Genomic DNA, 72,089 nt, shown 5'->3' with positions numbered 1-72,089 from the left:
AGATGGGAAAAATGTGTTTACACTCAGTCGGGTAACTGAACCCCATTTTTACCCACAGACTGAAGCACGCATTCACATTTCCCCAAGAGTGACACAATCCTCGGGAGAAAACAAGCAGAAAGTAAGATTTCACGGACTTGGCTGATATTGTCCCACTTTAGACTTCAACACCAGTGTCTGGTTACAGCAAATAAAGGAAGCATTCAGCCCCTCCGTCCCAGGGTTCCTTACCCATTGTTTCCCCATTACTCTGTAGTTTATACTGCCTCACTTCGTTCTTGCTGTCAAACTGGATCATTGCTCACGCCCGCTATTTCCTGTCCTTCCGATCGGTTTTCCTCAAGTTCTTGGAATGAATATCAGGAATGGCCTATTGCAAGCACTTTTCTAGTTTACAAGGACAGTGTTAATACCACTGAGCAAGCACATTGCCAGCTCAGGGAGAAGGTCTCATATATTAGAAACTGAAATGCAAAGATGATTGGATAGCCTCTGTATTGTAAACCAACCAACAAAACTAGAATAGAGCCGAAGGGATCATGTACAGAAGAATGAGAGTATAGAATGATGAATCTCATGGTGTCCAGGGTGGTGTTAACAGAAATCTTCCCTGGTAGTATAGTGATGAGGAGTCAATGCTTTCACTGTCATGACTTGTTAAAAGTTAACATTTACACTAATCAATATGAAATACTGCCTGATATTTCGAAGCAGAATGATGTTGTGCAGCAGACAGAATCGTTTCCCTGCATGACCTAATAAGAGAGCTCAGAAGGGTTAACCCTAAGGCTTTCTATAGGTATGTCAGGAATAAAAGAATGACGACAGTGAAGTTAGGGCCAATCAAGAATAATAGTGGGAAGCTGTGTGTGGAGTCAGAGGAGACATGGGGAAACACTAAATAAATATTTTTCGACAGTGTTCACTATAGAAAATGAAAATTTTGGCGAGGAAGATACAGAGATACTTGCATCTAGACTAGAAGAGATTGAAGTTCACGAGGAAGAGGTATTAGAAATACTGCAGAGTGTGAAAATAGACAAGTCCTCTGGGCCAGATGGGATCTATCCTAGGATCCTCTGGGAAGCAAGGGAAGAGATTGCCAAGACTGTGGCATTGACCTAGAAATCATCGTCTACATGAATAATGACTGAGGACTGGAGGATAGCAAATATGGTTTCCTTGTTAAAGCACGGTAGTAGAGACAACCCTGGTAATTACAGACCAGTGAGTCTCAATTCATTTGTTGGTAAGGTGTTGGAAAAGGTTATAAGATATTGGATTTATAATCATCTAGAAAATAATAATCTGATCAGGGACAGTCAGCACGGTTTTGTAAAGGGTAGGTCGTGCCTAACGAACCTGATTGAGTTTTTTGATAAAGTGACCAAACAGGTAGATGAGAGTAAACAGGTTGATGTGGTGTATATGGATTTCAGCAAGGCGTTCGATAAGGTTCCCCACAGTAGGCTATTATACAAAATGCAGAGGAATGGGACTGTGGGAGACGTAGCAGTTTGAATCAGTAATTGACTCGCTGAAAGAAAACAGAGGGTTGTAGTTGATGGAACATGTTCATCTTGGTGTCCAGTTACCAGCGGCGTTCCGCAAGGGTCCGTGTTGGGTCCAATGCTATTCGTCATTTTTATAAATGACCTGGATGAGTGTTTAGCAGGGTGAATTAGTAAATTTGCGGACGACATTACGATCGGTGGAGTTGTGGATAGTGACGAAGGATGTAGTAGGTTGCAGAGAGACATAGATAGGATGCAGAGCTTGTCTGAGAGGTGGCAAATGGAGTTTAATGTGGACAAGTGTGAGGTGATACACTTTGGAAGGAGTAATCAGAATGCAAAGCACTGGGCCAATAATAAGATTCTTGGGAGTGCAGATGAACAGAGAGATCTCGGTGTCTGTGTTCACAAATCCCTGAAAGTTGCCACCTGGATTGACAGGGTTGTGAAGAAGGCATACAGTGATTTGGCCTTTATTAATAGAGGGATTGAGTTCCGGAATCAGGAGGCTATGCTGCAGCTGTACACAGCTCTGGTACGGCCACATTTGGAGTAATGTGAACAGTTCTGCTCACCGCATTATTAGAAGGATGTTGAAGCTTTGGAAAGGGTGCAGAGGAGATTTTCTAGGATGTTGCCTGGTATGGAAGGAATGTCTTATTCGGAAAGACTGAGGGCCTTGAGTCTGTTCTCGTTAGAGAGAAGATTGAGAGGTGACTTAATGGAGACATACAAGATAATCAGAGAGTTAGATAGGGTGGACAGGGACAGTCTTGTTCCAAGTATGGGGAAAGCAAACACGGGGGGACACAACTTTAAAGTGAGGGGAGATAGGTATAAAACAGATGTCAGAGGTAGTTTCTTTACTCAGAGAGTAGTTAGGGTATGGAATGCTTTGCCTGCAATGGTAATAGATTCGCCAAGATTAAGTGCATTTAAGTAGTCATTGGAGAGGCATATGGATGTACATGGAATAGTTTGATGGGATTGACTTCAGATTAGTATGACAGGGCGGCGCAGCATCGAGGGCCGAATGGCCTCTACTGCGCTGTACTGTTCTATGTTCTATATGCCACAGTTCCACATCAGCAATGTCATCTGCAATTGACTGACGTTCAGTCAGTTTAAAACAAGAACGGAGGGGGCGTCAGGAAAACGGAAGGGGAATAGTGGTTTGTGAGAATTAACTACATGCCTCATGGAGCCAGGTTCAGTGTAGATACTGAATATCGGTTTTCCTGTTTACCATGGTATAGTGATCACTACGGATCAATTACCCAATATTATCTGCCCTTTGTGTGTTGTTCTTTGTACATTTCACCTCGGTTCAGTGCTCCGGGGGGACCACGCTTTTTAAAATTTGGCACGTTTTACTCAGGTCGGTTTTGCAGCTTCATATTAAGGCCAACAATTTTAGGAACAGATAGACACCTTTCTGACCATCAAGTCTGCTCCGCTATTGAATGTTTTCATATCTGATCTGATAACCTTGAACGGCACTTTCTTGCCTTTCCCTATAACGCTTGATGTCTTTGCTGTTTGAAGAACTGCAGACCTCAGCCTCATTACACCTAATGATACTTCCTCAACAGCCTTCTGCTAAAAGAAAGTCCACTGATACAGAACTGTCTGAGAGAATAAATGCTTCTTCATCGCTATTTTAATTGTGAGATCCGCATTCTAAAGCAAAGTTAAAAATCACACAACACCAAGTCATAGTCCAACAGGTTTAATGGAAGCAATGGCTTTTGGAGAGCTGCTCCTTCATCAGGTGGCTGTGGAGTACACCGTGGTAAGATACAGAATTCATAGCAAAACGTTACAGTGCGATGTCACTGAAATTATGCATTGAAAAATAACTTGATTGTTTGTTCAGTCTTCCATCTGTTAGAATGACTATGTTAGGTTCACTTCTTTCTGATGTAAATCGAAAAACTTTCTTTTAACAGCTACATTCTCAGGTGAACGTTACCATTTAGTGGCATCACAGACAAATTGTTGACAGTGTTAGTCCCTGTGTGCTGCGTCCGTGCCATAATGTTTACACTGACGCTAATCTAAAAAAAAACAACACGCTGCAGGCAAGGATGCTTTGAGGCATGGTACATTGGTGAAGCCGAGCAGAGGCTACAGCAACGGAATGGGCACTGCACATCAATCAACAGATAGGTGTGTCCCTTCCAAGTTGGATAGCACTTCAGTGGTCTGGAACATTCGACCTTGGACCTTCGGGTGTCAATCCTCCAGGGCGGGCTTCGGAACAGGCAGCAGCTAAAATTGCCCAAACAGAGGCTGATAGCTCAAGTCGGTACCCATGGGAATGGCCTCAGCCGGGTCCTTGGGTTCATATCTCAGTACAGGTGATCCCATTGCCCTATCATCAAACAGAGACCCTCCTACACACACACACACACACACACACACATATACGTTTGTGGGGTGAATTTGTACTTGCAGAGTTACATTGTACTTTGCTCAAAAACTGCATGAATCCATGTAAGTAACTGGAATCTCTTTTTTATAAATTAGAATCAGTTTAAACATTATGGAACAGACAGCAGCACACGGGGGCAGACACCAGATGTTGAATTTCACCTGAGAATGAAACTTTAAAATAACAAGTTTTGCACTTTACATTCTAACAGATCGGAGACTTAGCAAACAATCAAGGTATTTTTCAATGTATAATTTCAGTCGCATCACACTGTAAACTTATGCTATAAATTCTGTGCACTCCACAATCACCTGATGAATGAGCAGTGGTTCGAAAGCTAGTACTTCCAATTTAGCCTGTTGAACGATAACCGGGGGTTGTGTGATTTCCAAATTTGCATACCCCAGTCCAAAACCGGCATCTAAAAGTCATTCGATATGAGGCGCTCTGGTCACAGAACCAAACTTTCTGCATCCAACTTATTAAATCCTTGAAAAAAACCTCTGTGTTTCAATAAGGATCATATTTGTAGTACTGAGTCTGAGCAGTAAAGGCAACTGATTTCAGCGTTTCTTCCCATTTGATTTCATCTCCGATATGAAATTCTCACTGACTCCGGCAGAACTGCTACCTTTGCTGTTTTTTAATGTCAGGAACTCATGTTCAATTTAAGATTTTCATAAGAAACAACAAATATTTTTTCCCTGATTGGAAATCAACATTTGGAAATAGCAGTGAGACAGCTGAATTTCAGCACTTTCGCACCAAGGAAGCCATATGCAATGCTTGAAACTTTTCTTGATGACTTTGTTTTTGCCTATTTTGTTCAGTTGAAATATGACAGTTTTTGAGTTTTTTAGAGCATGGCGAGAGGCCCTTCAGCCTATTGTATCAGTATCAGTCATCAAACATCTGGCTTGTAAACACAGTTTCCAGCACGTGCCTGGTGTGTTCTAATATTTCAAGTCTTTAGATAAATTGTTATTCAATTTCTTAAGAGCTTAAGTGGAACAAAAACATCTCTGTGAACTAACATTTCGGAAAAACAAACTCTTTCTCAGAGCCGTTTGTCAGTTTTCCTCATGATGCTGTGGAAAATGTTTCTGCGCTCACATCTGAATTGGTTTACTCTGTTTCTTCTTCAGTGTCCTTCTTCTTTCTATTAAATGGTTTAGATTCCAATACAGACACAAGGTTCAGGTTGCAGAAGTCACGTGTTTGTACTTTCATAGACAATCTGTCTCGCCGGGAGCTGCAGTCCTTCCCCACGCTGATTCAGACAGCACTGTCCTTCCTGCGACATGTCCCATGGAGAATGGAAGGACCAGCATTAATAACCCGCGCATGGGAACGGAGCGACAGTTTTAAAACATTTGCATTGCCCCAGCGAAGAACTGAGCTCCTATCTCCCACATAACATATGGCGACACTAACCACGATACTACCGAGGACAATAATTACAAAGGAGAAACTACAACCCGTTGTGGCTGCATTTGACAAAAGCGACTCCTTAACGACCCGAATCGTTTAGCCCTTAGCCTTACAGGAATTGGCAGAACATATTCACATCTGAATATTCCTTCAGGTTGTAAGGGTTGCTGCCTCTCTGACCCTGACAGACAGTGTGTTCCAAATTCGAACACCCGCCGGCCTATACCGCTTTTCTACACACCTACTTCAACCTTTCTCTCTCTCTCATTAAATTTCTGCCCACCTGTGGTCGTTCTTTCCACCGATGGGAAACGCTTCTTTCAGTCTACCTGATCCATACCCCTCACAAACTCCTCTGCACGGTGACAAACAACCCCAGTTTGTTCTGTCTCCCTTCATGTCTGAAACTCTTCAGCCTAGAAACTATCCGAGTGAATCTCTCCTGCAACTTTCCTAGTGCGATCTCACCCCTGGACAATTCTAGCAATGAGCCGAAAGAACATATTTCCATTCTTTAACAGCATCGGGGGTGGCTCTGTACCATTTATTGCCTTCCGGTCTGGAGTCACGTGGATGGCAGACCAGATAAGGACGGTAGTTTCCTTCTGTCAAGAATGTCAGTGAAACAGATGGATTTTTCAGACAACGGATTCTAACTGCTAGGCATTCATTGCATTCACATACTATCATTGTCGTGGTGTGGTGGGAATCGAACCCGTCTCACCATAATATTACCTGGCTTTGCTATGTTAAAAATCCAGCGATAATACCATTAGGATATCGCAGAAAGCCCGCATGGGGGAGCTTTTGCAATATAGTCTCTTTCCCCCAGTTATTCCCTATGCCCTTTTATTGAGCCTCACGCTTCAATAATCTCTGGTACATGTCAGTAAAAGGTGCTAAAAGAGAATTGATCTCACAGCCACCATATCCAAACGGATCGAATGATTTGAAGGTGCCAATGAAGAGATTGGGGCATGGTCACCCAGGAACAGTGAGTGCAACGGCACAGACTGGATGGTATCAACGTGAAAGTGTATGTTAGATTGTGCAATGCCTGAGTCAAATGGGACAAGGGACGGAAAAGAGAGTTAGGGAGAGTGCGAGGGAGAGACATCTTCGAGAACTTTTGGGTTTAAATCCTGATGCATGAAACGCAGAAATATCAGAGAACAAAAATTCGATGGAAAACAGAACATCACCTCGGAGAATATTGCCTTGTAAAAAACGAGTAATTTCTTCCTATGTTTCACCAAAAGTAAAACTTTGAGAGAGCTAACCGCCATGATGTGGATTCGAGCCGAGGTCTCTGTAATCACAACGCAGAATTCGAACTACTCAACGGTTACAGCATTCCACAGAGCACGCTTGCAAACTGCAACCAGTATGGTAGCAGAAGAAATGTCATGAAGAAGGTACAATATCAGGACTTAGCGACAGGCATGTGGGAATGCAAAATGAACCGAATCTTTAACTTTAGCGTCCCCAGAGACTGTGGAGATTGCATGAATGACAGTACTGGAGAATGGGATTAATGAAACTCTCCAAAATCTTGGGAGAGTGCAGAATATTGTTGAAACATATGCTTCAAAAGCATTATAGTTGAACATCGGCTACTTCATCTCTTTGCCCACACAAGGCAGTACCAACTGCTGCATGCAATCACTCATAAACCCAGGTCCAGACCCGGAATCAGAGAAATTGTGTGAAGCATGCACGAAAATCCAAATGGAAATTATGATGGGCTGACGAGAGAGAGGCGCATGTATTTCCGAGGTTGGGACAGCTCTTGGTCAAAAGCGGGGCGGAAGGGAATTCTTGCTCCCATTTATAATATTTTGACCATAAACAATACATGTTGCTGAGACAATGATTGATGCACTTAAAGCGTGTGGACACTTCAGTTTTGGGGTGGCAAGGTTCGAAATTTCATTTTCCTGTTTGGATCCATGTTTTTGAAATTGGCAGTAGCATCTTCTTTTGCTCGCATCAGCTCAAAGTCAGCTTCTTGTTCCCAATAAATACTGCAACCTGGAGAAGGTGGTGTTGTGGTTATATAATAAGCTAGTCATCCTTGGGGACTGACACACGGAACTGGTAATGTTAATGTTCGGCGTACAAAACCTGGAATGGAAGCCTGACCTCAGGAACAGAGAACGTGCCTTTAATTTCCTGCAATCCCATTTATGCATGTCCCTTATGCAGGGGATGCTAAATTCTTTACCCAATCCTGCCTACTTGTGACTCCAGGACCTGAACAACATAGCTGACCCTTATTCCGAGCATGACGACCGTGTGGGAAAACAGGCCATTCGGCCCTTGCAGGCGACATCATCCCTCCGAACCATATCCCATCAGAGCCACACTCCATACCTATTCCGTTCCCCTTCATTTCCCATGGCTGATCCCAGGAACCTGCACACCTTCAGACTGTGGGAGGAAACTCACACAAGCAAAGAGAGAATGTGCAAACTGCACAGTCACACGAGACTGGGATCGAACCCATGTCTCTCGTGCAGCGAGACAGCAGCGAGTCAGGATGAACAAGAAATGCTGTCTGGACCAGCGACATCCACACCCAGTGGGTATATCAGGGAGAATAAAAACACGTTCACAACATGGACAACGAAACTTGCGTCTGCGTGGACATGATTTGATCCAATCGTTCATCCTGGGTAGATACAAGGACACCGAAATCACAGAGAAACCAGCGCAATGTGGGATTCAATACCTGCTGAAGTGAAAACTCATATACCCAGTCAAACTGGGGACAGACTATTCAACACTATCGTGGTTGATTCTCAACTTCCCTCTGGGCAATAAATAATGTACTAGGCACGAATGAATAGCTTTTGTTAATCCCACTGAAACTTTCAAATTCATTTATCGATCCAAATATTCTGTAAATATTGTAAATGTACTTTCATTCATCACTGCCTCAGGAAGTTAATTGCACACATAAACCATCCTCTGTTAAAAAAATGATTTGGAGATGCTGATGTTAGACTGTGGTGTACAAAGTTAAAAATCGCACAACACCAGGTTATAGTCCAACAGGTTTAATTGGAAGCACATTAGCTTTCAGAGCGACGGAGCTGACAAGTCATCTTCACTGGCAATGCTCCAAGTCAGGCTGGCACGTTCCATGGAGGGGAACTTGCAGATGGCGGTCATTCGATGCATAAGTCCATAAGACAATAGAGCAGAAATTAAACCATTCAGCGAAGTGAGTCTGCTCTGCTATTGAATCATGGCAGATATCTTTCTAAACCCAATTTTCATGCGTTCGCCCCATAAACCTTGATGTCCTTGAAAACCACGCTGCTACATATCTCACTCTTAAATATAATCAAAGACCCTAGCCTCCACAGCCTTATCTGGCAATGAATTCCATACTTTCACCACTCCGTGGCTGAATAAGTGTCTCTTATTACTGCTGTCAAATGTCTTCCCTTTTCTCCAAGGCTGTGCCTTTGAGTTCTTGTCTCTGCTAAAAATAGAAACACCTTCTCAGCATCCACTGTGTCCAGGCTATTCACGATTCTATAAGTACCAATTAGATTTCCTCTCATCCTTCTAAAATTCGTCGAGTATAGATCCAGAGTCGTCAAACGTTCCTCATGTGTCAAGCTTTTCATTCCAGGTACCATAATCCTGAATCACTTCTGAACACACCTCAGGACCAGTGCATCCATCCTGAAATTTGAGAACCAAATGTTCACACAGTAATCCAGATGTGGTCTGACCAGACGCTTATAGAGTTTTGGAAATGTAAGCCCACTTTTATATTCAAGTATTCCAAAACTAAATGTCATCATTGCAATTATCTTCCTAACTATAGATTCAATCTGCAAGTTCATCTTGAGAGAATCCTGGGCTAAAACTCTCAAGTATCTTTGCACACCAGACATGTGAACTTTCGCCCCATTTAGATAATAGTCCGTTTGTTTATTCTTCCTACAAAAGTGCATCACCTCACACTTTTCCACATTATACTCCATCTGCCATTTTTTTTCTGAAACTCTCTACATGTCCATATCATTCTGCAGCATCCCCGCCTCCTCAATGTGACCTGTCCTTCTACCTTTGCATTGTCTGCAAATTCACACACCTTGCCCTCAGGTACTTTATCTCGATCGCTAATGCAGAAAATGAAAAGTTGTGGTCTCAACACAGCCTTGATGAACTCCACTTCTCACCAGCTGCCATCTTGAGAAGGATCCTTTTGTTCCCAATCACTGCTTTCTGTCCTGCGAGCGCACCATTCCTCTGACACCATGGGCCCTTATCTTATTCAGTAGCCTCCTGTGCGGCAAATATTAAAGGCCTTCATGAAGCCCAGACACATAACATCCAATGGCTCTCCTTGGTCTACCTTCCTCGATACTTCCTCAACGAGGAATTCTTGCAGATTTGTCAGGCATGGCCTCCCCTTGTTGAATCCATGCTGACTTTGCCTTAAATTTACATACACTTCCAAGTCTTCCGAAATTTCTTCCAATGCAATAGATTCCAGGACCTTATCCACAACCAAGATTCGGCTGATTGGTCTGTAATTTGCTAGCTTTTGTGTTGTTCCTTTTTTTAAATCGGGTGTCACATTTGTGATTTTCCAGTCCTGTAGCACCCTTCCTGATTCTAGCGATTCCTGAAAGTCCTCCACTAACGTATCCACTATTTCTTCACTTGTCTACCTTAGACCTCTGGAGGGTACTCCATTTCATACAGATGATTTATTCACTTTCTGGCCATTCATTGTTTCTTGCACCTTCTCAGTGATGGCCAATAGACTTACATCTGTTCCCACATTCTCTTGTCTGTTTGGGTATAACTCATGTCTTCCACTGTGAAGACTGGCACAAAATATTTTTTTCAGTTCCTCAACCATTTTCTTGTTCCCCTCTACTATCTGTCAAGTGTCATTTTCCAGTGGCCCATTGTCCACTTCTTCCTCTCTTTTGCGTTTATATGAATAAAGAAACGACTGCAGTCTTCCTTTATATTCTTAGTGATCTTAGATTTAATCTTCTCCCTCCTCATTGATTTTGTTGTTTCCCTTTGTAGGTTTTTTTTAAGATTCCCAATCCTCTGATTGCTCACTGCCCTTCGCCACTTTATATATTTTCTCTTTTTCTTTTATGCTATCGATGAGTTCCTCAGTCAGCCATGGTTGCCTCATTCTCCCTGCACCATGCCTCAATTTCCACATGATGTGCCTCTGATGTGTCTGCCAAATTACTCTAAGACACTCCTTCATTGTATTTCCACCTTCCTGCTTTCTTTCTAGGCTCCTCTCCTCACCAGTTTCATCCAGTTCCTCCCTCATGCCTCTGTAATCGTCTTTATTCAACTTTAAACCGTAACCTCTGATTGTATATTCTCCCTCTCAAATTGCAGGGTAAATTTGATCATATTATCATCACTGCCTCCTAAGGGTTCCTTCATCTTCAGGTCCCTTGTCACGTCTGCCTCATTGCACAACTCGAAATCCAGTATTGCCTGTTCCCTACTTGGCTCCACCATAAGCTGCTCCAAAAATCCATCTCGTCGACATTTCACAATTGAATTGAATTGAATTTATTGTCACGTGTTCTAAGGCACAGTGAAAAGCTTTGTCTTGCGATCAATACAAGCAGATCGCAGTGTTAAGAAGCATCGATGTGTAAGTAACATGTCAACATATATTAGGTTGGCCTTTGTGATTGTCTGGGCCAAGTTCACCACTCGCTGTGTCTCCGATCTTGAATGGTACAGATGCCATACCTGGTAGTGATACATCCCGACAGAATGCTCTCAATGGCACACCTATGAAAGTTGGCAAATGTATTCGCAGTGATGCTTCAAGTGATTGTCGATTTTTTAAAAATTTCCACCACTTCTAGCGAGATGTCATCATCAGACATATGTCCGTCTCCCGTCCCTGTCCACCATCCTCAGGGACCATTCCCTACAAGAAACCCTTTGCACTTTGCCTTCACTCCCAATGCCTCCCCCAACTCGCCCCATGGAGATTTCCCCAGGAATCCCTGCTTTTGTGTCACATAATGCATAAAACCTAAAAACCCGAGCAGGAGTAGGCTGTCCGGCCCTTCAAGCCTGTTCTGCCGTTCAATGATATAATTGTTGATCTTTCTAAAGACTCAATGCGCTTCTCTCACTGGATCCCTTACTTAATTTATTGTTCAAAAGAAGTATCGCTTTTAGCTTTAAAAACTTTTATAGAACTAGGGTCATCTCTTTCGCGGGGCAATGTATTCCAAGTATTAACATCCGTCTGGGTGATGAATGTCCTTCTGAACTCAGTCCTAAATCTGCTCCCCCTAATTCTGAGGCTATGCGCTCTTGTCCGAGGTTCACCCGCAAGTGGAAGCATCCTTTCCAATTCTACCTAACCTAATCTGTTCAAAGTTTTATGTTTCAGCAAGTTTCCCCCATCATTCTTCTAAATTCCAAAGAGAATAATCCTAATCCATGCAGTCTTTCTCTATAAGCCAACCCCCTAAAGTCCGCACTCAACTTAGTGAAACTCCTCTACATCGCACCGCCCCCCACTCCCCGTCGTGCCAGCATATCCGTTCTCAAGTAAGGGTACCAGAAGTGCACGCATTACACCAAGGATAGCCTCACCAGTACCTTTTACAATTGCAAAATAACATCTCTGCTTGAACTTTCATGAACCTATATTGCATCTGTCCAATTTCTATCGAGATGCCCTGCTGTTTCTTCCTTGATAATAGACTCAAGCATCTTCCCCACTGCAGAAATTAAGCTAACTGATCAATAATTCCCAACCTTTTATCCACCTCCCTTTCTAAACAGTACTGTCAGACTAGCTGTTTTCCAATCTGCTGCGACTGCCACACAGTCTAGTGAACTTGAAAATTGCCACTAGAGCACTTGCTGTTTCTCCCGCAATCTCCTTTAATACTCTGAGATGCATTCCCTCACGGCCAGGAGACTTGTCCATTCTCAGCTCCATTAGCTTGCCTAACGCTACCTCTTCCGTAATAATGTTTTTTTTCCAGGTGCTCACCTATATTTGTCTCTTTGTCACTTACTGGCATGTTATTGGTATCCTCCACTGTGATGACTGACACAAAATACCTGTTCAATGCCTCGGTCATTTATTCACATCGTATAACTAAGTGCCCTTTCTCATTTTCAAAAGAACCAACCTTTACTTTAGCGACTCTTTTTTCGTTTAATATCTATACAGAAACATTTGCTCTCCGTCTTTGTATTCTATACAAGTCTCTTTTGCTCATGTTTATCTTTAAAGATTTCCCAATCTTCCAGTTTCATGCTGTTGTTGGCCACTGGGCCTTCACTTTCACTTTGATAGCCTCCCTTATTTCCTAAGATACGCAGTGCAGATTACCTTCTTTCAGTCCTTCCTTTTCACTGGAATATACTTTTGCTGAGCACTTCTGCAAAAAAATCTTTTTTTGGATGTCCTCCAATGCTCGATATCTGTCTCACCATATAACCTTTGTTTCCACTCTCCTTTAGCCAGGTGCTCTCTCGTTCTATTGTTGTGCCCCCTGTACATGCACAGGACCCTGGTATTGGATTTTATCTTCACACTCCCCATTTGAATTCTAAGTTCTGCCATACTGTGATCACTCGTTCCAAGAGGATCCCTAACTATCAGATCATTAATTATTCCTGTTCCATTACACAGTATCAGATCGCAGATTGCTTTCTCTCTCGTCGGTTCCATTGCATAATGTTCAAGAAAACTATCACGAAGACACTCAACAAACCCCTCCTAAAAGGTACTGTAGCAGAGCTGGTTCGATAAAGCTACATGTAGATTAAAACCCCTAATGATAATATTCGATCCATTTTTACATGCATTGTTTAATTCTTTGTATATTGCCTTCACCCATTTGATGTCATTAATTGCTGGCCTATGGACTGCACCTATCAGTGACGTTTTTCTTCTTCGAATTTCTACTTTCCACACAAATTAATTCAAACTCATTCTCCGTAGAACACATAGTGTCTCTCCAAACTGCCCTGATGTTGGCCTTGAATAAGAGAGACACCACCATCTTTACACTGCTGTCTGACCTTCCAAATAGTCTCGTCCTCCTGGATATTTGACTGCCAGTCATGGCCATCCATTAACTGTGTCTCTCTAATGGCTATTTTCTTTCGTGTTGATTTGTGCATTAACTCTTCAACCATGTTACAAATGTGACGAACATTCAGGTGAAGTGCTTTTTTGTTAAGTTTCTTGTCCTCATAATTTCTGTAATAATATCTCCTTTTGCTTCTTGTCTCTCCTCACCTATCCATTTGACGTCTTCTCTCCTCTGTTTCCAATGGCCCAACACACCTTCCAGGTGAAGCAACACATGAACTGGACTTCACGCAATCCACTCTACTACAATCACTGCTCGCAATGTGGTTTCCACTATATTGGGCAACGATGTTTGGACTGGGAGACCACATTGCAAATTATCCAAGTTCTGTCTTCAAGAAGGGTGCCAGCGAAACTCAGCGCATGCTAGAAGCATATCACCTCAGTTTCTATTTGGGGAGTCTGCAGTCCTCCAGGCCCCATACAAATTTCAATTTTTTAGAGCCTGAACTCTCCCATGTCCTATCCCCCTATCCCACACGCCAGGCCTTGTTGTTAAATAACCTTTCATGACACACGACATATGATTCGAGGAAGAATGACTGTGCATGGCCTGGTAGAAGCCTGAAACTGTGTTTGTGCAATTATCCCCTACATAGATGACAGAACTCTGTTCCTGTTGAAATGTTCTCTTGTGGGTACTTCCCATTACAAGATTAGCCATCGGCATCTTAAGTCAAAGAAATCAGCAATTATTTCTGCCGCAGTTCCATCCTGGATGTGATGAACAGCAGAGAGAAAAAACATCCCTCATGTCAGATATGAGCCAGATTGGAGGCCACGCAGAAGGTGTAATCAAGTAACTGTTTTTTTTTCAGATAGAGAACTTTCAAACACTTTCTCACTGTAACAATATGCCATTGGGTATCAAAGCTAAAGGGTTCATAGGCGCAAAGGCTTAAAACAGCGTTTTCCACTTAAAATACGTGAATGTGTTGACTGCAGAATGATAGTACACTTGTGTATAGGTGTAAATAGGATAACTGGATGAATCACTTCATACATTCAGATGGCGAACAGTTATTTTGTGGGAAGCCATCTGTATAGAATGCAGGAAGATGCACTGAGAGGTTCTTGAGCAGTTTCATATAGGCGCTGAGAAAATACTGGAGGTTTTGAGAGTCTTAAACGTGGACAAATCCCCAGCTCAGACTGGAGTTCTATCTCACGTTGCTCTGTGAGACAAAGAAAGAATTTAACGGCTGACCAATATTTCACATTTAACTTTGAACACAGGGGAGTTGGTCGAGGACTAATGTGGTTCCACTTTTTAGCAAGGGAGATAGAAACAAACCAGGGAAATACAGCCAAGTGAGTCTCACAGGAGTGGTCTGGAAACGTTTGGAGGAAACTCTAAAGGAGAGAATTAATTGAGACTTGTCCAGGCAAGGTTTAATCAAGGAGTCAGCATGGTTTTGTCAGAGGAGGTGATGCCTAACATATCTGATTGAATGTTTTGAGGAAGTGATCAGATGTTTAAATGAGGGAAGTGAAAATAATGTAGTGTATGTGGGTTTCAGCGAGATCCCACACGGGAGACTGATAAGACGGTAAAAAACATAAGCAAATCACGATAACGTGGTGTCAGAGAAATTCAGCCCAATGGAGAAGAGACCAGACCAGCTGGCAAACAGTTTGATTAAACAAATTGACATCGCGGAAAAGAAATTTACAACGCTGACACAGATCTGATTCTCCACACAGATGGCCAGAATTTTCTCCCCCAAGCAGAGTGTACAAGACAAAGGTGATAATTGCAAAGCACTAACAGTATAGTGGTGAAAAGTGGAAGGCGATTAAAACAAGAATAAACTGAATGGAACATAAACAAGCGTCTGGCAGTAACAATTCATTTGTAATTGACACTGGATATTCCAGCCATCTCCTGGAATAGGTGAGAATGTCTTCTCGAGTATTTCCTGTCTGAACAAATATGTGTAAATGTTCCTTCTTCTGGCTTTCAGTTCTGTCCATTGTGTTCATCCTGGGAGTAAATTATTCCGGGGTAATAAGTCTGCCTCTTTGTTTATGCGCCATCGGTTTATATGGGAAACGAGCCTGCGCTTAGGGTATAAAGACTGAAGTGAAGATCGAGGCTCGGAGCTTACTGTGAAGTCTGTTTGAGAAATGTATTATCTGGTCTGGGAGTAGCTTAGAATATCTGGATTCTATATTCGCCTGTTTGGCCAAGACTGAGACATTGTGGGTGTGTTCTGTCTGTATTGGCAGGCATGATTTCGGTGTTTCGGCAATATGCTTCTGCGTTTTTTATGTGGTTATAGCTGTGTAGGCAGTGTAGCAGATTTTCTCCCACAGTTCGCCCTTTATTTTGTTAAGAGCATGTTGAAAAGGTGCAATGTAGCTCGGACCGGGGAGGCTATTAGGTGGTGGGGGTTCGGTGTCAGAGAGGTAGTAGTCAGTGTCTGAATCTGACCGACTGTAGTTTGTGTCAGGGGAGGGGATGTCACTCCACCGAACTTGTACAATCTGGATTGTGAGGAGGGCAGGGGTAAAAGTGCAGTACAAAACCGGCAGCAGCGCATACGGAGGCCCATGATCAGGATAATGATACCCATTACCGCAATAAAGGATAACCGTTCCTCTATCATTTCAGTGCCCCGTGAGCCATGCCAGGAGGTTGCCCAGATCCACAAGTCCCAGTGGGACTACGGTTAATTTGGGACAGCAGCAGCCTGTGGAAAGTGGTTTGTCAGGTCCGTTATATTTTCGTTGTGGTCAGGGATGTAGGTACAGCAGTCTGTGCCAATGAAGGCGCTAGTGCCCTTTATTTTCCCAGCCAGTAGTCAAGTGCCATTCTGTTTTGTAGGGTGACAGTGCGAATTGCGACAGCCTCTGCATTCAGCTGGGCAAACCCATCAGCCGTGACATGTTATCTCTTCTAGTGTGGTGGCCAGTTGTTGTGCCTCTCTGTCGAGGTGCAGGGTTTCGTAAGTGGTCACAAAAAGAGGCGGTATCTCGTCTAGGGCAGTGAGGGGGCGTTTTCTGCGGGGTGTAAGCGTCTGGAAGGGACATGACTGGGAGTGCTAAAGGAGTTGCATCACATAACCATGTAGCAGCCAATGACAAAGCCAACCGGGATATGACTTGTGGCCGCAGACAAAGTAAGTGCCATTGAATGTTCTTAAGTGGTGGGTTTGGGTTCAAATATTATTGAAAATTGTGGGCAGAATGTTGTGGCCAAGTAAATCCTGGATGCTGCACTCTGCCACAGACCACTGTGCTGCATGTAACAAGAGCAATGAGTTAGATCAGTAATGCAGATTGGCTTCTTGTGAGACGGATGGTTTCTCTGCGTGACCTCCATGCGGTCGTCTCAGTGATAGTCAAGGTTGGATGTTCATGTCAGAGGTTCTGGGCTGCGGAAAACCATCCTGTGAATTTGTCGAGGTGATATCCTGCGGATTTCCAGTTGTGTGAGCTATTAGCCACATGAATGGCCGGTCTAGTTAGCAGACTGAATGTTGTGACCCCAGGGACCTGTCCAGTTTCAGCCACAATTCTGCCATCTCTGTGGTGTTAAAAGGGACTGTGCGGTGGGGAATGCCCCCGTGGGAATGTTCAGGCACACGGGCACAGACCCAGCAGCTGGTCTGGTTTACCCTCTGGCTATCCAGCATCTGCAGTCTTTTATTTGCGCATACCTGTGGGCCATTGGAAGGGAATGTTCACCCACGACTCACGGTGAATTAAGTGCCCTGTTCTGTGTGCCTTGTTACCGATCAGTGGTGATGTGCAGGTCAGACCAACAGTGATGACACCGATGGCTGCAGTTAGCAGCTGGATCTGTCTGTGGTGTCTGGAGCTGTATCCTGTACTGCTTGGTTGTCCTTCTGTGGAGGGGGAGCCCTCTTTCACTGGGATACATTCTGGTTTCCTTTGGAACGTGACAGCTGTCGTGGTCGTGTCACAGACCAAAGTGGCCCTTACCATCTCGGGGAGAGAGAATCTTTCGGCAGGTGCTGTCTCATTAAATAGAGCCAGGTTAAGCGGCTGAAGAGGATCCTGCCGTGGTGTGGACATGGCAGCTTTTTGTTGTTTACTCTTTTTTTACCCCCACATTATCGCCTAACTGCGGTAGTGCTTATTTCTTTCCTCAGCACCCATGTTGTGTGTGTGCAGGTTTGAGACACAGTCAAAGACACAAGATGATCGAACCTTTATTCAGTTTCCACCAGCAGGAAGATAAGAGACATCGAAGTACACCGCAGCTTTCAGCCAATCATGATTTAGAGTGATCCTTCTACTAAGGGCTTGAGCGTAATCCAAGAGAGTTTCCTGTGTTAAGAGCAGCGCTGTGTCATTGGCTAGTTTTTTGGGTTCGGCGGCTGTGGACATGGGTCAATCCATTCGCACTTCAAAGGGTGCAATTTCCGTCGTTCAGTTTCCCTGTCCTCTTACTATGGAAAGCAACAGTGGCCAGCCTTCTGGCCAAGCCAGCCCTATGTCCCGAGTAATTTAGGGAGGGTGGTTTTGAGGGTGCTGTTCATTGTCTCCACCATTCCTGACTACTGGGGGAGGGGGGGGGTGCAGAATGCGTTATCTCCTGGGTACCCCGAGGGCATCACAGTCAGCAGTAATGAGCTTTGCAGTGAAATGGGCTCCATCCCCCGTATGTTTCTATGCGTCTTGGGATATGAAACTCTAATAATAATGTCCTGCAGGATACACTTTACCACTGCACTGTCTTCATTTTTTTTTGATGGGGAATGACTCTACCCATTTTTGAAACATGTCGACAGTAACTAAGGCATTTTTGTATTCCTCCTTCTGAGACATGTTGCCAGCGCAATTAGAAGGTGGGTGAATGGACCCTCTGGAACTTTTATGTAGTCATGCCTGACCATTGGATTCCCTGCATTTTCGGTAGTCAGATGAGGCACTGTGACAGCAGGGCTTGGGCAGCTGCAGCGAATCCCGCTGCATACCAGGAATAGCTGACAGCTTCTTGCCTGTGTGTCTGATGCCGTGTGCTGCGATGGCCAATAAGTGCAGGTGGGCTTTCAGGTAGATGATGCAGCCATCGGGGTGGGTAAGAACCTGTAAGGACGGTGATTGTACGCGAAGGTGTGGCGGCTTGCTGAGTTGCTCGGACTGCATCGAGAGGGTCAGGGGACTCTGGATATTTCACCACGCTGGGGGTCTGCAGGGCATACGTAGCCAGGGGTAGTGCAGATTCCCAGGTGGGTGCATCAGCTGGGGCATTTGCTTGGGTGACAGGATCGGTATCAGAGTTGTGGGTTTCACAATTGACTCATAATTGCGACAGCAGCGGATAGCAGGTCTGCGTCTAGGATGTTGGCAATGAGTGCTGCATGTTGGAGTGATCTCCCTGCTGAACTGATAACCTCCCTCTATTTCCATATTGTGCCAAAGTCCTGACCGATTACAAAGGCACATCTGGAGTCTGTGTCGATATTGGCTGTGCTACCTTGTGCCAGGATGCAAGCTCTGATGAGAGCAAAGAGCTCTGCTGCCTGTGTGGACACACCGTTTGGTAAAGCAGCTGATTCGAAAGTGGTGAAGGGCGTACAGATGGCATGTCCTGCTGATGCGTATTGGTCTGTTTGACGGAAGCAAGTGCCGCTGGTGAAAAGAATGTGGTCAGGGACTTCTAAGGTGACAGTGAGGACTGCAGAAACTGGAGATTAGAGTCAAGATGAGAGTGGTGTTGAAAAGCACAGCAGGTTAGACAGCATCCAAGAAGCAGGAAAATCAACGTTTCTGGGAGGAGCCCTTTATCAGGAATGATGAAACGGATCCAAGCAGTTGTGTTAGGTGAGCGGAATTAGAGTGGCGGGGTTCAAAACTAGGGTGTGGTGTAGGGAAAAGTTTGCCATGTCCAGTTCTCTCAGTTGCACTGAAATGATGGATTGCTGTTGAATTAAGCAGGAGTTACAGCCACAGTGGGACCAAAACAGAACACGGGTGATCTAGCACAATGGGGATGGCCTTATCCACTGTTACTATGGCTGCTACCACCGCACACAACCATGCCGGCATTCCGTTCATAACAGGTGGTAACTAAACATTATAAAAAGCAACAGAGTGACAGAGATTCCCATGAAGCTGTGAAACTTTCTGGCTTGGATACATAAAGGTAGAGGGCTGTGCATAATATGGGAATCCCAGAGCAGGAGTGGAAATTAGTTATTACTTCAGTTCAGTGATGCCCGTTGCATTTCAGATGTTCACTTCACTCTGGCTGGCTGTTTACGGAAAGCTGCCTCTCACAGAGGTGTATCAATAGCACAATGGTCAGGAATCCAGGGCCCGCAGTAGTTTACCAGCCCCAGAAAGACTTGCAGCTGTCTGTTTGTCACATGTCGGGGAAGCTGGGTGATGACAGCCAATGGTTCCATGGACAGTGCTCTGAGGTCATAGGAAAGGTCGCATCCCAGTTATTAGACATTGTGCTGACAGAGCTGTACTTTCTTGATAGACACCCTATGCTGAACCTGTGCCAAACTGCAGAGCAAGGCTACCGTAAACTGACTGTATGCAGTAGCGGAGGAGGAAGCAAATAACAGATCATCCGCATCCTGGAAGAAAGTGCTGTGGCATGGTTAGTGAGGGGTGGACAGGGTGAGGTATATTGCAGCGCATAAATTTGGTGCTCTCCGATTACCATTAGGGAAAGCCAGTCAATGTATTTTGGCAGCCATCATATGTAAAACATAAAGTTTCAGCGACCAACGTAATGGGGAATGATGCTGAGCAAAGGTCAATTACAGCAATATAAGGAGAAGGAGGCAGGGCTGCTGATAAGGATAGCATTTGTGTCCGGGACTACTGGAAAGCAGGGAACAACAAGGGCATTGACAGTCATAAGATCTTGCAAAAAGCGCCATTTTCATTGTCTTCCACGTTACGGGAAGGTTAAGCAGGGAGTGTTGCATGGGCTAGCTGTGGGCAAGAGGATTCCCTGTTGCAGAGGTGATTCAATACCTGGTTTGATTCTCAATACTGTTGTATTGATGGCAGGATTGCTCCCTGTCTGAGTGTAACTGTATGTGATTGGGCGGACAATAGCTGGCCTACATGATTGTGGGAGATCAGCTAATAAGAGTGGGCTGTCGTTGGAGGTGGCAGCGTCTGGGCCTTAATTTGTAATAGTAGCTTGGAGTAATGGGGGAACACAGCACACACCAAACTCGCCCTGTCCAATCAGTGCAAGCTCTACTAAGGGGTCCGTGTCTTGCCGAAAGGGTGTGAAATGTATGTTGGTTGAGTGACACGCCCTATCACGGTTGTGAGATCTTTGGGGAGCCACGTGTTCTCAATTATAAAGGAATTGTGTGGGACTGCCGTTGGGTCTTTCCAGGCCAGTGCAGCCTGCTCTGCGCTGAGTTGCACGTCTGCTGCAACACCCTGTGGTCTGTCAAAATATCTGCCAGTGATGGTTAGTGGGGAGGTGAGCTCTAGATGTGAAGCCATGAGTGGAGCTTATGTTAATTCTGGTTCCTGGTGAGGCGGATCATGGACAGTGAAATTGAGAGACAAAACGGTCACCCACAAGCGAATGGGTGGAGGGTGAAGGAGTAGTTGATTTCGGGAGCGGAGATGGTCAAGAAGGGTGAGGGTAGGATCTGGCGGGCACAACCAGGGGCATGAACCATATACCAATCTCACAACAAGCAGCAGCATAATTCCAGACTGCTCTTGCAAAAATCCTGGAACCTTAGTGCACCGAAACATCCCAGAACGTGCTGAAAAGAGAGAAAGAAAGAACACAATAAGAATGGGCCTTAATAAGTGAATTTCACCAATCACATTCTCGATTAGATTACTTTTCCTTTCCGCTGTCTCCAGGACAGAAATGAAGGAAATGGGAGAAATTTAAGAACATATGACATCGCAATTCATTGGAATCTATTTCCCATTCGCCAGAACACCAAAATAACGGCGGGTAGAGTAACGGTAGGACTATGTTTCACAACAGCGATGAAATAACAGTCTCTCTTTGGTTTCATGGAAACCTCAGCTTACCTGGAAAAAACAAGCAGCAGCAATAGAGCTGCGTGCGATTTTACATGTGGGAGGCGAACAAGATTCTGACCCCCTATAGAGATTCTGAAGTCGACCACCACGCCGTTAATTCTCCAAGAAGCAAACCCACCAGGTCTTTTTTTTTTGCTTTGTACACGACACTTAAACATGCTGAAGCTTTTTTGGAACCAGCCGAAATGGCAGTGGTGGGCCGGAAGTGATGCCTCCTTCAAGACTAAAACTTGAATACAGCAACGTTGACCAGTCGGCCACAGTAACACCCATGCACGCGCGCGCGGCCAATTTTCATGCATTGAGAGAGAGAATGCGTGTGAGAGAGAGAGAATGTGCGTGTGAGAAAGAGAATGCGTGTGAGAGAAAGAGAGAATGTGTGTGGGAGAGAGAATAAGTGTGTGAAAGAGAGAATGCATGTGTGCGAGAGAATGTGTGTGTGCATGACTGAGAATGTGTGTGTGAGAGGGAGAGAATGTGTGAGAGAGAGAATGCGTGTATGTGAGAGAGAGAATGAGTGTGTGTGAGTGAGAGAAAATGCGTGTGTGTGAGAGAATGCATGAGAAAGAATACGTGTGTGAGAGAGAGAATGAGTGAGAGAGAAGGTGTGTGTGAAAGAGAGAATTCATGTGAGAGAGAGAGAGAATGCGTGTGTGCATGAGAGAGAATGCGTGAGAGAGAATGTGTGTGAGTGAGAGAGAATGCGTGTGCGAGAGAGAGATTAATGTGTGTGTGCGTGAGAGAGAATGTGTATGTGCGAGAAAGAATTTGTGTGAAAGAGAAAGAATGCGTGTGTGTGAGACAGAGAACACGTGCACTCGTGAGAGAGAGAATGCGTGAGCATGAGAGAGAGAGAATGCATGTGTGTGAGAGAGAGAATGCATGTGTGCAAGAGAGAGAATGCGTGTGTGCATGAGAGCGACTGCATGTGTGCGAGAGAGAGAGAACGAGTGTGTGTGTGAGAGAGAATGCATGTTTGAGAGAGAGAGAGAATGCGTGAGTGAGAGAGTGAAAGAATGCGTTTGCGTGAGAGAGAGAATGTGTTTGCGAGAGAGAGAGAGTGCATGTGTGAGAGAGAGACAATACATGTGTGTGAGAGAGGGAATGCCTGTGATCGAGAGAGCGAATGCACGTGTGAGTGAGAGAGAATACGTACGTGCGTGAGAGAGAATGCGTGTGCGTGAGAGAGAATGCATGAGTGAGAGTGAGCAAATGAGTGTTCATGAGAGAGAGAATGAGTGTGTTCATGAGAGAGAGAATGCATGTGTGCGAGATAGAGAATGCGAGTGAGAGAGAGAGAATGCGTGTGGGCAAATAAGAGAGAATGCGTGTGTGTGTGAGAAAGACAATGCATGTGCGAGAGAGAGAGAATGTCTGTGTTCGTGAGAGAGAGAATGCGTGTGTGAGAGTGAGAGAATGCGAGTGTGCGTGAGAGAAAGAATGTGTATGTGAGAGAGAGAATTCATGTGCATGAGAGAGAATGCATGTGTGAGCGAGAAAGAATGTGTGTGTGTGCGAGAGAGAGTTTGTGCTTGAGAGAGAATGCGTGTGCTTGAGAGAGAGAGAGAGAATGCATGTGTGCGAGAGAGAGAGAATGCATGTGTGTGAGAGAGAGAATGCAAATGTGCGAGAGAGAGTGCGTGTGCCAGAGAGAGAGAATGCGTGTGCAAGAGAGAGAGAGAGAATGTGTGTGTGCGAGAGTGAAAGAATGCATGTGTGAGAGAGAGAGAATGCGTGAGAGAGAATATGTGTGTGAGAGAGAGAATGCATGTGTGAGATAGAGAAGGCGTATGAGAGAGAGTAAATGCGTGTGTGAGAGAGTGAGAGAATGCGTGTGTGAGAGATACAGAATGCTTGAGTGTGAAAGAGAACATGCGTGAGAGAGAAAGAATGTGTGCGTGCGAGAGAGAAAATGTGTGTGCAGGAGACAATGCATGTGTGCGAGAGAGAAAGTGTGTGTGTGAGAGAGATTGTGTGTGAGAGAGAGAATGTGTGTGTGCGAGAGAGAGAATGCGTGTGTGCATGAGAGAGAATGCATGTGTGCGTGATAGCAAGAATGTGTGTGTGCGAGACCAATAGAAGGCGTGTGTGAGAGAGATGGACAATGCATGTGTGCGTGCAAGAATTTGTGTGTGTGAGAGATTGAGAACGTGTGTGTGCGAGAGAGAATGCATGTGCTGAGATAGAGAGAGAATGCGTGTGCGTGAGAAAGAGAGAGAATGCGTGTGTGTGTGAGAGAGAATGCGTGTGTTTGAGAGAGAGAGTGCATGTGTGCAAGAGAGAATGCGTGTGAGGGAGAGAGAATGAATGTGCGAGAGAGAGAATGCATGTGTGTGCAATAGAGAATTTGCGTGAGAGAGAAAGTATTCATGTGTGTGAGAGAGAAAATGCGTGCGCTTGTGAGATGAGAATAGGTGAGCATGAGAGAGAGAATGCGTGTGTGCGAGAGGGAGAATGTGTGTGTGTGAGAGAGCGAATGCGTGTGTGTGAGAGAGAGAATGAGTGTGTGTGAGAGAGAATGCATGTGTGCGTGAGAGAGAGAATGCATGTGTGAGAGAGAGAGAGAATGAGTGTGTGTGAGAGAGAGAATGCATGTGTGTGAGAGAGAGGGAATGCCTGTCTTCGTGAGAGAGAGAGAATGCGTGTGTGTGTGAGAGAAAAGGCATGTGTGCAAGAGAGAATGCGTGTGAGAGAGAGAGAGACTGCATGTGCAAAAGAGAGTGAATGCGTGTGCGAGAGAGAGAATACGTGTGTGCGAGAGAGAGAATGCTTGTTTGTGCGAGAGAGAGAGAATACATGTGTGTGAGAGAGAGAATGCGTGTGTGCGTGAGAGAGAGAATGTGTGTGTGTGAGAGAGAATGCTTGTGTGCGTGAGAGAATGGGTGAGAGGGAATACATGTGTGAGAGAGAGATTGCGTGAGAGAGAATGTGTGTGAGAGAGCATTCGTGTGTGTGAGAGAGAATATGTGTGTGCAAGCGAGAGAGTAATGCATGTGTGCGTGAGAGAGAATGCGTGTGTGTGCAAGAGAGAATTTGTGTGAGAGAGAAAGTATGCATGTGTGTGAGAGGGAAAATGCGTGTGCTTGTGAGATGAGAATGCGTGAGCATGAGAGAGAGAATGCGTCTGTGTGAGAGGGAGAATGTGTGTGCATGACAGAGCGAATGCGTGTGTGCGAGACAGAGAATGCGCGTGCGTGAGAGAGAGAATGCATGCGTGCATGAGAGAGACAATATGTGTGCGTGAGAGAGAATGCATGAGTGAGAGTGAGCAAATGCGTGGGTGTGAGATAGAGAATGCGTGTGTTCTTAAGAAAGAGAATGCGTGTGCGTGAGAGAGAGAATGCATGTGTGCGAGAGAGAGAATGTGTGAGCGAGAGAGAGAGAATGAGTGTGTGCGTGAGAGAGCGAATGTGTGTGTGTGAGAGAGAGAATATGTGAGTGAGAGAGTGAAAGAATGTGAGTGTGGGAGAGAGAATGCGTGTATGCGTTAGAAAGAGAATGCGTGTGCGAGAGTGAGAGAATGCCTGTGTTCGTGAGAGAGAGAATGTGTGTGCAACAGAGAGAGAATGCTTGTGTGCGTGGGAGAGACCATGTGTGCGTGTGTGCGAGAGAATGTGTCTGTGTGTGAGAGAATGCGTGAGAGAGAATACGTGTATGGGAGAGAGAATGTGTGAGAGAGAATACGTGTGTGAGAGAGAGAATGCATGTGTGTGTGAGAGAATGCATGTGTGCGTGAGAGACAATGCGTGTGTGCAAGACAGAGAGTACGTGTGTGAGAGGGAGAATGCGTGACAGAGAGTGCATGAGAGAGAATCTGTGTGCGTGAGAGAGAATGCGTGTGTGTGAGAGAGAAAGAATGCATGTGTGAGAGAGTGAGAGAATGCGTGTGTGCGAGAGAGAGCACGTGTGTGAGAGAGAGAATGCGTGTCAGAGAGAATGTGTGTGTGAGAGAGAAAATGAGTCTGCGCATGAGATAGAATGCATGTGTGCGGGAGAGAGCACATGTGTGAGAGGGAGAGAATGCGTGTGAACGAGAATGCATGTGTGAGAGAGAAAGAGAATGTGTGTGTATGTGAGAGAGAGGGAGAATGCGTGTGCGTGAGAGTAGAATGAGTGTGTGCGAGAGAGAGAATGCATGTGTGAGAGAGAGAATGCATGTGTGAGAGAGAGAATGCATGTGTGAGAGACAGATTGCGCGTGTGAAAGAGAGAGTGTGCGTGAGAGAGAGAATGCATGTGTGTGAGAGAGAATGATTGTGAGCGAGAGAGAGATAGATGCATGTATGAGACAGAGAATGCGTGTGTCAGAGAGACAATGTGTGTGTGCGTGGGAGAGAATGCATGTGTGCGAGAGAATGTGTGTGTGCATGACTGAGAATGTGTGTGTGAGAGGGAGAGAATGCGTGAGAGAGAGAATGCGTGTATGTGAGAGAGAGAATGAGTGTGTGTGAGTGAGAGAAAATGCGTGTGTGTGAGAGAATGCATGAGAAAGAATACGTGTGTGAGAGAGAGAATGCGTGAGAGAGAAGGTGTGTGTGAAAGAGAGAATTCATGTGAGAGAGAGAGAGAATGCGTGTGTGCATGAGAGAGAATGCGTGAGAGAGAATGTGTGTGAGTGAGAGAGAATGCGTGTGCGAGAGAGAGATTAATGTGTGTGTGCGTGAGAGAGAATGTGTATGTGCGAGAAAGAATTTGTGTGAAAGAGAAAGAATGCGTGTGTGTGAGACAGAGAACACGTGCACTCGTGAGAGAGAGAATGCGTGAGCATGAGAGAGAGAGAATGCATGTGTGTGAGAGAGAGAATGCATGTGTGCAAGAGAGAGAATGCGTGTGTGCATGAGAGCGACTGCATGTGTGCGAGAGAGAGAGAACGAGTGTGTGTGTGAGAGAGAATGCATGTTTGAGAGAGAGAGAGAATGCGTGAGTGAGAGAGTGAAAGAATGCGTTTGCGTGAGAGAGAGAATGTGTTTGCGAGAGAGGGAGAGTGCATGTGTGAGAGAGAGACAATACATGTGTGTGAGAGAGGGAATGCCTGTGATCGAGAGAGCGAATGCACGTGTGAGTGAGAGAGAATACGTACGTGCGTGAGAGAGAATGCGTGTGCGTGAGAGAGAATGCATGAGTGAGAGTGAGCAAATGAGTGTTCATGAGAGAGAGAATGAGAGTGTTCATGAGAGAGAGAATGCATGTGTGCGAGATAGAGAATGCGAGTGAGAGAGAGAGAATGCGTGTGGGCAAATAAGAGAGAATGCGTGTGTGTGTGAGAAAGACAATGCATGTGCGAGAGAGAGAGAATGTCTGTGTTCGTGAGAGAGAGAATGCGTGTGTGAGAGTGAGAGAATGCGAGTGTGCGTGAGAGAAAGAATGTGTATGTGAGAGAGAGAATTCATGTGCATGAGAGAGAATGCATGTGTGAGCGAGAAAGAATGTGTGTGTGTGCGAGAGAGAGTTTGTGCTTGAGAGAGAATGCGTGTGCTTGAGAGAGAGAGAGAGAGAATGCATGTGTGCGAGAGAGAGAGAATGCATGTGTGTGAGAGAGAGAATGCAAATGTGCGAGAGAGAGTGCGTGTGCCAGAGAGAGAGAATGCGTGTGCAAGAGAGAGAGAGAGAATGTGTGTGTGCGAGAGTGAAAGAATGCATGTGTGTGAGAGAGAGAATGCGTGAGAGAGAATATGTGTGTGAGAGAGAGAATGCATGTGTGAGAGAGAGAAGGCGTATGAGAGAGAGTAAATGCGTGTGTGAGAGAGTGAGAGAATGCGTGTGTGAGAGATACAGAATGCTTGAGTGTGAGAGAGAACATGCGTGAGAGAGAAAGAATGTGTGCGTGCGAGAGAGAAAATGTGTGTGCAGGAGACAATGCATGTGTGCGAGAGAGAAAGTGTGTGTGTGAGAGAGATTGTGTGTGAGAGAGAGAATGTGTGTGTGCGAGAGAGAGAATGCGTGTGTGCATGAGAGAGAATGCATGTGTGCGTGATAGCAAGAATGTGTGTGTGCGAGACCAATAGAAGGCGTGTGTGAGAGAGATGGACAATGCATGTGTGCGTGCAAGAATTTGTGTGTGTGAGAGATTGAGAACGTGTGTGTGCGAGAGAGAATGCATGTGCTGAGATAGAGAGAGAATGCGTGTGCGTGAGAAAGAGAGAGAATGCGTGTGTGTGTGAGAGAGAATGCGTGTGTTTGAGAGAGAGAGTGCATGTGTGCAAGAGAGAATGCGTGTGAGGGAGAGAGAATGAATGTGCGAGAGAGAGAATGCATGTGTGTGCAATAGAGAATTTGCGTGAGAGAGAAAGTATTCATGTGTGTGAGAGAGAAAATGCGTGCGCTTGTGAGATGAGAATAGGTGAGCATGAGAGAGAGAATGCGTGTGTGCGAGAGGGAGAATGTGTGTGTGTGAGAGAGCGAATGCGTGTGTGTGAGAGAGAGAATGAGTGTGTGTGAGAGAGAATGCATGTGTGCGTGAGAGAGAGAATGCATGTGTGAGAGAGAGAGAGAATGAGTGTGTGTGAGAGAGAGAATGCATGTGTGTGAGAGAGAGGGAATGCCTGCCCTCGTGAGAGAGAGAGAATGTGTGTGTGTGTGAGAGAAAAGGCATGTGTGCAAGAGAGAATGCGTGTGAGAGAGAGAGAGACTGCATGTGCAAAAGAGAGTGAATGCGTGTGCGAGAGAGAGAATACGTGTGTGCGAGAGAGAGAATGCTTGTTTGTGCGAGAGAGAGAGAATACATGTGTGTGAGAGAGAGAATGCGTGTGTGCGTGAGAGAGAGAATGTGTGTGTGTGAGAGAGAATGCTTGTGTGCGTGAGAGAATGGGTGAGAGGGAATACATGTGTGAGAGAGAGATTGCGTGAGAGAGAATGTGTGTGAGAGAGCATTCGTGTGTGTGAGAGAGAATATGTGTGTGCAAGCGAGAGAGTAATGCATGTGTGCGTGAGAGAGAATGCGTGTGTGTGCAAGAGAGAATTTGTGTGAGAGAGAAAGTATGCATGTGTGTGAGAGGGAAAATGCGTGTGCTTGTGAGATGAGAATGCGTGAGCATGAGAGAGAGAATGCGTCTGTGTGAGAGGGAGAATGTGTGTGCATGACAGAGCGAATGCGTGTGTGCGAGACAGAGAATGCGCGTGCGTGAGAGAGAGAATGCATGCGTGCATGAGAGAGACAATATGTGTGCGTGAGAGAGAATGCATGAGTGAGAGTGAGCAAATGCGTGGGTGTGAGATAGAGAATGCGTGTGTTCTTAAGAAAGAGAATGCGTGTGCGTGAGAGAGAGAATGCATGTGTTCTTAAGAAAGAGAATGTGTGAGCGAGAGAGAGAGAATGAGTGTGTGCGTGAGAGAGCGAATGTGTGTGTGTGAGAGAGAGAATATGTGAGTGAGAGAGTGAAAGAATGTGAGTGTGGGAGAGAGAATGCGTGTATGCGTTAGAAAGAGAATGCGTGTGCGAGAGTGAGAGAATGCCTGTGTTCGTGAGAGAGAGAATGTGTGTGCAACAGAGAGAGAATGCTTGTGTGTGTGGGAGAGACCATGTGTGCGTGTGTGCGAGAGAATGTGTCTGTGTGTGAGAGAATGCGTGAGAGAGAATACGTGTATGGGAGAGAGAATGTGTGAGAGAGAATACGTGTGTGAGAGAGAGAATGCATGTGTGTGTGAGAGAATGCATGTGTGCGTGAGAGACAATGCGTGTGTGCAAGACAGAGAGTACGTGTGTGAGAGGGAGAATGCGTGACAGAGAGTGCATGAGAGAGAATCTGTGTGCGTGAGAGAGAATGCGTGTGTGTGAGAGAGAAAGAATGCATGTGTGAGAGAGTGAGAGAATGCGTGTGTGCGAGAGAGAGCACGTGTGTGAGAGAGAGAATGCGTGTCAGAGAGAATGTGTGTGTGAGAGAGAAAATGAGTCTGCGCATGAGATAGAATGCATGTGTGCGGGAGAGAGCACATGTGTGAGAGGGAGAGAATGCGTGTGAACGAGAATGCATGTGTGAGAGAGAAAGAGAATGTGTGTGTATATGAGAGAGAGGGAGAATGCGTGTGCGTGAGAGTAGAATGAGTGTGTGCGAGAGAGAGAATGCATGTGTGAGAGAGAGAATGCATGTGTGAGAGAGAGAATGCATGTGTGAGAGACAGATTGCGCGTGTGAAAGAGAGAGTGTGCGTGAGAGAGAGAATGCATGTATGTGAGAGAGAATGATTGTGAGCGAGAGAGAGATAGATGCATGTATGAGACAGAGAATGCGTGTGTCAGAGAGACAATGTGTGTGTGCGTGGGAGAGAATGCATGTGTGCGTGAGAGAGGGAATGAGTGTGTGCATGAGAGAGTGAATGAATGTGTGCATGAGAGAGCGAATGCGCATGTGCATAAGAGAGAATGCATGTGCGAGAGGGAGAGACAATAGACAATAGACAATAGATGCAGGAGTAGGCCATTCAGCCCTTCGAGCCTGCACCGCCATTCAATTTGATCATGGCTGATCATTCCCAATCGGTATCCTGTTCCAGCCTTATCTCCATAACCCTTGACTCCATAATCTTTAAGAGCTCTATCCAATTCGTTCTTAAATGAATCCAGAGACTGGGCCTCCACTGCCCTCTGGGGCAGAACATTCCACACAGCCACCACTCTCTGGGTGAAGTAGTTTCTCCTCATCTCTGTCCTAAATGGTGTATCCTGTATTTTTAAGTTGTGTCCTCTGGTTCAAAACTCCCCCATCAGCGGAAATATGTTTCCTCCTGCCAGAGTGTCCAATCCTTTCATAATCCTATATGTTTCAATCAGATCCCCTCTCAGTCTTCTAAACTCACGGGTATACAAGCCCAGTCGCTTCAGTCTTTCCGTGTAAGGCAATCCTGCCATTACAGGAATTGACCTCGTAAACCTACGCTGCACTCCCTCAATAGCCAGAATGTCTTTCCTCAAATTTGGAGACCAGAACTGCACACAGTACTCCAGGTGTGGTCTCACCAGGGCCCTGTACAGCTGCAGAAGCACCTCTTTGCTTCTATACTCAATTCCTCTTGTTATGAAGGCCAGCATGCTATTAGCCTTCTTCATGACCTGCTGTACCTGCATGCTTGCCTTCATTGACTGGTGGACAAGAACACCCAGATCTCTCTGAACAGCCCCTTTACCTAATTTGATACCATTGAGGTAGTATTCTGCCTTCCTGTTCTTGCCACCAAAGTGGATAACCAGACATTTATCCACATTAAACTGCATCTGCCATGTATCTGCCCACTCACCTAACTTGTCCAGGTCACCCTGTAATCTCCTAACATCCTCATCACATTTCACTCTACCACCCAGCTTTGTATCATCAGCAAATTTGCTAATGTTATTGCTGATACCATCTTCTATATCATTTACATATATTGTAAAAAGCTGCGGTCCCAACACGGATCCCTGCGGTACCACACTGGTCACTGCCTGCCATTCCGAAATGGAGCCGTTAATCACTACCCTTTGTTTCCTATTAGCCAACCAATTCTCTATCCAATCTAGTACTTTGCCCCCAATACCGTGCGCCCTAATTTTACTCACTAACCTCTTGTGTGGGACTTTATCAAAAGCTTTCTGAAAGTCCAGGTACACTACATCCACTGGATCTCCCTCGTCCATCTTCCGAGTTACATCCTCAAAAAATTCAAGAAGATTAGTCAAGCATGAGTTCCCCTTCATAAATCCATGCTGACTCTGTCCTATCCTGTTACTATTATCCAGATGTGCCGTAATTTCATCCTTTATAATAGACTCCAGCATCTTTCCCACCACTGAGGTCAGACTAACTGGTCTATAATTTCCTGCTTTCTCCCGCCTACCCTTCTTAAAAAGTGACACAACATTAGCCGCCCTCCAATCCTCAGGAATCGACCCCGATTCTATTGAACTCTGGAAAATAATCACCAGCGCATCCACGATTTCTCGAGCCACCTCCTTCAGTACCCTGGGATGCAGGCCATCAGGTCCCGGAGACTCATCAACCTTCAGACCTAACAGTCTCTCCAACACCAAATCCTGGCAAATATAAATTCCCTTAAGTTCAGGTCCTTCAGCCACTGTTACCTCAGGGAGATTGCTTGTGTCTTCCCCAGTGAACACAGATCTGAAGTACCCATTTAATTCCTCTGCCAATTCTTTGTTCCCAGTAATACATTCCCCTGTTTCTGTCTTCAAGGGCCCAATTTTTGTCCTAACCATTTTTTTTTTGCCTTGGACATACCGAAAAAAGGTTTTACTATCCTCCTTTATATTCTTGGCCAGTTTACCTCGTACCTCATTTTTTTCTCTGCGTATTTCCTTCTTACTAATCCTCTGTTGTTCTTTAAAAGCTTCCCAGTCCTCAATTTTCCCACTTATCTTCGCTAAGTTATACTTTTTCTCTTTTAACTTTATATGTTTCTTTACTTCCCTCGTCAGCCACGGCCGCCCATGTCTCCTCCTGGGATCTTTCTTCCTTTTAGGAATGAACTGATCCTGCAACTTCTGCATTATACACAGAAATATCCGCCATTGTTCCTCCACGGTCTTCCCTGTTAAGGTATTGCACCATGAAACTTTGGCCAGTTGCTCCCTCATAGCTCCATATTTCCCTTTATTTAACTGAAATATTGTCACTTCCGATTGTACCCACTCCCTCTCAAATTGCAGATTGAAGCTTATTGTATTATGGTCACTACTTCCCAATGGCTCCTTCACTTCGAGGTCACTGAACAATTCTGTTTCGTTACACAATACCAAATCCAGATTCGCCTTATCCCTGGTCGGCTCCAGCACCAGCTGCTCTAAAGATCCATCTCTGAGGCACTCCACAAAGTCTCTTTCTTGAGGCCCGATACCATCCTGATTCTCCCAGTCTACCTGCATGTTAAAATCCCCCATAACAACTGTAGTAACATCTTTGCGACAAGCCAATTTCAGCTCCTGATTCAACTTACATCCGACATCCAGACTACTGTTTGGGGGCCTGTAGATGACTCCCATGAGGGTCTTTTTACCCTTAGTGTTTCGAAGCTCTATCCACACTGACTCTACATCCTCTGACTCTAGGTCCCCCCGCGCAAGGGACTGAATAATCTCCCTTACCAACAAGGCCACCCCACCCCCTCTGCCCGTCAGTCTGTCCTTACGATAGCACGTGTGGCCTTGAATATTCATTTCCCAGGCCCTGTCCCCATGAAGGCACGTCTCAGTTATCCCCACAATATCATATCTGCCAATTTCCAAAAGAGCCTCAAGCTCATCCACCTTGTGTCTAATGCTTCGTGCATTCATATATAGAATTTTTAATTTGTTACTGCTCTCACCCTTCCCCTCAACCCTTATTTCACTCAACTTTACAGCATGATGCCTTTTCCAGTTTTCTGCCTCCTTGATACAGTTGTCTTTCTTGACTTCTCTTGTTCTAACTACCCCTTCAATTTCCTTTTTAAACATCCAGCTTGTTCCCTCCCCCCCCCCGCTACTTAGTTTAAATGTAGCTGTGTTGCAGCAGAAAACCTGCCTGCCAGAATGCTGATCCCTGATCTATTAAGGTGCAAGCCGTCTCTCTTGTAGAATTTATGGTTACCATAAAATATACCCCAGTGATCCAAGAACTTGAAACCTTGCTTCCTGCACCAGTTCCCCAACCACACGTTCAAGTCCATTATATCCCGGTTTCTGGCCACACTAGCCCGAGGAACTGGAAGCAAACTGGAGATAACCACCTTGGACGTCCTGCTTTTTAGCCTTCTTCCTAGTTCTCCGAAGTCTCGCTGTAGTATGTTCCTCCTCTTCTTCCCTACATCATTTGTGCCGACGTGTACCACCACCTCGGGCTCTTCACCCTCGTCCTTGAGGATGTCCTGCACTCTGTCCGCGATGTCTTTCACTCTAGCACCAGGAAGGCAACACACCATCCTTAAATCCCGTGTGCTGCCACAAAAACCCCGGTCAGTTCCTCTCACGATGGAGTCCCCTATTACCACGGCTCTGTGTGATGTCCGACTCTTCCGCTCTGCTTCTGCGGCAACTTTTGATTGACAAACATGGCCGCCTTGCGAACTGGCAGTGTCATCAGACTCTACTATTTCCAAAAGCTTCAACTTGTTCCTGACAGGTACTTCTCCCGGCGTCTCTTGCACCTGTCTCCTCTCTGCCTTCCTCATTGTCTGCACTCTTCTGCTCTCTTCTGGCATGATTGGTGTAATGACATCACTGAAGGTCTTGTCCAGAAAGATCTCGTTCTCTCGGATGAGCCTAAGGTCTTCGAGTTCTTTCGTCAGTGCTGCAATATGCTCGGTCAATTGCTGAATGTGCGCACACTTTCCACACATATACGAGCCAGACACACCAGAGTCGTTGACCTGCCACATCAAACACGTAGCGCACTGAACCAGCGGTGCAGTCATGTCTTCACCCTCTTCAACTGTGGCGTAATTTCTTTACTCAAGCTCCTTATCAAGATTCCTGAGCTGAAGCCTCACTCTTCGATCTAAACTTCCTTAGACCCTCTTCCTATGGCAAGTCTGTGGACTCTTATTTAAGGTTAGAGGAGGAGGGAGGAAGGGAGACCCTACTTTGTAGAACCTGGGGTTTAGAACACACCCACTCTAATAACAATCACTTACCTTCCCGACCGGCTTTGCGCTCCATCTGAACTTCCTCCCAGCTCCCGCCGCTCTCTGCTGCGAAAAAGACCGTTGGCGTCGAGGTAAGTTCTTTATATAATAAGCACTTACCTTCCCGACCAGCTTTGCGCTCCTTCTGAACTTCTGCCCAGATCCCGCCACTCTCTGCTGCGAAAAAGACCGTTGGCGTCGAGGTAAGTTCTTTATATAACAATCACTTACCTTCCCGACTGGCTTTGCACTCCGTCTGAACTTCCGCCCAGCTCCCGCCGCTCTCTGCTACGAAAAAAGCGCGTGTCAAAGATAGAGAATGCGTGTGTCAGAGAATGCGTGTGTGCAAGAGAGAAAGTAATGCAAGTGTGCGTGAGAGAAAATGTGCATGTGTGCAAGAGAGAATTTGTGTGAGAGAGAAAGTATGCATGTGTGTGAGAGAGAGAATGCGTGCGCTTGTGAGATGAGAATGCATGAGCATGAGAGAATGAGTGTGTGTGAGAGAGAGAATGCATGTGTGAGAGTGAGCGAATGCGTGGGTGTGAGATAGAGAATGCATGTGTTCGTGAGAGAGAGAATGCGTGTGCATGAGAGAGAATGTGTGAGCGAGAGAGAGAGAATGAGTGTGTGCGTGAGAGAGAGAATGTGTGTGTGTGAGAGAGAGAATATGTCAGTGAGAGAGTGAAAGAATGTGTGTGTGTGGGAGAGAGAATGCGTGTGTTCGTGAGAGAGAGAATGTGTGTGCGAGAGAGAGAGAATGCATGTGTGCGTGGGAGAGGCCATGTGTGTGTGTGTGAGAGAGAATGTGTCTGTGTGTGAGAGAATGCGTGAGAGGGAATACGTGTGTGAGAGAGAGAATGCATGTGTGTGTGAGAGAGAATGCATGTGTGCGTGAGAGAGAATGCGTGTGTGCAAGACAGAGAGTACGTGTGTGAGAGGGAGAATGCATGAGAGAGAGTGCATGAGAGAGAATGTGTGTGCGTGAGAGAGAGTGCGTGTGTGTGAGAGAGAAACAATGCATGTGTGAGAGAGTGAGAGAATGCGTGTGTGCGAGAGAGAGCACGTGTGTGTGAGAGAGAATGCGTGTCTGAGAGAGAATGTGTGTGAGAGAGAGAAAATAAGTCTGCACATGAGATAAAATGCCTGTGTGCGGGAGAGAGTAAATGTGTGAGAGGGAGAGAATGCGTGTGAGAGAGAAAGGGAATGCGTGTGTATGTGAGACAGAGGGAGAATGCGTGTGTGTGAGAGATAGAATGAGTTTGTGAGAGAGAGAGAATGCATGTGTGTGAGACAGAATGCATGTATGAGAGAGAGAATGCATATGTGAGAGAGAGATTGCGTGTGTGAAAGAGAGAGTGTGCGTCAGAGAGAGAATGCATGTCTGTGGGAGAGAATGATTGTGTGCGAGAGAGAGAGACAGATGCATGTATGAGACAGAGAATGCGTGTATCAGAGAGGGAATGCGTGTGTGCAAGTGAGAGAGAATGTGTGTGTGGGAGAGAATGTGTGTGGGAGAGAGAATGTGTCTGTGTGAGAGAGCGAATGGGTGTGAGAGAGAGAGAATGCATGTATTTTAGAGAGAATGTGTGTGAGAGAGAGAGAATGCGTGTGTGTGAGAGAGAGAATGCATGTGTGCATGAGAGAGGGAAAAATGTGTGCATGAGAGAGGGAATGAGTGTGTGCGTGAGAGAGCGAATGCGTAGATGCATGAGAGAGATTGCGTGTGTGCGAGAGAGAGAGAGAATGCGTGTGTCAGAGATAGAGAATGCGTGTGTGCGAGAATGCGTGTGTGAGAGAGAGAGAATGTGTGCTTGCGAGAAAGAGAATGCGTATGTGGGAGAGAGAGAATGCGTGCTTACGAGAAAAAGAATGTGTGTGTGGGAGAGAGAGAATGCGTGTGTGCGAGAGAGAGGGAATACGTGTGTGTGTGAGAGAGAATGCATATGCGAGACTGAGAGAATGCATGTGCGAGACTGAGAGAATGTGTGTGTGAGAGACAGAATGTGTGTGTGAGAGAGAGAGAATGCATGTGTGAGAGAGAGAATGCATGTGTTCTAGAGAGAGAATGCGTGTGTGCGAGAGAGAGAGACAATGCGTGTGTCAGAGATAGAAAGTGCTTGTGTGAGAGAATGCATGTGTGAGAGAGAGAATGTATGTGTGCGTGAGAGAATGTGCATGTGTGCGAGAGAGAGAATGCGTGTGTGTGAGAGAGAGAATAATTGTGTTTGAGAGGGGGCAATACATGTGTGTGTGAGAGAGAGAATGCATGTATGAGAGAGAGAATGCATGTGTGAGAGAGAGATTGCGTGTGTGAAAGAGAGAGTGTGCGTCAGAGAGAGAATGCATGTCTGTGAGAGAGAATGATTGTGTGCGAGAGAGAGAGACAGATGCATGTATGAGACAGAGAATGCGTGTATCAGAGAGAGAATGCGTGTGTGCAAGGGAGAGAGAATGTGTGTGTGGGAGAGAATGTGTGTGGGAGAGAGAATGTGTCTGTGTGAGAGAGCGAATGGGTGTGTGAGAGAGAGAGAATGCGTGTGAGTGAGAGAGAGAATGCATGTGTGCATGTGAGATGGAAATTGTGTGTGCATGAGAGAGGGAATGAGTGTGTGCGTGAGAGAGCGAATGCGTAGATGCATGAGAGAGAATGCATGTGCGAGAGAGAGAGAATGCGTGTGTCAGAGATAGAGAATGCGTGTGTGCGAGAATGCGTGTGCGAGAGAGAGAGAATGTGTGCTTGCGAGAAAGAGAATGTGTATGTGGGAGAGAGAGAATGCGTGCTTACGAGAAAGAGAATGTGTGTGTGGGAGAGAGAGAATGCGTGTGTGCGAGAGAGAGGGAATACGTGTGTGTGTGAGAGAGAATGCATATGCGAGACTGAGAGAATGCATGTGCGAGACTGAGAGAATGTGTGTGTGAGAGACAGAATGTGTGTGTGAGAGAGAGAGAATGCATATGTGAGAGAGAGAATGCATGTGTTCGAGAGAGAGAATGCGTGTGTGCGAGAGAGAGAGACAATGCGTGTGTCAGAGATAGAAAGTGCTTGTGTGAAAGAATGCATGTGTGAGAGAGAGAATGTATGTGTGCGTGAGAGAATGTGCATGTGTGCGAGAGAGAGAGAATGCGTGTGTGTGAGAGAGAGAATAATTGTGTTTGAGAGAGGGGCAATACATGTGTGTGTGAGAGAGAGAATGCATGTGCGAGACAGAGAGAACGCATGTGTGTGAGAGAGAATGTGTGCGTGTGAGAGAGAATGTGTCCGTGTGAGAGAGAGAATTCATGTGTGAGAGAGAGAATGCATGTGTGAGGGAGATAGAGAATGCGTGTATGACAGAGAACGTGTGTGTGAGAGAGAGAATGCATGTGTGAGAGAGATAGAGAATGTGTGTGTGCGAGAGACAGAGAATGTGTGTGTGTGAGAGAGAGAATGAGTGTGTAGGAGAGAGGGGGACTAAGTGTGTGAGAGAGAGAGGGAACGCACGTGTGAGAGAGATAGATAATGCGTGTGTGTGAGAGAATGTGCGTGTGTGAGAGAATGTGTGTGTGAGAGAGAATGCATGTGAGAGAGAGAGAGAATGTATGTGTGAGAGAGAATGCGTGTGAGAGAAAGAGAGAATGTGTGTGTGAGAGAGAATAAATGTGTGAGAGAGAGAATGTGTGTGTGCGAGAGAGACAATGTGTGTGTGCATGACTGAGAATGTGTGTGAGAGGGAGAGAATGTGTGTGAAAGAGAGAATACGTGTGTGCGAGAGAATGCGTGTGTGTGAGAGACAGAATGTGTGTGTGCAAGACAGAGAGAATGCGTGTGTGTGAGAGAGAGAATGCATGTGTGAGAGAGATAGAGAATGCATGTGTGTGAGAGAATGCATGTGTGTGAGAGAATGTGTGTGTGTGAGAGAGAGAATGCGTGTGTGAGAGAGAGAATGTGTGTTTGGGAAAGAGAATGTGTGTGAGAGAAAGAGAGAATGTGTGTGTGAGAGAATAAGTGTGTGTGAGGGAGAATGTGTGTGTGCGAGAGAAAAGTGTGTGCGAGACAGAGAATGTGTGTGAGAGAGATAGAGAATGCGTGTGTGCGAGAGAATGTGTGTGTGCAAGAGAATGCGTGTGTGTGTGAGAGAGAATAACTGTGTGCAAGACAGAATGCGTGTGTGAGAGAGAGAGAATGCATGTGTGAGAGAGATAGAGAATACGTGTGTGAGAGAGAATACATTTGTGCGAGAGAATGTGTGTGTGAAAGAGAGAATGCGTGTGAGACAGAGAGAGAATGTGTGTGTGAGAAAGAGAATGCGTGTGAGAGAAAGAGAGAATGTGTGTGGGAGAGAGAGTAAGTGTGTGAAAGAGAGAATGCATGTGTACGAGAGAATGTGTGTGTGCATGACTGAGAAGGTGTGTGTGAGAGGGAGAATGAGTGTGTGTGAGTGAGAGAGAATGCGTGTGTGTGAGAGAGAGAATGCATGAGAGAGAAGGTGTGTGTGAGAGAGAGAATGCGTGTGAGAGAGAGAGAATGCATGTGTGCGTGAGAGAGAATGCGTGAGCATGTGAGAGAGAATGCGTGAGAGAGTTTGTTTGAGAGAGAATGCGTGAGAGAGAATGTGTGTGAGTGAGAGAGAATGTGTGTGCGAGAGAGAGATTAATGTGTGTGTGCGTGCGAGAGAATGTGTATGTGCGAGAAAGAATTTGTGTGAGAGAGAAAGGATGTGTGTGTGTGAGACAGAGAACACGTGTGCTCGTGAGAGAGAGAATGCGTGAGCATGATAGAGAGAGAGAATGCATGTGTGTGAGAGAGAGAATGCATGTGTGTGAGAGAGAGAATGCGTGTGTGTATGAGAGCGAATGCGTGTGTGTGAGAGACAGAGAATGAGTGTGTGTGTGAGAGAGAATGCGTGTTTGAGAGAGAGAATGAGTGAGTGAGAGTGTGAAAGAATGCGTTTGCGTGAGAGAGAGAAAGTGTGTGCGAGAGAGAGAGACAGTGCGTGTGCGAGAGAGACAATACATGTGTGTGAGAGAGGGAATGCCTGTGATCGAGAGAGAAAGAATGCATGTGTGTGAGAGAGAGAGAATGCGTACATGCGTGAGAGAGAATGCGTGTGCGTGAGAGAGAATGCGTGAGTGAGAGTGAGCAAATGAGTGTTGATGAGAGAGAGAATGTGTGTGTTCGTGAGTGAGAGAATGTGTCTGTTCGTGAGAGAGAGAATGCATGTGTGCGAGATAGAGAATGCGTGTGAGAGCGAGAGAGAATGCGTGTGGGCAAATGAGAGAGAATGAGTGTGTGTGAGAGAGCGAATGCGTGTGTGTGAGAAAGACAATGCATGTGCGAGAGAGAGAGAATGTCTGTGTTCGTGAGCGAGAGAATGCGTGTGTGAGAGCGAGAGAATGCAAGTGTGCGTGAGAGAAAGAATGTGTATGTGAGAGAGAGAGAATTCACGTGCGTGAGAGAGAATGTGTGTGTGATTGAGAAAGAATGTGTGAGTATGTGAGAGAGAATTTGTGCATGTGTGTGTATGCGAGAGAGAATTTGTGCTTGAGAGAGAGAAAATGCGTGTGCTTGAGAAAGAGGGAGAGAATGCATGTGTGTGTGAGAGAAAATGCATATGTGCGAGAGAGAATGCATGTGCCTGAGAGAGAGAGAATGCGTGTGCAAGAGAGAAAATGCGTGTGTGCGAGAGAGAGAATGAGTGTGTGAGAGGGAGAATGTGCGTGTGCGAGAGTGAAAGAATGAATGTGTGAGAGAGAGAGAATGCGTGAGAGAGAATATGTGTGTGAGAGAGAGAATGCGTGTGTGTGAGAGAGAAAGCGTATGATAGAGAGAGATTGCATGTGTGAGAGAGTGAGAGAATGCGTGTGTGAGAGAGACAGAATGCTTGAGTGCTAAAGAGAACACGTGTGAGACAGAAAGAATGTGTGCGTGTGAGAGAAAAAGTGTGTGTAGGAGAGAATGCATGTGTGTGTGTGTGAGAGAATATGCATGTGCGCGAGAGAGAGAATGCGTGTGTGCATGAGAGAGAATGAATATGTGCGTGATAGCAAGAATGTGTGTGTGTGAGACTAATAGAAGGCGTGTGTGAGAAAGATGGACAATGCATGTATGCGCCCAATAATTTGTGTTTGCGAGAGATTGAGAACGTGTGTATGTGAGAGAAAATGCGTGTGCCCGAGATAGAGAGAGAATGTGTGTGCATGAGAAAGAGAGAGAGAATGCGTGTGTGTGAGAGAGAGAATGTGTGTGCGAGAGAGAGAGGAAGGCGTGTGTGAGAAAGAATACATGTGTGCAAGAAAGAATGCATGTGTGAGAGAGAGAATGCATGTGCAAAAGAGAGAGAATGCGTATGCAAGAGAGAGAATACGTGTCTGTGAGAGAGAGAATGCTTGTGTGTGCGAGAGAGAGAGAATATGTGTGTGTGAGAGAGAGAAAGCGTGTGTGCATGAGAGAGACAATGTGTTTGTGAGAGAGAGAGAATGCTTGTGTGTGCGTGAGAGAATGGGTGAGGGGGAATATGTGATGAGAGAGAGATTGCGTGAGAGAGAATGTGTGTGACAGAGAATGTGTGTGTGCATGAGAGAGAATGCGTGTGTGTGCAAGAGAGAATTTGTGTGAGGAAATAATGCATGTGTGAGAGAGAGAAAATGCGTGCGCTTGTGAGATGAGAATGCGTGAGCATGAGAGAGAGAATGCGTGTGTGCGAGAGGGAGAATGCGTGTGTGTGAGAAAGCGAATGCGTGTGTGCGAGAGAAAGAATGAGTGTGTGAGAGAGAGAGAATGGATGTGTGCATGAGAGAGAGAATGCTTGTGTGAGAGAGTGAAAGAATGCGTGTGTGTGAGACAGAGACTGCGTGTGCGAGAGAGAGAGAATGCATGTGTGTGAGAGAGAGGGAATGCCTGTCTTCGTGAGAGAGAGAGATTGCGTGTGTTAGAGAGAGAATGCGTGCGTGCTTGAGAGAGACAATATTTGTGCGTGAGAGAGAATGCATGAGTGAGAGTGAGTGAATGCGTGGGTGTGATATAGAGAGCGCGTGTGTTCGTGAGAGACAGAATGCGTATGCATGAGAGAGAGCTTGCATGTGTGCAAGAGAGAGAATGTGTGTGTGTGAGAGAGAGAATGTGTGAGCGAGAGAGAGAATGAGTGTGTGTGAGAGAGAGAATGTGTGTGTGAGAGAGAGAGAATATTTGAGAGAGAAAGTGAAAGAATGTGTGTGTGTGGGAGAGAGAATGCGTGTGTGCGTTAGAAAGAGAATGTGTGTGCGAGAGCGAGAGAATGCCTGTGTTCGTGAGAGAGAGAATGTGTGTGAGAGAGAGAGAATGCGTGTGTACATGAGAGAATGCATGAGAGAGAATACGTGTGTGGGAGAGAGAATGTGTGAGAGCGAATATGTGTGTGAGAGAGAGAATGCATGTGTGCGAGAGAGAGAGAATGCATGTGTGTGTGAGAGAGAATGCGTGTGTGCAAGACAGAGAGTACGTGTGTGAGAGGGAGAATGCGTGACAGAGAGTGCATGAGAGAGAATTTGTGTGCGTGAGAGAGAATGCATGTGTGTGAGAGAGAAAGAATGCATGTGTGAGAGAGTGAGAGAATGCGTGTGTGCGAGAGAGAGCACGTGTGTGTGAGAGAGAATGCGTGTCTGAGAGACAATGTGTGTGTGAGAGAGAAAATGAGTCTGCACATGAGATAGAATGCATGTGTGCAGGAGAGTGTACATGTGTGAGAGGGATAGAATGCGCGTGAGAGAGAGAATGCATGTGTGAGAGAGAGATTGCGTGTGTGAAAGAGAGAGTGTGCATGAGAGAGAGAATGCATGTGTGTGTGAGAGAATGCATGTGTGTGCGTGGGAGAGAGGAGGTGTGTGTGCGAGAGAATATGTGTGGGAGAGAAAGAGAGAATGTGTGTGTGAGAGAGAATAAATGTGTGAGAGAGAGAATGTGTGTGTGCGAGAGAGACAATGTGTGTGTGCATGACTGATAATGTGTGTGAGAGGGAGAGAATGTGTGTGAAAGAGAGAATACATGTGTGCGAGAGAATGCGTGTGTGTGAGAGACAGAATGAGTGTGTGCAAGACAGAGAGAATGCGTGTGTGTGAGAGAGAGAATGCATGTGTGAGAGAGATAGAGAATGCATGTGTGTGAGAGAATGCATGTGTGTGAGAGAATGTGTGTGTGTGAGAGAGAGAATGCGTGTGTGAGAGAGAGAATGTGTGTTTGGGAAAGAGAATGTGTGTGAGAGAAAGAGAGAATGTGTGTGTGAGAGAATAAGTGTGTGTGAGGGAGGATGTGTGTGTGCGAGAGAAAAGTGTGTGCGAGACAGAGAATGTGTGTGAGAGAGATAGAGAATGCGTGTGTGCGAGAGAATGTGTGTGTGCAAGAGAATGCGTGTGTGTGTGAGAGAGAATAACTGTGTGCAAGACAGAATGCGTGTGTGTGAGAGAGAGAATGCATGTGTGAGAGAGATAGAGAATACGTGTGTGAGAGAGAATGCATTTGTGCGAGAGAATGTGTGTGTGAAAGAGAGAATGCGTGTGAGACAGAGAGAGAATGTGTGTTTGAGAAAGAGAATGCGTGTGAGAGAAAGAGAGAATGTGTGTGGGAGAGAGAGTAAGTGTGTGAAAGAGAGAATGCATGTGTACGAGAGAATGTGTGTGTGCATGACTGAGAATGTGTGTGTGAGAGGGAGAGAATGCGTGTGAGAGAGAGAGAATGCGTGTGAGAGAGAGAGAATGCATGTGTGCGTGAGAGAGAATGCGTGAGCATGTGAGAGAGAATGCGTGAGAGAGTTTGTTTGAGAGAGAATGCGTGAGAGAGAATGTGTGTGAGTGAGAGAGAATGTGTGTGCGAGAGAGAGATTAATGTGTGTGTGCGTGAGAGAGAATGTGTATGTGCGAGAAAGAATTTGTGTGAGAGAGAAAGAATGTGTGTGTGTGAGAAAGAATTTGTGTGAGAGAGAGAATGCGTGTGTGTATGAGAGCGAATGCGTGTGTGTGAGAGACAGAGAATGAGTGTGTGTGTGAGAGAGAATGCGTGTTTGAGAGAGAGAATGAGTGAGTGAGAGTGTGAAAGAATGCGTTTGCGTGAGAGAGAGAATGTGTGTGCGAGAGAGAGAGACAGTGCGTGTGCGAGAGAGACAATACATGTGTGTGAGAGAGGGAATGCCTGTGATCGAGAGAGAGAGAATGCATGTGTGTGAGAGAGAGAGAATGCGTACATGCGTGAGAGAGAATGCGTGTGCGTGAGAGAGAATGCGTGAGTGAGAGTGAGCAAATGAGTGTTCATGAGAGAGAGAATGTGTGCGTTCGTGAGTGAGAGAATGTGTGTGTTCGTGAGAGAGAGAATGCATGTGTGCGAGATAGAGAATGCGTGTGAGAGAGAGAGAGAATGTGTGTGGGCAAATGAGAGAGAATGAGTGTGTGTGAGAGAGAGAATGCGTGTGTGTGAGAAAGACAATGCATGTGCGAGAGAGAGAGAATGTCTGTGTTCGTGAGAGAGAGAATGCGTGTGTGAGAGCGAGAGAATGCAAGTGTGCGTGAGAGAAAGAATGTGTATGTGAGAGAGAGAGAATTCATGTGCGTGAGAGAGAATGTGTCTGTGATTGAGAAAGAATGTGTGAGTATGTGAGAGAGAATTTGTGCATGTGTGTGTATGCGAGAGAGAATTTGTGCTTGAGAGAGAGAAAATGCGTGTGCTTGAGAAAGAGGGAGAGAATGCATGTGTGTGCGAGAGAGAATGCATGTGCCTGAGAGAGAGAGAATGCGTGTGCAAGAAAGAGAGAGAATGTCTGTGTGCAAGAGAGAAAATGCGTGTGTGTGAGAGAGAGAATGAGTGTGTGAGAGGGAGAATGTGCGTGTGCGAGAGTGAAAGAATGAATGTGTGAGAGAGAGAGAATGCGTGAGAGAGAATATGTGTGTGAGAGAGAGAATGCGTGTGTGAGAGAGAGAAAGCGTATGATAGAGAGAGATTGCATGTGTGAGAGAGTGAGAGAATGCGTGTGTGAGAGAGACAGAATGCTTGAGTGCTAAAGAGAACACGTGTGAGACAGAAAGAATGTGTGCGTGTGAGAGAAAAAGTGTGTGTGTAGGAGAGAATGCATGTGTGTGTGTGTGTGAGAGAGTATGCATGTGCGCGAGAGAGAGAATGCGTGTGTGCATGAGAGAGAATGAATATGTGCGTGATAGCAAGAATGTGTGTGTGTGAGACTAATAGAAGGCGTGTGTGAGAAAGATGGACAATGCATGTATGCGCCCAAGAATTTGTGTTTGCGAGAGATTGAGAACGTGTGTATGTGAGAGAAAATGCGTGTGCCCGAGATAGAGAGAGAATGTGTGTGCATGAGAAAGAGAGAGAGAATGCGTGTGTGTGAGAGAGAGAATGCGTGTGCGAGAGAGAGAGGAAGGCGTGTGTGAGAAAGAATACATGTGTGCAAGAAAGAATGCATGTGTGAGAGAGAGAATGCATGTGCAAAAGAGAGAGAATGCGTGTGCGAGAGAGAGAATACGTGTCTGTGAGAGAGAGAATGCTTGTGTGTGCGAGAGAGAGAGAATATGTGTGTGTGAGAGAGAGAAAGCGTGTGTGCATGAGAGAGACAATGTGTTTGTGAGAGAGAGAGAATGCTTGTGTGTGCGTGAGAGAATGGGTTTTGGGGAATATGTGATGAGAGAGAGATTGCGTGAGAGAGAATGTGTGTGACAGAGAATGTGTGTGTGCATGAGAGAGAATGCGTGTGTGTGCAAGAGAGAATTTGTGTGAGAAAGTATGCATGTGTGTGAGAGAGAAAATGCGTGCGCTTGTGAGATGAGAATGCGTGAGCATGAGAGAGAGAATGCGTGTGTGCAAGAGGGAGAATGCGTGTGTGTGAGAAAGCGAATGCGTGTGTGCGAGAGAAAGAATGAGTGTGTGTGAGAGAGAGAATGGATGTGTGCATGAGAGAGAGAATGCTTGTGTGAGAGAGTGAAAGAATGCGTGTGTGTGAGACAGAGACTGCGTGTGCGAGAGGGAGAGAATGCATGTGTGTGAGAGAGAGGGAATGCCTGTCTTCGTGAGAGAGAGAAGAATGCCTGTGTGTGTGAGAGAGAATGCATGTGTGCAAGAGAGAATGCATGTGAGAGAGAGAGAATGCATGTGCAAAAGAGAGTGAATGCATGTGCGAGAAAATTAGTGTGTGCGAGAGACAGAATGCTTGTGTGTGCGAGAGAGAGAAAATACATGTTTGTGAGAGAGAGAATGCGTGTGTGCAAGAGAGAGATTAATGCATGTGTGCGTGAGAGAGAATGCGTGTGTGTGCAAGAGAGAGATTAATGCGTGTGTGCTTGAGAGAGAATGCGTGTGTGTGCAAGAGAGAATTTGTGTGAGAGAGAAAGTATGCATGTGTGTGAGAGAGAAAATGCGTGCACTTGTGAGATGAGAATACGTGAGCATGAGAGAGAGAATGCGTGTGTGTGAGAGGGAGAATGTGTGTGTGTGAGAAAGTGAATGCGTGTGTGCGAGAGAATGAGTGTGTGTGAGAGAGAGAATGCATGTGTGCGTGAGAGAGAGAATGCATGTGTGCAAGACAAGCGGTGAGTGAGAGAGTGAAAGAATGCGTGTGCATGAGACAGAGACTGCGTGTGCGAGAGAGAGAGAATGCATGTCTGTGAGAGAGAGGGAATGCCTGTCTTCGTGAGAGAGAGAGAATGCGTGTGTTAGAGAGAGAATGCGTACGTGCTTGAGAGAGACAATATTTGTGCGTGAGAGACAATGCATGAGTGAGAGTGAGTGAATGTGTGGGTGTGATATAGAGAACGCGTGTGTTCGTGAGAGACAGAATGCGTATGCATGAGAGAGAGCTTGCATGTGTGCAAGAGAGAGAATGTGTGTGTGAGAGAGAGAGAATGTGTGAGCGAGAGAGAGAATGAGTGTGTGTGGGAGAGAGAATGCGTGTGTGCGTTAGAAAGAGAATGTGTGTGCGAGAGCGAGAGAATGCCTGTGTTCGTGAGAGAGAGAATGTGTGCGAGAGAGAGAGAATGCGTGTGTACATGAGAGAATGCATGAGAGAGAATACGTGTGTGGGAGAGAGAATGTGTGAGAGCGAATATGTGTGTGAGAGAGAGAATGCATGTGTGCGAGAGAGAGAGAATGCATGTGTGTTTGAGAGAGAATGCGTGTGTGCAAGACAGAGAGTACGTGTGTGAGAGGGAGAATGCGTGAGAGAGAGTGCATGAGAGAGAATTTGTGTGCGTGAGAGAGAATGCATGTGTGTGAGAGAGAAAGAATGCATGTGTGAGAGAGTGAGAGAATGCGTGTGTGCGAGAGAGAGCACGTGTGTGAGAGAGAATGCGTGTCTGAAAGACAATGTGTGTGTGAGAGAGAAAATGAGTCTGCGCATGAGATAGAATGCATGTGTGCAGGAGAGTGTACATGTGTGAGAGGGATAGAATGCGCGTGAGAGAGAGAATGCATGTGTGAGAGAGAGATTGCGTGTGTGAAAGAGAGAGTGTGCATGAGAGAGAGAATGCATGTGTGTGTGAGAGAATGCGTGTGTGCGTGGGAGAGAGGAGGTGTGTGTGCCAGAGAATATGTGTGGGAGAGAAAATGTGTCTGTGTGAGAGAGATAATGCATGTGTTTTAGAGAGAATGTGTGCGAGAGAGAGTGAATGTGTGCTTGCAAGAAAGAGAATGCGTGTGAGAGAGAGAGAGAATGCGTATGTGTATTAGAGAGAAAATGCAGGCGTGCATCATAGAGGGAATGAGTGTGTGCATGAGAGAGGGAATGGTTATGTGCATGAGAGAGAATGCGTGTGTGAGAGAGAGAGATAATGCATGTGTCAGAGATAGAGAATGCGTGCTTGCAAGAAAGAGAATGCGTGTGTGGTAGAGAGAGAATGCGTGTGTGTGAGAGAGAGAGAATGCGTGTGCGAGAGAGAGAATACATGTTTGAGCGTGAGTATATGCATGTGAGAGAGAATGCATGTATGAGAGAGAGAGTGAATGCGTGTGTATGTGAGAGAGAGGGAGAATGCGTGTGCGTGAGAGTTAGAATAAGTGTGTGTGAGAGAATGAGTTTGTGCGAGAGAGAATGCATGTGTGAGAGGGAGATTGCGTGTGAGAGAGAGAATGCGTGTGTGTGAGAGAGCGAATGTGTGTGGGCAAATGAGAGAGAATGAGTGTGTGTGAGAGAGAGAATGCGTGTGTGTGTGAGAGAGTATGAGTGTGTCAGAGAGAGAATGCGTGAGTGAGAGAGTGAAAGAATGTGTGTTGGGGGAGAGAGAATGTGTGTGTGCTTGAGAAAGACAACGCATGTGCAAGAGAAAGAGAATGCCTGTGCTCGTGAGAGAGAGAATGCGTGTGAGAGGGAGAGAATGAGTGTGTGAGAAAGAGAATGTGTGTGTGAGAGAGAGAATGCATGTGTGCGTGATAGAGGGAATGAGTGTGTGCATGAGAGAGGAAATGAGTATGTGCATGAGAGAGCAAATGCGCATGTGCATGAGAGAGAATGCGTGTGCGAGAGAGAGAGAATGCATGTATCAGAGATAGAGAATGTGTGCTTGCGAGAAAGAGAATGCATGTGTGGTAGAAAGAGAATGCGTGTGTGAGAGAGAGAGAAGTCGTGTATGAGAGAGAGAGAATGTGTGTGCAAGAGAGAGAATACATGTTTGAGCATGAGTATATGCGTGGGAGAGAGAATGCATGTATGAGAGAGAGAGAGTGAATGCGTGTGTATGTGAGAGAGAGGGATGCTTGTCTTTGTTAGAGAGAGAGAATGTGTGTGTGAGAGAGAGAATGCATGTGTGCAAGAGAGAATGCGTGTGCGAGAGAGATAATGCATGTGTGCAAGAGAGAATGCGTGTGCGAGAGAGAGAATACATGTGTGCGAGAGAGAGAATGCTTGTGCGTGCGAGAGAGAGAGAATACATGTGTGTGAGAGAGAGAATGCGTGTGTGCATGAGAGAGACAATGTGTGTGAGAGAGAGAATGCTTGTGTGCGTGAGAGAATGGGTGAGAGGGAATATGTGTGTGAGAGATAGATTGCATGAGAGGGAATGTGTGTGAGAGAGAATGCGTGTGTGCGTGAGAGAGAATGCGTGTGTGTGAGAGAGAGTAATGCATGTTTGTGTGAGAGAGAATGCGTGTGTGCGCAAGAGAGAATTTGTGTGAGAGAGAAAGTATGCATGTGTGTGAGAGAGAAAATGCGTGCGCTTGTGAGATGAGAATGCATGAGCATAAGAGAGAGAATGCGTGTGTGCAAGAGGGAGAATGTGTGTGTGTGAGAAAGTGAATGCGTATGTGTGAGAGAGAGAATGCATGCGTGCATGAGAGAGAGAATGCATGTGTGAGAGACAAGCAGTGAGTGAGAGAGTGAAAGAATGTGTGTGCATGAGACAGAGACTGCATGTGCGAGAGAGAGAGAATGCATGTGTGAGAGAGAGGGAATTAGATTAGATTAGATTAGATTACTTACAGTGTGGAAACAGGCCCTTCGGCCCAACAAGTCCACACCGCCCCGCCGAAGCGTAACCCACCCAAACCCCTACATCTACATTTACCCCTTACCTAACACTATGGGCAATTTAGCATGGCCAATTCACCTGGCCTGCACATCTTTGGACTGTGGGAGGAAACCGGAGCACCCGGAGGAAACCCGCGCAGACACGGGGAGAACGTGCAAACTCCACACAGTCAGTCGCCTGAGGCGGGAATTGAACCCGGGTCTCAGGCGCTGTGTGAGAGAGAGAATGCGTATGTGTGTGAGAGAGAAAATTCATGTGTGCGTGATAGAGGGAATGAGTGTGTGCATGAGAGAGGGAATGAGTGTGTGCGTGAGAGAGCAAATGCGCATGTGCATGAGAGAGAATGCATGTGCGAGAGAATGCGTGTGTCAGAGATAGAGAATGCGTGCTTGCGAGAAAGAGAATGCGTGTGTCGTAGAAAGAGAATGCGTGTGTGTGAGAGAGAGAGAATTCGTGTATGAGAGAGAGAGAATGTGTGTGCGAGAGAGAGAATACATGTTTGAGCGTGAGTATATGCGTGGGAGAGAGAATGTATGTATGAGAGAGAGAGAATGCGTGTGTATGTGAGAGAGAGGGAGAATGCGTCTGCTTGAGAGTTAGAATGATTGTGTGCTAGACAGAATGAGTGTGTGCGAGAGAGAATGCATGTGTGAGAGAGAGATTGCGTGTGAGAGAGAGAATGAGTGTGTGTGAGAGAGAGAATGCGTATGGGCAAATGAGAGAGAATGAGTGTGTGTGAGAGAGAGAATGCGTGTGTGTGTGAGAGAGTATGAATGTGTCAGAGAGAGAATGCGTGTGTGCTTGAGAAAGACAATGCATGTGCAAGAGAAAGAGAATGCATGTGCTCGTGAGAGAGAGAGAATGCGTGTGTGAGAGCGAGAGAATGCATGCGTGCATGAGAGAAAGAATGTGTAAGTGCGAGAGAGAGAATTTGTGTGTGCGAGAGAGAGAGAATGCGTGTGTGAGCGAGAGAGAATGCATGAGTGAGAGTGAGAGAATGCATGTGTGCAAGAGAAAGACAGTGCACGTGTGAGTGAGAGAGAATGCATGTGCGTGAGAAAGAGGGAGTGCGTATGTGCATGAGAGAGAGAATGAGTGTGTGTGAGAGAGAGAATGCATGTGTGCGAGAGAGTTTAAATGTATGTGTGTGAGGGAGATAGAATGATTGTGTGTGAGAGAGAGAATGCATGTGTGCATGATAGCAAGAATGTGTGTGTGCGAGACCAATAGAAGGCATGTGAGAGAGTGAGACAATGCATGTGTGCGAGCGAGAATATGTGTGTGAGAGATTGAGAATGCGTGTGTGCATGAGATAGAGAATGTCTGTATGCGAGAGAGAATGAGTGTGCCTGAGATAGAGAGAGAATATGTGTTCATGAGAAAAAGAGAGAGAACGCGTGTGTGCGAGAGATAGAATGCGTGTACGCGAGAGAGAGACTGCTTGTGTGTGTGAGAGAGAGAGAGAATGCGTGTGTGTGTGAGAGAGACAATGTGTGTGTGTGAGGGAGACTGCGTGTGTGCATGAGAGTGTGTGTGTGAGAGAAAGAATGCCTGAGAGAGAATGCATGTGTGAGTGGGACATGCGTGCGTGAGAGAGAATGCGTGTGTGCAAGAGAGAGAGTACGTGTGTGAGAGAGAGAATGCGTGAGAGTGTGTGAGAGAGAATGCGTGTGTGCATGAGATAAAATGCATGTGTGTGAGAGAATTTGTGTGAGAGAGAAAGAATGCATGTGAGAGAGTATGAAAAAGAATGCCTGTGTGGGAGAGTAGACAATGCATGTGTGCAAGAGAGAGCGCGTGTGTGAGAGAGACAATGCGTGTTTGAGAGGGAGAATGTGTGTGTGCGTGAGAGAGAATGCATGTGTGCGAGAGAGAGAATACATGTTTGAGCGTGAGAGAATGCGTGTGAGAGAGAATGCATGCATGAGAGAGAGGGAGAATGCGTGCGCGTGAAAGGTAGCATGAGTGTGTGTGAGAGAGAATGAGTGTGTGCGAGAGAGAATGCATGTGTGAGAGAGCGATTGCGCATGAGAGAGGGAATGCGTGTGTGTGTGAGAGAGAATGCATGTGTTATCATGAGAGAGAATGCATGTGTGTGAGAGAGAACAAGTGTGTGCAAGAGAGAGAGAATGCATGCATGAGAGAGAGAATGTGTGTGTCAGAGAGAGAATGCGTGTGTGCGAGAGAGAGAATGCGTGTGGGCAAATGAGAGAGAATGAGTGTTTGTGAGAGAGAGAATGCGTGTTTGTGTGAGAGAGTATGAGTGTGTCAGAGAGAGAATGCGTCAGTGAGAGAGTGAAAGAATGTGTGTTGGGGAGAGAGAATGCGTGTGTGCTTGAGAAAGACAACGCATGTGCAAGAAAAAGAGAATGCCTGTGCTCGTGAGAAAGAGAATGCGTGTGTGAGAGCAATTGAATGCGTGCGTGCGTGAGAGAAAGAATGTGTACGTCCGAGAGAGAGAATTCGTGTGTGCGAGAGAGAGAGAGAATGCGTGTGTGAGCGAGAGAGAATGCGTGAGTGAGAGTGAGAGAATGCATGTGTGTGAGAGAGAATGCATGTGTGCAAGAGAAAGAAAATGCACTTGTGAGTGAGAAAGAATACATGTGCGTGAGAGAGAGGGAGTGCATATGTGCGTGAGAGAGAGAATGCGTTTATGCGAGAGAGAGAATGCATGTGTGCAAGAGAGTGTAAATGCATGTGTGCGAGGGAGATAGAATGATTGTGTGTGAGAGAGAGAATGCATTTGTGCATGATAGCGAGAATGTGTGTGTGCGAGACCAATAGAAGGCATGTGTGAGAGAGAGAGACAATGCATGTGTGCGAGCGAGAATGTGTGTGTGAGAGATTGAGAATGCGTGTGTGCATGAGATAGAGAATGTGTGTATGCGAGAGAGAATGAGTGTGCCTGAGATAGAGAGAGAATGTGTGTGCATGTGAAAAAGAGAGAGAATGCTTATGTGTGAGAGATAGAATGCGTGTACGTGAGATAGAGACTGCTTGTGCGTGTGAGAGAGAGAATAAATGTGTCTGAGAGAGAGAGAATGCATGTGTGTGTGAGAGAGACAATGTGTGTGTGTGAGGGAGACTGTGTGTGTGCATGAGAGTGTGTGTGTGAGAGAGAGAATGCTTGAGAGAGAATGCATGTGTGAGAGAGAGATGCGTGTGATTGAGAGAGAATGCGTGCGTGAGAGAGAATGCGTGTGTGTGAGAGAGAGTGTGCGTGCATGAATAGTGAGCGTGCATGAGAGAGAGAAAATCTGTGCATGCGAGTGAGAAAGAGAGTTAGCGTATGTGAGAAATGATGTGCACATGCATGAATGTGAGTGGGAGTGAGTTAAAGAGAGTGTGAGTGTGAGAGAGAGGAAGTGTGTGCATGTAAAAGAGAGAGTGCATGTCAAACAGTGTGTGTGTATAAATGAACGAGAGTGAGTGCACACGTGAGAGAGAGGGAATGTGTGAGAGAAAGAATGTCTGCGTGTGGAAGAGTGTGCACATGTGCACGAGAGAATGTGTGTGCGCAAGAGAAAGCATGTGCACATGTGAGAAAGAGTGTGAGAGCATGCGAGTGTGTGTGTGTCCGAGAAAGAGACTGCATGCATGTGAGAGAGTGTGTGTGCATGCGAGAGAATGTCTGCATGTGAGAGGAATAATTTGTGTCCACACTTTCTGTGTGAGTTTGTGCCTGAGAGATGGGGCGGGGGGAGAGAGAGAGAGAGAGAGAGACTGTGTGTGCGTGCGAGGGAGAGTGTGTGTGTGAGAGAGAGGAAAAGATAATATGATCCTGCGTGAGAAAAATACAAATTGCACGTGTGAGAAAAAGTGTGTGCGTGTGTGCGACAGAAGTGTGTGTTAGAGTGTGTGAGAGAGACTTTTCAAGTGTGTGTGAGGCAGAGTTTGGAGAGAGAGAGTGTGTGAGCGTGTGAAAGTGAGAATATATGAGATGGTGAATGGGAGTCTGTCGGGGTGGGTGCGTCAGAAAGTGTGCGTGTGTAAAAGTGTGTGTAGCTGAGAGCGTATGTGGAAGCGAATGCATGAGAGAGAGAGTGTCGAGTGAGAGAATGAGAGAGTGAAAGTGTCTGTATGTGAGTGAGACAGAGGGAGAGTGCGCATGTGCATGTTTGTGTGTGAGTGTGAGAGAGATTGTGATAGTGTGTGTGAAAATGTTTTAGTGTGCATTTGTGAGTAACTGCTTGTGTGTGTGCATGTCAGTGTGGCTGTCTGCAAGTGTGTGAAAGGACATGTGTTTGAGGGACTGAATGTGGTGTGTGAAGGAATGTGTGTGTGTACACATGTGAGAGAGTGAGTAAATGAGAGTGAGGGAAGGTGTATGTTTTGTGGATCATTACTGGGACCGGGCATAAACACGTGGTTTATACACAGTTACATTATGGAGGGACAGAATTGACACGGAAACTGGGCACTCAGATCGAAACACGCACACACACACAGAAGCATGTTCTCACTCTCTCACACACAGGGGCATGGTCTCACTCACACACACACAGGGGCATGGTCACACTCTCCCACGCACACAGGGGCATGGTCTCACTATCTCACACACACAAAGGCATGGTCTCACTATTTCACACACAGAGACATGGTCTCACTCTCACATACACGCACACAGAGGCATGGTCTCTCTTTCACATATATACACAGAGGCATGGTCTCACTCACACACATGCACACAAAGGCGTGGTCTCACTCTCTCACACACAGGGTCATGGTCTCTCTCTCTCACACAAATGCACACACACACACAGACATGGTCTCACTATCTCTCTCACACAGAGACATTTCTGTGATGATACTTGAGCTCAGACCCTGACTGACTCACCCCCCCACAATAAATCTGTGCACAGGTCCCATGTCCTGCATTGGGGTGTGTCTGTGTGTGCCCATGTAGGCGTGTGTTTGTGTCTGTATGTCTGTCTGTGTGTGTGTGTTTGTCTGTACTTGAGGCTGTATCTGTGTCTGTGCGTGTGTCTGTGTGTGTCTGTGTCTCTGCGTGTGTCTCTGTGTGTGTCTGTGTGTGTCTGTGTGTGTGTATCTGTGTTTCCATGTCTGTGTCACTGTGTGTGTGTGTCTCTGTCTGTGTGTGTGTGTGTGTATGTTTGTGTCGGTGTCAGTGTGTGTGTGTCTGTGTGTGTCGCTGTGTGTGTCGGTGTGTGTATGTGTCTGTGTGTCTCTATGTGTGGGGGGAGGTGAAGGAAGTGGAGCAGAGAGAGTTAAATGTGGGTGTTGAGGGGCAGGCATGTGATCTATGATTTAAATTCCCAAACTCTGCCAATATTTTTGAGAAAGGGGAAGGAAATAAAAGACTGAAAATCAAATTAGAGCTGGCTGGATGTAGAGCAGGGCAGGGAGAGACAGACAGAGACAGAGAGAGAGAGATAGAGAGAGAGACACACACACACATATAGGGACAGAAAGAGAGAGACAGAGAAAGAGACAGACAGAGACAGAGAGAAGAGAGAGACACAGGGACAGAGAGAGAAGACAGATAGAGAGAGAGAGAGAGAGAGAGAGTGGGACACAGGGGCAGAGAGAAAAAGAGAGAGAGAGATGCACAACCACACAGGAACAGAGAGAAAGAGTCAGACAGAGAGAGAGAGACAGTGAGAAAGAGTGTGACAGAGAGAGAGAGAGAGACACAGAGATAGACAGACAGGGACAGAGACAGAGATTAATTCTGGGAATCACACATAGAGCAGGAAAATCCCAAGAGAACCTCAGCAAATATCCCACTCTCTACTCCCAGCCCTGTGTTTGGCTCAGGAAGTCTACCTACAGTCATAATTTGGATATCCCGTTGTTGGACTGAAGTGTCAAAAGTTAAAAATCACACAACACCAGGTTATAGTCCAACAGGTTTAATTGGAAGCACACTAGCTTTCGGAGCGACGCTCCTTCATCAGGTGATAGTGGAGGGCTCGATCATAACACAGAATTTATAGCAAAGATTTACAGTGGGATGCAACTGAAATTATACATTGAAAAAGTGATTGTCTGTTAAGCCTTTCATCTGTTAGAATACAGTGATACTATCACTGTATTCTAACAAGTGAAAGGCTTAACAGACAATCAACTTTTCAATATATAATTGCAGTTACATCACGCTGTACATTTTTGCTATAAACTCTGTGTTACGATCGAGCCCTCCGCTATCACCTGATGAAGGACCGTCGCTCCGAAAGCTAGTGTGCTTCCAGTTAAACCTATTTGACTATAAATTGGTGTTGTGTGATTTCTACCGACAGTCAGGCTCTGAGACGCTAGTGTGGGAGTAATCTTTAATATTTTCAAACTGCACTGCCACAACTAATAAGGCTTCAAAAAAAGAGAGTTGTAACAACTGGGACAGATGACACTTTGTTGTCCCAGAATTAATATCTCAGTCCACAGCAAGATTCCACAAGGCTCCAGTCCTGGGAATTAACATGTCATTCCAACAGAGCCCTCCCCAGGGAGCAGACTGATAGACGATGCAACGTGTCAGAGGGGGCAGGGGTGGGGTCCACTAATCCCTCACCCAGAATAAACGTGCGCAAGAAATTGGTCAGATTCATTCGCAAACCCTGTTCTCTCTCTGTATGGAGAGTGAGCAGCCCTCCCTGTCTGGTTGAGACAGTCTGTGTTTGTGCATGTGTGTGTTTCTGTGTGTTTAATAATGTTTCCAGCCTCAGGTTAATTGCTTTCTTATGATTTGTTTATATTTTGATGTTGCTGTGATGTTATGGAATGCGTTGGGGATGGGGAAGGGGGTGGTGGGATTGTGTTAAACTGGAATCTTGCTGTGTAATTTAGCATCACACTGCTCTCGCTCCCCTGGCTCCCATCAACTCATCTCTTCTCTCTTTTATCCCAGGGAACTTCTGTTGGGAAAGTTGAGAATGGTGAGTTTCAGGCTGTCTCTACCACAAGGAGCATGTTCTGGTCTGGACTGGGGGAGACAAAGTTGGGAAAAGATGGAGGGGGAGCTGCCACACAGTCTGATCCCACAGATGTCACTGACTCCCTCTCTTATTCCAGCTCCAGTGACAGAGAGAGGGGTAAAGGGAGAATGGGGATGTGAAGGGGGCGGGAGAGAGGGAGACAGAGAGAAAGTGGAACTAGTCAAAGAGAGCGCTGACTGTCCCAGAGGAAGGTTCATTGGTTTAAAATGGATTTGAGGCCTGAGGTTGAAGGAACCAGGGCCTTGGGATTTTGACACAAACTGGGTACAACCCCAGGATCTGGGAGGAAGGACTCCCGGAGGAGGAAATTAATACCTTATCATGAGAAACTCTCTCCAAAGCCCCATTCTAATGTCAGAGTCATTTGCATAGGCCAGAGGGATAAAATGTGAGAAATCTGAGAGACAGAGAGAAAGATCTTCGAGATGGAGACAGCGAGAGGAGCGAACAGAGAGGAAGAGATTTCAGAGATAGAGGGAGAGAGTGGAGGGACAGAGAGATCTTGGAGATGGATAGAGTAAGAGGGGAAACAGAGAGAGGGAGGGAAGAGTGGTCAGAGATGGAGACAAAGGGGGGGAACAGAGAGAGAGAGAGAGAACAGAGAGAGATCTCAGATGGAGAGAGCACAAGCTGGGTATCAGAGAGTGCAGGGCACAGAGAAGGAAGGGGCAAATGTTTGGAATTTGTTGAACAGGAGGATTGCTCCCTCTTGGCCAGGAGACAGAAGTAAACCCTTAACCAATATCAGGGACACACACGATCTGTCTGTGGTTACACTGCTGCTGTAGCATCTTGCTGTGTGTGTTTACAGCAAGCATCTGGTTAAAAGCTCGATGGTGATCTTTATATTTCGATGATGGAGATGCAGGTGTTGGACTGGGATAACACCAGCTAATAGGGTAACAGGATTCTCTGAAAGCCACTGTTTCCAGGGAAAACTGTCGTTACTATAATCTGGGGTTGTGTGATGTTTAACGTTATATATCGATATATTTAGAGACAGAGGGGAGGAGGGGCTTGTGTTTTTTGGGTTGGTGATTTATGTGAGGGTCCTGTTGTATTTGGATGGAGAAAGAACGCGGCATCTTTCCCAATGCCGTCTGGGGCAACATCGGGGTGATGGTGTGGGGGGGGGGTGGAATTCGAGGGGGGAGAAGGTCGAGGGGGGAGAAAGTCGAGGCGGAGAAATTCGAGGGGTGAGATAGTGACGCAGTGAGTGTGAGGGGGCCAGGGTGACAGTGACGCAGTGAGGGTAGGGGGTCAGTGTGATAGTGATGCAGTAAGTGTGAGGGGGTCAGCGTGATAGTGACGCAGTAAGTGTGAGGGGTTCAGGATGATAGTGACGCAATAAACGTGTGGGGGTCAGGCTGATAGTGATGCATTAAGTGTGCGAGGGTCAGGGTGACAGTGATGCAGTAAGCATGTGGGACTCAGGCTGATCGTGACGCAGTAATTCTGAGGGATCAGGCTGATAGTGATGCAATAAGTATGAGGGGGTCAGGCTGGTAGTAACGCAGTAAGTGTGAGTGGTAGAGGCTGTTGGGACGCAGTAAGTGTGATTGTGCCAGGGTAATAGTGACGCAGTCATTGTGAGGGGGTCAGGGTGATAGCGACACAGTGAATGTGATGGGGTCAGGCTGATAGTGATGCAGTAAGTGTAGGGGTTTCAGAGTGTGAGTAATGCAGTCAGTGTGAGTGTGTAAGGGTGACAGTGATGTAGTAATTGTGAGGGGGAAGGGTGACAGTGATGCAGTAAGTGTAATTGCGCAGGGTGACAGTGACGCAGTAGGTGTGAGGGGGTCAGGGTGACAGTGACGCAGTAAGCGTGAGGGGTTCAGGATGATAGTGACACAGTAAGTGTGAGGGTGTCAAGGTAACAATGACGCAGTGGGCGTGAGGGGGGTCGGGATGATAGTGACACTAAAGTGTGAGGGCGTCAGAGTGACAGTGATGCATTAAGTGAGATGAGCCAGTGTGATAGTGATGCAGTAAGTGTGAGGGGGTCAGTGTGACAGTGATGCAGTGAGTGTGAGAGAATCAGGGTGATAGTAACACAGTTAGTGTGAGGGGTCAGTGTGATAGTGATGCAGTAATTGTGAGAGGATCAGTGTGATAGCGACGCAGTAAGTATGATGGGGCCAGGGTGATAGTGACGCAGTAAGTGTGAGGGAGTCAGGGTGATAGTGAAGCAGTAAGCGTGCGGGGGTCAGGCTGATAGTGATGCAGTAAGTGTGAGGGGGTCAGAATGATAGTAACGTGGTACGTGTGAGAGGGTCAGGATGATAGTGACGCAATAAGCGTTTGGGGGTCAGGCTGATAGTGACGCAGTATGTGTGAAAGGTCAGGGTTATAGTGATGCAGTACGTGTGCGAAAGTCAGGGTGACAGTGATGCAGTAAGCATGTGGGTGTCAGGCTCATCGTGACGCAGTAAGTATGAGGGGGTCAGGGTGATAGTGACTCAGTAACTCTGACAATTATAGAGTCAGGGTGACAGTGACGCAGTTAGTGTGATGGGGTCAGGGTGATAGTGACGCAATAAGTGTGAGGGGAATCAGGGTGATAATGACACAGTTAATGTGAGGGGCTGCCTGTTGATAGTGAAGCAGTAACTTTGAGGTTTCTCTCTGACTTAATATCTCTCCCTCCTGTCTCCCCCTTCCTCCCTCTTTGACAAACTCTGTCTCCATGGTCCATCCTTCTCCCTCTGACCCAGAAACTGGGAGGGTGGGGTGAGATGTGGGAGGAATGGAAAATGGGGTAGAGACTGAATTGGGAGGGAGACAGTGATGGCAGGTGAGTGAGAGTGAGCGGGAGGGGGAGAGAGAAGAGTTGAGGCAGTTGGAGGAACAAGGGTTGGGGGTGTTTATGTGAGGGGGACGAGGGAGAGTGAAAGCGAGAGGTGGTTAGAAAGAGTGAGTGTGCAGAGAGAGAGAGGGGGAGAAGTGCGGAGTAAGAGTGGGGATGAGAAAATGGGGAGTCCAGATTGGAGTGGGGGGAACAGATGGAGGTAAACCCAGCTCCTGAGCTCAGGGCTCGGTACCCTCCACATCCCTGAGGACCAGGACTTGGGGAAGAGTCTGTCTCTCTCCAGCTCAGCTTCTCCAACACAAAGACACAAAACAACATCGATCACTCTGCTGCTCAGCACTCATTAATGAACATTTTTATTATTTACAAATGGAAATGATGGATACAGTCAGTGGGATGGCGCATTTTCTCACTAGCCCCTGAGTTGTGAGAAACATTGAAACGTTTCCCTGTAACCCCCTGTGGGATGAGGATGGACAAACCAGCGCTACCCTCAGTCTGTTACCATAGAGACAGGCTGCTCCATCGCTGAAACACTGAACTGAAATGAGAAAATCTCACATGGATTGATTAATGAGGGAATTTGATGGATGGATGGATTTGGGTGAAGGGATATTTCAGCACATTCCTCAGCTGCTGCCTGAACTTAGTCTGGGTCACAGCATAAATCGCGGTGTTTGTGCAGCAACTGAGGAGCTGAAACATGAAGCCGAATTCCTGCACAAAGTCATGGAGATACACAGACTCATACCCAATCAACCACATCCGTCTCCATACAGAAAATACCATTAATGTTGACCATAACAGGATGAAATTGGCCGAGATCACAAACAGTAAAATGGTGGATGTTTTTCGGTTTCTCATTTCAGTGTCAGACTGAGCGTCCCCATTGGTGTGAGCGCGGAGTCTCCTGCGGGCTCTGCTGGTCACTAAAATGTGTCTGACGGTGAGAACATTGAGCAGCAGAATCAGGAGAAATGGGACACACGGGGTTAGAATGTTGTGGAGGAACTCGATTGTGACCCAGACAATGGAGAAATAAACAGCGACTGTTGCCTCACAAAACCGGGGCTCGTTCCCCAGCTTATACCGAGCCGTGAGCATAAAATACCAGAAAATGTTCTTTAAACAGCTCAACACACTCACTGCTCCCAGAACCACAGCCGCCGTTTTCTCACTGCAATGCTTAATTTTCAACTTCTGGCAACAAATGGCCACAAACCGATCAAAGGTGAAAGTGACGGTGAACCAGACAGAGCAGTCAGTGGCTGCATAAACCAGGACAGCGTGGATATTACACACGCAGACGGAGACCCTCATGAAATAAAACTGTTCCCGATAAACAATGGGAATGTGTCTCAGGATCAGGTCGAGGATAATGACCAGGAGATCCGCCGCTGCCATGGCCCCCAGGTAACGTCTGACACATGGAGACAATCCACAATCTTTATAAAGCAGGACGTAGATGGTCACTATGTTAACTGTGAGGAAGGAAAACAAACTCATTATCCATCAGTCTGGAGGCAAAGGGACCCGTTTGATCGGGGACCCAGTGAGATTTTCAAATGTATTTAGAGATTTATTAAAATAATTGGAGCTGGAATAATAAATGGGAAGGTTTGAATTACTGACAAAAATGTGACATAAACCACAAGAAACCCTCTCTCTCCAAACACACAGAGACACATCCATAAGGACAGATGCTTTCTCGAACATTCCCACACACTCGATCACTCGAATGCAGACACAGGTCACTCCTTCCCAGTTCCTAAGACGGAGGGTGGAAACGTTGCTGTCCTGAAGGGTTTTCTCCCAGTTTCCTGAAGACAGACGGAGTTTGGGAATTTCTGTATTTTGGTCTAAGTTGTGGTCGATCCTGTGTCGTGAAGAAATGTAAAAACAGGGAAAACATGTTCACCCCTTGAACTGCCTGAGGGGCCTTCGGAACAGTGTCTCCTTTTCCCTGGAACGGGATCTCTTCCCTCGAGATATTATCGTTTGCTCAATTAACTGACGTCCGGCCGTTCACAAACAATGTCAGGGGACATAACGTTCCGGGGAGTGTCAGTAATAGAAAGCCAGGGACAGAACGTTCCAGGGAATGACAGTTATAGAATGTTGGGGACAGAACGTTCCGGGGAATGTCAGTTCTAGAATGTCAGGGACAGAACGTTCCGGGGAATGGCAGTTATAGAATGTTGGGGACAGAACGTTCCGGGGAATGTCAGTTCTTGAATGTCAGGGACAGAACGTTCCGGGGAATGTCAGTTATAGAATGTCTGGGACAGATCGTTCCGGGGAATGTCAGTAATAGAATGCCACGGACAGAACGTTCCAGGGAATGACAGTTATAGAATGTAGGGGACAGAACATTCCGGGGAATGACAGTTATAGAATGTTGGGGACAGAACGTTCGGGGAATGTCAGTTATAGAATGTCAGGGACAGAACGTTCCGGGGAACTGCTTGACCTGTTCATCACCTTTCCCCCCTATCCACCCCACCAATATGATGTACTGTGCACAGGCTACATATCCATCCAACACTGGGAGTTGCACTGACAACATCATTGCATTATCTATAAACCTCACCCAGATAGTCTGACCAGCAAAGCGACCTGTGCCGTGATCACTCGTGAATTAATCTGTCAACCAGGAGCAGTTACCCTCCCAGCATGTAGGACTGTATACCCCAACCCATTGCATTGATCTGTAACACTGCGTTATATCCCTGTCCAGTGTGGGGAAACTTGCAGCCTATGCTGGAAGTGACGGGATGTGTAGCACCCATCCATTTCCAGCTCCATATCTCCATTGTCCCATGACAAGGGGATGCTGTGGGTGTGAACATCACTACCAGAGAGAGATGGCGGGGGAATCAGTTTAAATATTACCACATGGGGGGCGTGGGGGGGTGGGGAGGGGTATGAGGTATAGACAGAGATGGGGAGACTGAGAGACAGTGTCATGGAAGGATGTGTTCCCAGGTTTCAGAATGCTGAAATGTAGACACTTCGATAGCATTCTGTAACATGAGTCAGACTTCCCAGGAAAGATGGGAAAAAGGGATATTGGTGTGTGGTCAGATGAAACAGCAGCTGCTGTTTGTTTTTGAAATTAAGTTTGTGTAATTTTAATAAGTTTCTTATTGAAACAGTTAGGTAATAAGCAGTTAAGAGAAATGGGGTCTCAGCGTTGTGAATAGTTGAAGTAAAACGTTCACATTCAGAGCTAAAATAATAAATTGACGTTTTTGTTTAAACAGTGGAATTTGGGAGTTCTCTGTCACTTATATTTTAACAGTTTGTAAGGCAAATTGAGCATTTCTTTATTTTTAGTTTAAATTACCAGCTGAGCTCAATATTGTGTCCTAACAATTGCTGTGCGTGTTTCTGTGTGTCTCTGTGTGAGGCAGGTCTGGCAGTCTCTGTGGTGCTTAAAGTGATGCAATGCCCCCCTCTGCTGGCCTCCACACGCCACTGCACAGGCATTGGCAGAGGGTAAAAACCAACAGGGATTCATTCAGAGAGGGGGAGGGAGAGGGCAGCTGCTCACAGTACCATCCAAACGGATGTCTTATCCATGTACTGATTTAAATGTCCTTCAAACATTGTCACTGTCCCTGCTTTCACCACTTATTCTGAAAGTTCATTCCACACATAAGCAAGCTTCTGTCTTAAATAATTACCTCTCACAACTTTTGTAAATCTTTTTCCACACCTTAAAATATCCCTCAGTTATGAATTTCTAACTGTAGGGAAAAGACATCTGCCCTTCAGCTTATCTGTACCCCTCATTATTTTATAAACCTCTGTAAAGATAACCCTCAATCTCATATTCCCCAGTGAAAAAAGTCCCAGCCTATCCTTATCGCTCAATCCCTCCTTTCCCAGCAACATCCAGGTTAATCTCTTCTGAACCGTCTCCAGTTTAATAATATCAAGGTCAATAATATCAAAGTGAAGAGTCAATGTATTTTCTTAAGTAGGGGAGTCGAAAACTAGAGGACATAGGCTTAAGGTGAGAGGGGAACATTTAAAAGTGACTTAAGGGGCTGCTTTTTCACCCAGAGGGTCGTGTACCAATGGAATTAGCGGGCAGAGTGACCAGACTGGAGAGGAAGAGGTCTCACCAATATCCAGTACAACCTCAACATAGTGTCCAAATTCTGATACTCAAAGGTCTGACCTATGAAGGCATGTGTGTTAAACACATTCTTAACCACACTATCAAGATGAGATGCACATCTGAAAGAATTATTCCTGACGGCCTAGGTCTCTGTTCCACAATACTGCCAAAGACACTACTTTTAATTGTATAGATCCTGCTCTTGTTTAACTTACCAAATCTAATACCTCGCATTAATCCAAACTAAACTCTATCTGCCACGCCTCAGCCAATGTATGTGATATTACTGCCACCTCCCCCCTCCCCTTCAATTTAAAATACCCTCCCCCTCTCCAGGAGACCTGCACACTCCGGCCTTGATTTTCACAAAGACCCTGAGCTTGGGTAGCCTTGTGTAGTTAGGAGGAGGAGGGACAGATTGCTGACACAGTCAATGGGGAGGAGAGGCTGGACAGTAATCAGTAGCCTGGTTTCATTTCATAGTTTTAGGTAGAGGGCAGTCGCACGTGAGAGTTGGGTAAGAGTGATCGGTGTTTGGGATCAGAAATTACGCTCTTTCTACGTCTCTGGTGTTCAGTAATAAATATCCATTCGAGACCCTTCATTGGGCAGAGTGTGTCTGCAGGATTTCTGTCCCTAATATTGCAGACTACAGATAATCGCGAGTCATAGATAATTTCGATGGTACAGCACGTGCACTCAACATCCTCCAGTTAACAAATATCTTGCATTTGTTTAACAATACAAAGTGTAGTTAAGTCATGGTAACCTGTTTATAATAAATCTACAATGAGCTGGAAGCTCGCACTTTAAATGGTAGTGTAGTGGGAACTGTCCCTGCCTCCAAGCAAGAACTCTGGATTTGATTCCAGTTACTGAACTTCTTTGGTCGTGTTCCTAGCTCTGGACTAGAAGGTCGGGATTCAAGTCCTGACTGTTGCAGAAGTATGTCACACCATGTCAGAACAGGCTGATGAGCAAACACACAGGAGAATAATGTTACAGCTTTATGGGTATTGCCGACTCGTGCTAGTGTCCCTACCTCAGTGCTCAGAGGTCTAGGTGTAAATCCCACAGAAGTGTTTCATAATACATCTGAACAAACCGATTAAAATGGATTTAGAATTGTTACCTGATGGAGAAAGAAGAGGTGGCAGTATTGAATTTCAGAATTTAGGCCCAGGATGATGCAAAGCACAGCCATTCGTGTTGATTGGAGTCACATTTTCGCAGCAGTAGGTGGTTATAAACTCAGAACGGTCATAGATAGGGTGAGTAGTCATGGTTTTCCCCCAAGGTTAGGGGCATCCAAAACTAGACGGCATTGGAAGAAAGTGAGACAGGAAAGATTTTGAAGAGGCTTAAAGGGCACCTTTTCACACAGAGGGTGGTGTGTGTATGGAATGAGCTGCCAGAGGAAGTGGTGGAGGCTGGTACAACTACAACATGTAAAAGGCATCTGGATGCTGACAGACTTGCCGAGATTTTCCAGCAATTCCTGTATTTCTTGAAAAAATGCATTCATTTTAATACAGGTATTCTGAATACATTACACATTTTATTTTTTTCATGACGCAGGGACATGCAAACATACTTTCAAATCGACCGAAACCATTTTCTGCTGAGGGTATGGCTCTGTGTATGACAGCAGCAATGATGCTCCGACATTGTACATTGAATGTGATGGAGACATAGTTTGGACAATGTACAAGGAGACCTCACATGGTCCAATTTGAGAGAGAATGACATTACTATGTGAGTTAACTCAGAAAGAGAGGAATTGACATCTGCCCGAGAAGGAACGGCCCATTGCACTCTCTCTCCTTCATTATTCCTCATCACAGCAATGTGCACGAGCTAAAATGAAACCTCCACTGTCATCGTTACCATTCTTATTTTTATAGAATCCCTGCAGTGTGGAAACAAGCCCTTTGGCCCAACAAGTCCATAAAAAACTTACAAAACGCAACCTTCCCAGGCCCGTTCCCTTACAGTTACCCCTGACTAGTGCTCCTAAACTGGAAATCGCTGAAAACTGTAGACAATTTGACTAATCCACCTGAACTACATAGCTTTGGATTCAAGGAACTGCTGCGCTATTCCAGCAGCACTGATCCAGAATCTGGTTTCCAGCATCTGAAGACATTGTTTTTACCTCTTTCCCTGTTCTTCTCCAACAGTGTCAATGGGCTGAACGACTTTCTCATCTTCCCGTGAAAACAGCGTGAGATGCTGAATGAACTCTTATTTTACTGTGGCAATGTGCAGTGTCACGCAGTGCTTTTACATGAATGCTACGGACTCTTTAACAACACAAGCCTCAATGGAGTCTGGGTCTTGCTGCACATGGACACAGACCAGTTCAGGAGCTGACGGGGGACAAAATGTTCTGAACAGCAACGGATACAATAAATGATATTAGTGGACGTGCAAGTAAAACATTGATGGATTTGGAAGGCTCCTTTAGGGCCTTGGATAGAGGTGAGGGAGGAGGTGTGGGCGCAGGTTTTACATTTCCTGCGGTGGCAAGAGAAAGTGCCAGGATGGGAGGGTGGGTTGTAGGAGGGCGTGGACCTGACCAGATAGTCATGGAGGGAACGGTCTTTGCGGAAGGTGGAAAGGGGTGCGGAGGGAAATATATCCCTGGTGATGGGGTCTTTTTGGAGGTGGGGGAATGTCGGCCGATGATTTGGTTTATGCGAAGATTGGTAGGGTGGAAAGTGAGCACTAGGGGCGTTCTGTCCTTGTTACGGTTGGAGGGATGGGATCTGAGGGAGGAGGTGTGGGATGCAGACGAGGTGCGTTGGAGGGCATCTTTAACCACGTGGGAAGGGAAATTGTGATCTCTAAAGAAGGAGGCCACCTGGTGTGTTCTGTAGTGGAATTGGTCCTCCTGGGACCAGAGCCGGCGGAGGTGGAGGAATTGGGAATACGGGATGGCATTTTTGCAAGAGGTAGGGTGGGAAGAGGCGTAATCCAGGTAGCTGTGGGATTCGGTGCATTTGTAAAAAATGTCAGTGTCAAGTCAGTCGTCATTAATGGAGATGGAGAGGTCCAGGAAGGGGAGGGAGGTGTCAGAGATGGTCCAGGTAAACTTAAGGTCAGGGTGGAATGTGTTGGTGAAGTTGATGAATTTCTCAACCTCCTTGCGTAAGCACGAGTTGGCGCCAATGCAGTCATCAATGTAGCGGAGGAAGAGGTGGGGAGTGGTTCCGGTGTAATTCCGGAAGGTCAACTGCTCTACGTAGCCAACAAAGAGACAGGCATAGCTGGGGCCCATACATGTGCCCATGGCTACCCCTTTGGTCTGGAGGAAGTGGGAGGATTCAAAGGAGAAATTGTTAAGGGTGAGGACCAGTTCGGCCAAACGAATGAGAGTGTCAGTGGAAGGGTACTGTTGGTACTGAAGGATGTGGAGGGTACCGAGCCCTGAGCTCAGGAGCTGGGTTTACCTCCATCTGTTCCCCCCACTCCAATCTGGACTCCCCATTTTCTCATCCCCACTCTTACTCCGCACTTCTCCCCCTCTCTCTCTCTGCACACTCACTCTTTCTAACCACCTCTCGCCCCTGGTCATGGTGGATGGTGGTGTAGAGGGATTGGATATCCATGGTGAAGATGAGGCGTTGGAGGCCGGGGAAACGGAAGTCTTGGAGGAGGTGGAGGGCGTGGGTGGTGTCTCGAATGTATGTGGGGAGTGCCTGGACCGGGGGGATAGGACAGTGTCCAGGTAGGTAGAGATGAGTTCAGTGGGGCAGGAGCATGCTGAGACAATTGGTCGGCCAGGGTGGTCAGGCTTGATAATCTTGAGAAGGAGGTCGAACTGGGCAGTGCAGGGTTCCTGGACTATGAGGTTGGAAGCTGTGTGTGGGAGATCTCCTGAAGTTATGAGGTTCTGTTTGGTCAAACCCACGTACTGGCCTATTACTTGCCCTCGACCTCTTCATTTCCAACTGCTGCCGGGACATTAACCGCCTCAACCTGTCTACCTCCCTCCCCCACTCCAAACTCTCACCCTGACAACGCGCAGCCCTCCAATCCCTCCGCTCCAACCCCAACCTCACCATCAACCAGTGGATAAAGGGGGCGCAGTGGTAGTCTGACGCACTGACCTCTACACCGCTGAAGCCAAACGACAACTCGAGGAAACCTCTTCCTACTGTCCCCTCGACCATGACCCCACCTCCCATCACCAAACCATCATCTCCCAGACCATACAGAACCTCAGATAATTCAAACCAAACACCCAGAGAAGCTGACCTAACTTTGTAATCTGTTAAAATATGAGTAACACAGATCTCCTACATTCCACGATTTTCACAAAAATTAACAAGTTAGTTTCTTAACTTTCATAGTGAACACTAAACAACAACTATTCACAAATACAAGCTCCTCTTTTCTTAGGTACTTATTATCTGACTCCAACTCTGTAAAAATATGCTGTTCCAACAACCCAAAAATTCAACATTCCAATCTCAAGACCACACAGTCTCCATCTTCCCCGCTGAGTTCACTCTTTTGCTGCTGATCTCCCTGGGTCATTCCTTTTATTAACTGCAAGTAGGTTTGACATGAACATGTATCTTTGAGAGAGAGTTTTTGAGATGGCCAGTTAGCACTACTGCTCTACAACCCTAACTCCGCTGTTGAATGGCAGTGGCTATCCCTCTAGTGTTCAAAATGCTGGGTTTATATACTCTCCACGATAGAATAATTTTCATAATTTGATTGCTGTCCAGGTGTCCAAATAATAATATTCAAATTCCGTTGGCTTCTGGTATCCTGAGCGTTATTTAAACTCTTTGGTTGTATTTGAATTTCTGTCAAAACAGCAACCAAAACTCGGGTATCCACTTCCCAGCTAATTGCGACATGTGGAACAGACTGACCTATAGCTTGCATGTGTGGGTATACTTTCTTTTCAGCAAGATCCGTTCTGTGTTAAAGTGACCAGGCATGCTTTCGGCTTCATAACACCTCCCCCTTCAGAAAAGAAAATGCACCAGCAGAATGAAAATATGGCATCATTCCTTTTCCTCTAATTCTTAATCCCATTATTATGAAATACCAAAGTATTAATCTCAGTTATGCCATTCATATTTATTCTGCATGCCTGTATAACGCTGGAATAAGTCAAATCTTATCAAAACGTTTTCCTTTAAATCTGCGATAACACATCTGCTATCACATTTTAGCACCAACATCATGTAAATTTTGTCAGTTTAAAGTCGGTAACATAAGACTCCAAAAAAATAGTCTCATATTCTGGTCTTTAAATATTCCAAAAAATGCGAGAGATTTGTCCTTGTCCACAGCCATCTCCGACAATTCGTTTGTCATATGAACATTAAAATATTGTTAGGCCAGTATGAAACTTAATCATTCTTTTTCAATAATGGAGATTTTGTACTTCTTTTCTGGTGGATATTGAGTTTTTTCGACAAGTAGCCAATTGGCCATTCAATCCCATCATCATCTTTCTGTATCAATACGTCTCCGACCCCGATATCCCGAGTATCTAACACAATTTTCAAAGGGTTTCAAAATATTTGGTGTATCTAAACCTGATGCGGTGATTAATCTTGCTTTAAAATTCCCAAATGTCTCCTGACATTGTTCTGTCCACCCCAATTCTGTGATCTTCTTTAATAAATCCATCAGTGGTGCCAATACGCTGCTGAAATTTGCAACAAACTTCCCATAGAATCCACTCAGTTCCAAAAAAATAGAAGCACCTCGTTCTTCGAGGATGGTCGTGCATATTTCTAAAAGCCCTTCGTCTTTGTGCTCCATGGGGTCAACCTTCCATGGCCAATGTAATGTCCCAAGAATGTCACTTCTGCTTTCGCGAATTCTGTTTTCATTAAGTTTATTACCAAGTTTGCTTCTTGTAATCGTTCAACAGGCTCTGCCAACTATAAAATGTGAGATTTCAATCACTTGCAAAAGATCATTACATCATACAGATAAACTGCACAATTTGTTCATCAGACCATACCTCTGTAGCTGAATCTTAAATGTATCTGGAGCATTATTCATTCACATAACATACTCTAACGTTTTTTTTGCCATAACCGGTATCTTTATGAGATAGTTTAACTGACACAACATTTTTAAAGTATGAAATGGGCCACTTAACCTGGCTTTGAAGAGATTTCCTGCCACTGGTGGCAATACTAACACGTCATCCCCACGGCAGATTGTCAAAGTTTCAGAGTTTTTACCTGCCACCTGCTTCACTCTATGTTGTGCCCTTTTCAGGTGCTGTTTAGCTAACTCACCTACTCCATCTAATTTCTCCCTCACCTCAGATACATAATCCACGTGTGAGATCTCCGACTTCCGTCCTGTCAATTTATTGTTAATTAATTTCAAAGGGCCTCTCACTTCATGTACGAATATTAACTCAAAGGAAGAAAAATGAGTAGATTTATTTGGGGCATCTCTAATGGCAAACAATATAATGAGACGCCTTTATTCCAATCATTCGGGTAATTCTGACAGTACGCTGTTAATATTGTCTTCAGCATCTGATGCCAACTTTCCAGGGCTCCCTGGGATTCGGTACGGGACCTGTTGTATGCTGAAGCTATTCATGAAATCTTTAAACAGCTGAGCGGTAAAAGGAGACCCTTGGTCTTACTGAATCACACTGCGTAGCCCACAGCAAGTAAAGAAAGCTACCAACTCCTCTACCTCCCGTTTTTGCCCTAACACTCCATAATGGAACTATCCCTGGAAATCGGGTAGACACATTCATCATGATCATCAGATATTGGTTTCCACTTTTATTTTAGGAAGCGGAGCTCCACAATTAATCATAACGCATGTGAAAGGTTATTCGAATACAGGAATTGGCAACGAAGGTGCTGGTTTTATTACTGCCTGTGACCTACCTACCATTTGGCATGTATGACATGTTCAACAAAAATTAACCACGTCCTTGTGCATTCCAGCCACTAGAAATGTTTTAGCCTGAGTCTTCCGTGCATCAACTCCGTTGACATTTTCTTTCGGTTTTCCTTCCTGTTGTTACTTCTGACAGTGGGATCTTGTTACTACATAGACTGGAAAAATCCCTGGGTATTTTTCTTTAAATTCCACAGTTCCCTGGTCTTACTTTGGCTTCTCCACCACAAGGGGTGCCTCTCCTATCTTGGACCCTGCTAAAACATTCCTAAGAACAAACTGTATTCCTGGAACTGACACTCTGTCAATCTGTTCCTTCCCCAACCTTGCTTTGGCACTCCAACCTAATGTTAGACAAGGGAATGTTTAATTTCTGTCCCCATTTCACAAATTATCACGCTGTTGAGTAACATGTCAGAAAGAGTGAAAATGCTTCCATCTCTTACAATTAGAGGCCGAGGGAAAGTGAGGGCTGCTGATGCTCGAGATCAGAGTTGAAAAGTGTGGGGCTGGAAAAACACAGCAGGTCGGCAGCATCCGAGGGGCAGGAGAGTTGAGGTTTCAGGCGTAAGTCCTTCATCAGGAAATGGGGGGTAAGGGAGGGGGAAGGGGGCTGAGAATTAAATAGGAGGGTCGGGGTGGAGCTGGGTGGAAGGGAGCTTGGAAGGCGATAGGTAGATGCAGGTAGTGGGTGATGGTGATAGGTGATGGTGATAGGTCGGAGAGGAAGGTGACTTGGATAGGTGGTAGGACAGTTGGACACCTCAAACTATACAGCATCAATGTTAACTTCACTAATTTCCAATCGCCCCTCCCCTAACCTTATCCCAGATCCAACCGTTCAAATTAGCATCGCCCTCTTGAACTGTCTAAATTGTACATCTTCCTTCCCACCTACCCCCTCCACCCTCTACTCCGATATATCACTATCACACCCACCTACATCTTCCTATCACCTTCCCAGTATTCCTCCCGCCAGCTCAGCTCGTACCCTCCTATTTATCTTTCAGCCCCCTTGTCCCCAATCCACATTCCTGACGATGGGTTTATGCCTGCTATGTCGAATGTCCTGGTCTTCGGATGCTGCCTGATCTGTTGTGCCTTTCCGGCTCCTCACTTCTCAACTATTAGATACTGAACAGATCCCTTATCTTGCAAAATTATAACTTCTTGTCCTCCTCCACACCCCATTTTTTTCTTAGTAAGCTTTATCTACGGAGGCAAATTCTTTATAGAGATGAGACACTGACTCCATACACAGCCCCTGCCTAGGCTTTGCACTCTCCTGCAGCTCCTTGGCTCTACTTTACCAGGTTCACTAATACAACTGGCTTAAACTCTTTTACCACATCTTTTCCCAAAATATCTTCCTTCAACCCCACAGCACTGTGTGTCCCAGCTTACAGCAGTGAAAACACCTTTTCCCAATGCCCTTCTTAAACCATCGGCACTATAATTTTATTTGTTCCAACCCGTTATGGCGAGAACACCTGACCTTTTCACCACCTTTCAACCCCTTTGGACTTCTTTTTTCAGCTGTGGTAAACTATTGCCAATGTGCTTTTCTCTATGTTTTGTAGTTTAGGATGTCCCCTTCTCCAAATTTCTATCCCTCACAGGATGAAAATCCTCCCAGGAGCTAAATTTCATCTCATGCACCAATGCATACTTAATTGCCATTTCTGCTGCGCTTCTCACTTCTTGAACTTCCTGTTCATTCACATGAATTTTTACCGTCTCTGGAAGTGAGTCTTTAAACTCGTCCAGCAGAATAATCTCCCATTGCACCTCACAAGTCTTATCCATTTTTAAGCCCTGCTCCCATTTATCAAAATGACTGTGGTTATTTCTTACAAACAGAACAGAAGTCTGACCTGGTTCCGTCTCTGTATTTCTGAACTGCTGTCTATATTCTTCTCGTACCAATCCATAAGCACTCAAAATAGCCTGTTTGACATTTGCATAATCTCTTGCTCCCTTATGTAACAGCACTGCACATACTTCTCAAACTATGCCCACCAGCTGAGTCTGAACTAGCATTACCCACAAGTTCAATGGACCCGCCATCTGCTGATCCAATTTTGCAAATGAAATAATAAAGGTTTCGGCATGTTTTTCACCGAAATGTGGCAATGTATTAACATAGTTGTATATACCCCTACGTTCTCCCTTCATCTTCATTCTGCTAATTTAACTTTCGTATCTAAGTCCATACTTCTGAATTTCAAATTTTCCGTGTCTTCCTTCTTCCTCTCTTTCTCTTTCGCTATCTTCTCTCTATCTTTCTGTCTCTCCCTATATCTTCTAACTCCAGTTGCCCCACTTGCAATTTAAGTTTTTTTCGAACTCGACTGCAGTTTCCTGCTTCTCTGACACACCAATGTGCTCGACCCACTCCATTATGATGACAGCTTTCCTTTAGTCCCTGGTGAAACCCAATTCTAATCTACATGTTAATTCTAAAAGTATGCCCTTCCTTTGTCTTTCAACATTTGCTTGGCAAATTTGTGAATCATCTTCAAACCTCAGAACCGCTTTAGTAATATTAAAAGCAATTTCTTTTGATTTAACCAACCACAATGAAACAAAATTAAATGAAATTTGTCACCTGTTTTAATTGAAGATCTAGGTCACTAACTGTGAAGTGATGGCATCTGCTGGGACCTTTTGTACCCCAAATCTGTCCAAATCCC

Source organism: Chiloscyllium punctatum, chromosome 17 (genome assembly GCF_047496795.1).
Source record: "Chiloscyllium punctatum isolate Juve2018m chromosome 17, sChiPun1.3, whole genome shotgun sequence".
Lineage (NCBI taxonomy): Eukaryota > Metazoa > Chordata > Chondrichthyes > Orectolobiformes > Hemiscylliidae > Chiloscyllium > Chiloscyllium punctatum.
The sequence above is the reverse complement of the archived record's forward strand: the minus strand, read 5'-3'. Positions refer to the sequence as shown.